The 60,948-nt window shown below is 39.9% G+C and overlaps 4 protein-coding genes across 4 annotated transcripts; 2 read left to right on the plus strand and 2 right to left on the minus strand.

Annotated features, from left to right (window-relative positions):
- Positions 1-2,596: 2,596 nt before the first annotated feature.
- Positions 2,597-12,815, minus strand: fxn (frataxin). The gene is made up of 6 exons (XM_020641163.3): positions 12,638-12,815; positions 12,416-12,496; positions 10,988-11,079; positions 10,775-10,895; positions 5,909-6,006; positions 2,597-4,367 (listed from the first exon to the last, which is right to left on the minus strand). Exons 1-6 carry the CDS (start codon positions 12,737-12,739, stop codon positions 4,229-4,231), a joined length of 633 nt encoding a protein of 210 aa, XP_020496819.1. The 5' UTR covers positions 12,740-12,815; the 3' UTR covers positions 2,597-4,228.
- Positions 12,816-16,738: 3,923 nt separating this feature from the next.
- hmgcra (3-hydroxy-3-methylglutaryl-CoA reductase a) lies at positions 16,739-29,175 on the minus strand. The gene is made up of 20 exons (XM_020641164.3): positions 29,019-29,175; positions 27,654-27,830; positions 26,718-26,829; positions 26,507-26,594; positions 26,337-26,421; positions 26,148-26,253; positions 24,765-24,871; positions 24,558-24,677; positions 24,292-24,452; positions 23,413-23,663; positions 22,604-22,767; positions 21,730-21,924; positions 21,453-21,611; positions 20,939-21,096; positions 20,748-20,853; positions 19,855-20,025; positions 19,459-19,599; positions 19,206-19,364; positions 18,315-18,469; positions 16,739-17,793 (listed from the first exon to the last, which is right to left on the minus strand). Exons 2-20 carry the CDS (start codon positions 27,816-27,818, stop codon positions 17,739-17,741), a joined length of 2,658 nt encoding a protein of 885 aa, XP_020496820.1. The 5' UTR covers positions 27,819-27,830; positions 29,019-29,175; the 3' UTR covers positions 16,739-17,738.
- A 6,046-nt stretch (positions 29,176-35,221) lies between these two features.
- Positions 35,222-52,430, plus strand: LOC114920595 (ankyrin repeat domain-containing protein 31-like). Its single transcript, XM_065961961.1, has 12 exons — positions 35,222-35,353; positions 37,943-38,223; positions 40,105-40,266; positions 40,404-40,546; positions 40,877-41,036; positions 42,296-42,444; positions 42,567-42,663; positions 43,213-43,309; positions 44,524-45,079; positions 48,379-48,519; positions 50,695-50,818; positions 51,858-52,430. Coding segments are annotated over exons 1-12 (2,052 nt in total). The 5' UTR covers positions 35,222-35,351; the 3' UTR covers positions 51,998-52,430.
- A 1,729-nt stretch (positions 52,431-54,159) lies between these two features.
- LOC109989417 (beta-1,3-galactosyl-O-glycosyl-glycoprotein beta-1,6-N-acetylglucosaminyltransferase 4-like) lies at positions 54,160-58,836 on the plus strand. Its single transcript, XM_020641147.3, has 3 exons — positions 54,160-54,309; positions 55,214-55,283; positions 55,425-58,836. The coding sequence occupies exon 3, from the start codon at positions 55,426-55,428 to the stop codon at positions 56,713-56,715; it is 1,290 nt and encodes a 429-aa protein (XP_020496803.2). The 5' UTR covers positions 54,160-54,309; positions 55,214-55,283; position 55,425; the 3' UTR covers positions 56,716-58,836.
- Positions 58,837-60,948: the final 2,112 nt, after the last annotated feature.

Here is a 60,948-nt window from a genome sequence, read left to right on the forward strand (position 1 = left end):
AATACACACTACATTTAATCAGCTGTGATACAGATGTTTCTTGTGTGAAATCTTACAATTTTTTTCTTTTAAAAGTTGGGATATTGTGTAAAATGTCAATAAAAAACAGAAAGAGATGGTTAACATAAACGTTCAAAATACCATTCAAAAAAGTTGCGACAGCAGCAGCAAAAGAAGTTGTGAAATGATTTAAGATTAACACCTAGGGGAACATCGCACAGTTAATCTGTTGACTGTCAACAGGTTAGTGACATGATTGGGTAAAAGTGCCTCTGAGAGTCTATCTGAAGTAAAGGTGGTGTAGGTTTTGACGCTCCGTGAAAGGCTGTGCTGAAAAATAGTGCAACAATTGAAGAAAAAATGTTCCTCAATGTAAAATTGCAAAGAATGTGTGGATTTCATCGTCTACAGTTTATCCTCAGTTCACAAACGTTTACAGAGTTGTTAAAAGAAGAGCTGATGTTACAGAGCAGTAAACACGACTGTGTCCCAGCCTTTTTAGATTGGGTTTTCAATGTCTTAAAAAATCTTTTCAGGTGATTGTGAATCAGATATTTGTGACTAAGAATTAGAAGAGATAAGATGTTTTTTTAATTGTTATAATGCTTCATGTGCAGACCAACGAGCCTCTTCAGTTCATATTTTTGAATCAAACTAAGTCCATCTATATCTTATTAAATTGAGTGTTATTAAATCTATCAATATAATAATGTATGTATCTGTTTTTCATCTCTTGGGTTCTATGCAGGTTTATAACAAGTTAAGATTTTTGAATTCTTTTAAACTGTCTCTTTATTTACTGTTGACAGTGTTTTTTAGATTGACGTGTGACCAGAGGCTGAACTGTGATGGACAGTGTGTGTGTGTGTGTGTGTGTGTGTGTGTGTGTGTGTGTGTGTGTGTGTGTGTGTGTGTGTGTGTGTGTTAAGTTTGTGTTGTCTTAAATGTGTAGGAAAAGTGCTGTTCAAATAACTTCTGATTGATTGAGTGATTGTGTGTTTAAAAGTGTAATTTGAGACTGAGATGTCTTCAGTCATATGTATGTGTTTTTGAATTTGTGGCTCTGATACTTTGAAACTCTCTTCCTACACATATACACTTTACAGCTTCTCATGATGCTTTTAAAAATCAGCCATATGTATTCAAACTGGCACCTGATAAACCTGGACGTAGTTGTGTATGATTGTATTTTTTTTTGTGTTTTTTGTTTCTGTAAATAAAAAATGTACATTTGCAGGTATTGCCTGTTGTTATAGATGTGCACATAAACATAAGAAAAATGTGTCATCACATATCTTATGTTAAATAGCATGTATGGGCTATATCACATGTTGTACATTAATAAGAATTGCAGGATTTTGAACTTTTGCATTGACTTTAATTTTTCAGCACCGGAGGTTACTGCGTGGTCAAGATACAAGCAGGAGAGAGGAGAAATGAGTGTGTGCTGCAGACAGAGAGCAGGAGGAGCCTGTGTGTGTGTGTGTGTGTGTGTGTGTGTGTGTGTGTGTGTGTGTGTGTGTGTGTGTGTGTGTGTGTGTGTGTGTGTGTGTGTGTGTGTTATGAAAGCATCAGAGATATGAGAGGCCAACATGACAATGAGCATTAACTGAGCAACTCGGTCTTTAAAGCCTTATGAAATACTAAAATGTTATTATGGCTATTTCAGGGGTGGAAGTAATAAGATTACTCTTACCACACTGTGAAATGAATATAATAACAATCATAAACTTTACTTATATAGCATTTTATCACAAAGTGCTTCACAAAACAAAATACAGAGAAATATAAGGAAGAAAAAATGAAAAAGAAAAATGACAAATAAAGATACAGGATTTCAAAGACAAATAAGAGTGAAGAAAAAAAAGTATTCAGAGAAAGTCCTTCTTTTAAAGTGAATCATTATTTTCATTATTATGGTCGTAAAGTTTTTTTTTTTTGCTTTTTTTATGGTCTTTAAGCAGCCTTCGTAAGTGAGAAGTGAGATAAAGCAAAAAGCTTTAACACATGCTGTAGAGCTTATCATTTATATTTGTTATACATATATATATTTATTTGTATTTTCTGTTAGTCCATGGTCTGTTAAAGCTCTTTGATGTAGCAGAACCTGTCAACTTTAAGGATTATTGTTCAAGAAACAATTCAGTACATTAGTTAGTGGAAAAGTTCTTAAATCTGTCCTGGGGCGCTGGTGGCGCAGTGGTTAGTGTGTGCACCCCATGTATGCAGTCTGTAGTCTCAAGCGGGTGGCTCGGGTTCAAGTCCTTTCCCACATGTCATTCCCCACTCTCTCACCCTGGTTTCTGACTCTATCCACTGTCCTATCTCTCAATTAAAAGCCCAAAAATGAATCTTTAAATCTGTCCTAACTTTGCTGTGTCTGTGGTGATTCTTCATTAACATTATAACATTAACTGTTCAATTTCAAAGTCTAAATATTATATTCTTGGGATGCCGGTACACCTCAAGTACAGAGGCTGTGGGCCTCCAAGTGGGCGTCCCGGGTTTGAATCTGACCTGTGACTCCTTTCCTCTATGTAATCCCCCCCACCGACTCTCTCTCTATCTTCCCAATTTCTGACTCCATCCGCTGACCTGCCTCTAAAAAAGCTTTTTATTCAAACATATACAAATATAATATTCTTAACACCACATATAATAACAGAAATGATTGATGACATAAATGTACTAAACCAAATAAATCTAAGTAGTTATTTCCCATTTCTGCAGTGATACAGTTTATTTTATAAATGCTGCAGGTTTCATGAATCCTTCTTTTAGACTCATCTGTTCAAAATGTTCTGAAAATCAAATGACCTCATTAAAAAGAAATGACTAGAACTGTTTGGATAGTTACAGTGACAGTAACATGCTGTAATGACCGTTTTATCTTGAATGCATCAGTGACAAACGTGAACAATGTTGTGCTCCAGTAACCTTCATACATTTAGCATTAGGTCGTTAGCTGTGTGCTAAGTGCTGTGTTCGTTTTACAGACTGATCAGATATCTGAGAGTAATGAGAGAATATGTCGACACTACATTTAAAACTATGAAATAAATATTTTAACAAAAAACAGATTTTCTATTTATTTACACTTCTTGTGAAATCTTTGGTGTGAAAACATGTGCATTAAAGGCTTACTATGCCACTTTCAGAGCAGATTTACAGACCAAAACAAACGCTCTCTTTGGACACACCTCCCTCATCCCTCATCCCTCTCCCTCTCCCCAGCCCCGACCCCCCCCTCTTCAGTTTGGACAGTCTGTTGGTTCTCCTGCAGTTTGTACTCTCGTGACAACGCTCCATCATTATGCTTCAGGGAACGTCCAGTCAGTGTGAACACAGAGCTGAGAACAACAACCTACAGGGAGTTTGACTTCACTGTCTTTATAGGAAGTCATTACTCCACACTATATAAACTGTACATAGGGCAGGAGTCATCAACTAAACTAGTACAAGGACCAGCTTCTTTCTTGACGGACACATGGTGGCCGGACTTTAAAATATGCTTTCACGTAAGCCTGACAGCTGACAACCTGATGTTCAGAAGTTGATGTGAGAGGGGAAATGTAATTTCTAGCATTAACATAATGAAAGTATATCCGCCATGTGATTTGATTTTTATGTTTATTGCTTAATCACCCACAATAATTTATATTCTGGGGGTCGGATGGGAAGCTTTGGGGGGGACTGAAGTGGCCCGCATGCCGCCAGTTTGGGATTACCAACATAGGATATATATATATAGATTTTTGATATATTAAAATTGAGAATGTTGCATATTATATATTTCATATGTATTAAGAAAAACCCATTAGTAAATAAGGCACTCGTCCAAAAGTCAAACTGAAGTCTGCTAAAACTCCCCCGGTTGTGACAAACATTGGAACAAGGAGGTGTGTAAAAAGTCTCATGATGATTGTGTGGATGGGGACGGAAGCTGAAGGGTTGCTATGGAGACTGAGTTTATTTATTTTATAGTTCATGAGAATGTGTCATAATTACCTTAAAATCAAAAGGTCAAACACTTAATCAGAGAACAATAAAGATGACAGAACAGCTCACACAGATCACTGTCATTATATTCACCGGCTGTCTAAAAGTGATGTTATATAGGTCATATATGTGTTTGGCTCCCGTGTGATCTAATTGTGGTCTAACGGTGGTCTCAGGTGTCACACAGGTGATTCTGTAGGAGTGTGTGTGTCTCATCAGGTGTCTTTTCTCAGGAGTACAGCAGCTCAGAGAGGTCCATGTTTCTTTCATAGATGAGTGAAAACTCTGCAGAGAGCAGCTGATGGAGGCTGACGCCGTCGTGTGCGTAAACCCAACGCTCACCCGTCCAACCGTAACGCTTCGGTCCACTGAAAGAGAAAAATCAGAACCGGAAATTATTAATAATCACAAGGAGAAAAGTGAATGTTCCAGTAGCTCTCATACAACACTATATGTATAAAAAAAATGTGAAGTATATTAAGACATTAGGAGCAAGAACAATTTGAAGAGTATTGCACATTTTGATTGACGAAAAGAAGAGAGGAAAAGTTGTCATTTTAAATTCTTATTCTGGATTTGTTTTCAAATAAAATTATATTTCTAAGCACTAAACCTGTTGAGAGTTATGTTACAAACTTAATGAAACTCACTGAGAAGACCAAAAGTTTTCCACACAGGCCGCACTCACACTAGGCCCAATTCCCTGTACTGTGAAGAAGCATGATTGTCCTCCCTCTCCTGCCCCCTGCTGGCCTTCACTCACATTGCTCCAGAAAGCGAGCGACAGTACGCCGTCACGTTGTAATTCTAGATAGTCATGGATTTTCAACAAAGACTTATGAGCTCTTGTGGGTTTTAAACAGCTGACTGAATATTCGTGTCCAGCCAAATATCAAGTAAGCACTCCACCAGCCTTTGATGCCTTTGTTTGAAATGACTGTTAGGACCACTATCATCGATTAGGCTACACATCACGTCCACATTACATAACCGTGCTTGTTTTTGTGCATGGGCAACCATAATGTGCCGAAGCCCAACCGGGCCAAGGAAGAGTACATAACGGAGCACTCACACCAGTTAAACAGACCGGAGTTTGGAGGTCAGTTTGAGTGCGCCCTAACTCTCTGGTCTCTGTTATAGAAATGGTCCATCACTGTCTTTATTCATATCTGGTTTATTGTGATGTCATTCCATGGAGGGTATTGAAATGCTTATAAAAAATCTGCACCATCTAAAGGTTAAGCAAGTCATCTGAGGGTTTATGTTTTAGATCAAACAGGATCACGCCAAAAATGTAATCTCCGGCAGTAAGATTGCTTCTGTCTCGTGTTATCGCAGAGTGTAATCAACAAACGTAGCACGATAAAGACCGGAGTGTTGGGCTTTCTGCTGCAAAAAGAAGAAAAGCTGTCGTGATTTCTTTTTTTTTCCCACTGATTTAAACAGGATCAGTCGTGAAGTTCAACTTATTTTCTCAGGATGTTTTTTCTAAACCTCTTCCAAGGAAACATAAACTGAATGTTGTTCAAAGCAACATGTTTCTGAGGTAGCTCTGTTGTTCGTTTGGTGCCTGTTTTGACATTATGTTGATAATGTGATGGAAAGTACGACCGCGAGTCTGTATTGTGAAATTGACCAGACACTCTGTGCGTTTCCTTGTCTGACTTTCTGTCCGGGTCGTTCTATACTGTCTAGCTTGACGTGTGCCTGCAGCATACTCGTCGAAAATAGACTCGCAAGGTATTTGAAAAGGAGCAGAGAGTTGACGCGCTGGTGGCACGATCCGGAGACGGGCCGAGGTGCCCGCTGTGGAAACACAATTATTGACTAGAGTGGCAGCGAACGGCGGAATAGTGTGCGGCGCTGACAGACCGTGGCGCGCAGGGAGTATGTGGAAAAAAGGGGTTACCTGGTGGGCGATGAGAGCCAGATCTGTTTGTTTGGAGTCTGTTTGTTGATGACGTAGGTGCCGCGGTCCCCGCCGAGCTTCACCGTCAACACACCGCTCTGTACACAACACACACACACAAACACACACGTATTTAACAAACCATTTCAATAACAGACCTTAATGGTAAAAAATACAAACTTCAAATGTATCACACAACATATCCCCGCCCTCCTCCTCCTGACCCACACATGACCTCACACCTTCACTCAGGAAGCGTGTGGTTTGCGTGTGCAGTTTGTGTGTGTGCTCAGACAGATCAGGGAGGAATCACGCCAGACGGCGTGTCAAGCTCCTGTCTGAGGTCTGAGCCGACCAGCTGAGGCCCATCTGAACACATGGCTTCTGTTTGTGTGTATGAACATTATATTAGAACAGACGAGACAGCCTTCCGCCTGCTGCCCCAGCACACTACAGCGTACACGATCACACTGGCTACAATGGACGGGTAGAACATCTGCAGCATGGGTCTGCAGACATTAAAAGACCCGAGTCTCCTGAGAAAACACAGACGGCTCGGACCCTTCAAGGAAAAAAGCTCTGATGTTCTTAGTCCAGAAAGGTAGAAGAAATGTTTAAAACAAAGTCACCATACACACTGAAATACCAAAACTTTACGATTTGTTGTGTTGTAATATCGGTGAGGTCACTACCTGGAGCTTACATTGACAGAGCCTGGGTGTGCGTTTGAACCGTCAATACTACTGTTGATAATCACATTACTTTCATACTCATGTAACTTTTTATACATGTGTCTTATCTTGATATAGCAGGTTGTGTTTATCTACACAAAGACAGACATTAAAGACTCACTCATTTATGATTTAAGGAGGTGATAAACTTTGCTGTAGGCATGCTAACTCATTGGAGCTACTCTGTAACAGGGATCATACATCCGTCCTGAAGACAGAGTGTTGCCCTTTAGATTTGAAAACAACAAACAGCAAGAGGAGGTGAAGAGTGAAGGAGTGTTTCTGGATTATTGCATAAAGATTTACTCTCTGACACTCTGCGGTAAGAAGGACTATGACTGGATTTTATTTAGCCAGCCGAGTCACTGCTGTCTGTCTGTCTGTGTGTGTGTGTTGTTTATGGCCCCATATGTCACTGCAGACGGTCGAAAAAGGGGTCAGCTGCCAAGATCGGAACACTGGCCAATCAGTCAGAGCGAGCAGAGACAGCCGCTGTCCAACCACAATGATTCTCTCACACACACACACACACACACACACACACACACACACACACACACACACACACACACACACACACACACACACACACACACACACACACACACACACACACACACACACACACACACACACACACACACACACACACACACACACACACACACACACACACACACACACACACACACACACACACACACACACACACACACACACACACACACACACACACAGCTCTATTAATCACCTTGTCACGGAGCACTGACAGGGAGGAAGAAGATGTTACAGGAGGGGAGAGGGGGACACAGAGTCTGTCCTGAGACAACGACATGGATCTGTGGAGTCCGATAAACACAATGCCAGTTTTTTAAACTTCGATATGATTCTAGTAAAAATCAAACAATATCAATACCTGTTCGATACCACAGCAAAAAAAAAATAGAAGTCCTAGGCACCAAATATTGGATCGTCTCTCATCTTTAATTACCAAAAATTGCAAGTAAACTCCTGCACAGTCAAAATTGCAAACACTACAGTGTTTAAACATTGCCAAAGTTTAGACAGTGGGCAGGAGTTTATTTGCAATGTTTATGCATTCATTCCTCTATTTTACTGTTTTTTCTAGAAACATCTCAAGACATTAGCTTGAAGTAAATTTGTGATTAAACATGATTTTCTTTATTCCAAATCTCTGACAATAAAAATGAATAATATATTTTTTTCTTAATTTCTTCATAAATAAAATAAATATAATTTAATTTTGAGGTTTTAGTTAGTTAAATAACAATTAATATTTTAAAAAAGGGACACTGTTAAGTAGTATTGTTTCAGCAGTACAACAAGAGAACAAGAGAGACATCGAGAAGTGTAAAGCAGATAGCGCACTCTGCTGGTTAAAAAAAAAACAGCATTGCTTTACCGTATATTTGTTGTATCGCAAGGTATCGTTGCATACAGACATGATATGAAGAAGTTTTGGAAATTTTGACAACCTTAACACACAGACACACCCACACACCCACACAGAGGGGGACAGGAAGTCACCTTTTGACCCCCTCCCATGCAGACACATACTTACAACGAAACATGTGTGCAGCACAATCTCTCTCTGATATTATTCATCAGGTGATCAGTCAAGCAGACGGCTTCAGCAGCTGTTGCTATCAGACCTCAGTGTGACACATCAATAAGGACAGGCTGACACACACACACACACACACACACACACACACACACACACACACACACACACACACACACACACACACACACACACACACACACACACACACACACACACACACACACACACACACACACACACACACACACACACACACACACACACACACACACACACACACACACACACACACAGAGACACACACACACACACACGCACGCGCACGCACACACGCACGCGCACACACACGCCTCTGGTCATACGTCAATCTGTGGCAGACAACACTCAAAAATAGAATCAGCATCTAAACAACACTTCATAACACTCATATGTCATTAATGGTTCATTTAAATAAAGCTATAAATCATTAAGATCCTGAACAAAAGTTTTTATTTGAGCCAAATGCTAACGTCAGGTTTATGTATAAAAAAAAGTATCTTTTTTTAGTACTCAAACCTGATTGGTCAGTACTAAAAGTAGAGGTAAGCTCACAGCCGTTCATGAACAAACGGTGCTCCTATTGAATAGCGGAGCCTCATTCACTTTAATTATCCTTTTAAAAAAAATCACTGATGAAAACAAACCATGATGCAGAATCAGATCTAACATCAGACAAAGAGACCTGTGATCATATTGCCGAGCAGCAGAAAGCGAGCAGTCATTACAGACTGAAGAGATGATGTGATAAACTTAAACTTAGTCTGATCATGAAGCCCGATGTTCCTCTACAGTTCTCTGAATTATCAGTAAATATTAGAATTGACTGCAAACTCAAGTTTTTGTTTACTGTGAAAGAAACCAGCATCATGACCGTACAGATCCCTGTTAGAAAACGTCTGTCTCTACAGCATATTGTCAGAAACTCGCTGGTCACATTTACCTATCGAGTTCATAAGAGATCTTCCTGTCAGAATAGTACTCAGTGCTGGCTGAATCACAACTTCAGGTTTAGAAATCATCATCAGAAAGGAAAAATCATATCAGAACTAAAGGTGCACAAAAAATAAATACAATGGCAACCTAACCCGCAATATGAGGCTCAATGAAAATGATTTGACTTAAAGAAGTAATGCTCTCACTCTGCACGTGTACATTTTCACTATAGGATGGAGCCCATGTAGTCAGATTTAGATAAGCTAAAGCTATACTAAGCAATGCAATTACACATCACACTTTTTCTCTCAGATTGTGCAGGCCTAATCACAACATTTGATTTTCCTAGTAAACCCAATCCTTTTCTTCTAACTAAGTATGACACGACTTGGTTACCCTCCAAACTCTACCCCTCCAAACTGAAGCATACAGTGCTGCTTAATGCTGGGGACATTCAGAGTATACGATATTACTAAATTGCTGACTTTGCTGACAATAACATTACACTCTGGTAACACTGCAGTAATATTGAACGCTGGCCGCATGTCATAAATTTCCTGAAATCAGCCTTCTGAGAACCGTTTTAGTCATCTCAGTGCAAAATCCATATAATGGTCATTCATTTCCCATCTGTCTCTGTAATTCCTTTTTGATTGGTCTCAGCGTTTAGCACTAAACAGACAGTACTGCTGTGCCATATATTCTAGGGATAGCCACATGATGGCTGTAGAAATACTTCTGAGTGTGTTAGTCCTGCTGTTAAAGAAATCAATAAGGGTGTTACAGCCGCTGAACAACATGTCGGCTCGGAAAACAAATGATGAGCACAGAGGAGCAACGGGCTGCAAAGCCTCTGCTGCAGGATCTACAACAAATCACAACAGAGCAGACGAGAACAACCCAGACAAACGTTCCTCTAATACCTAAAAGTTTAGAATATTATTGAAATAGTTTGAAAGTGAAAGAGCTCAATGAATCTACTTCTTACACTATAAAAAGGTTTTAATATAACAGGTTCAATGATAGCTCTTAAAATAACAAGAAACATATGCAGTATAATATATGATCAATATACTGCCCATATTTAAGGTGTAAAAGAACCATTCATTCATCTTTCATCACTGAGGCAAAGCTGTCTCACGTGTGTTGAGAGTAGATTTCAAACAAATAGAGGAGAGGACAAAAACGAAGTGAGCAATAATTAAAATAATTATTTAAAAAAACAGGAAAATGTAAAAAAAAGTAGAGAAGCTAAACTACAGTTAAAACATTTATATTCATCACAAGAGTAGTTTGTGATGAATGACCCATGGTAACAATCGTGTTGAGTTTTAATGTGTGTTCTGAGGTTCTCCAGATGTGTGCAGCACTAAAGATTTAAGTGTTTCCCCTAGGTTTGCAGGTCCGTTGGGGGGGCGGGTGGTAGGGGAAACACTGTTTACTTGTGGAACTTTGATCATTAGCTCGTCTCTCGACCCAGACCTTAAAACCTGTTGGCTTCCTCTCACTGTTGATATAACATAAAAAATATGAACATTACAGTCAGAAACCTTTATGGAGAACAGACTGACTTACAGAGAAGATGACGTCGCAGTCTTCTCCAGTGAAAGATTGATCCATCAAGTCCTCAAAATAATCAGCCAGAGCGTCCAACGTCTCATCTGCCAGCTTCTCGTACTCTGCTTCTGACAGCTCCCTGACAGACAGACACACAAAGTCATGTTTGAGTTAAACCATTCAGCGCTAGTGACGGCAAAGCTGGGTAAAAAAACAACAACTGTGTGCTACCTTATCTGCCCAGGTGAAGGTTTATCCAGCCTCGGTGCTGTCAGGTGGATGTTCTTCCTACAGCTAACAGCATGGACTCTGCTCTGTAAGCACTGACACAGAAACACAGAGGTCAGAGATTAAACAACAGGGACTGGCTGCTGATCATCAGAAGTGCATCAGCTGGTGTCTAAATTCTAAACAAAAACCTGACCGCTTGGTGAAAACAGGGCTTAAAAACACCTCACAATACATTAAAATCAATGGAAACAATTTAAATGGATTTGACAAAAATACATTTTGCAATATTTGTTTTTTTTTAACCAGCAGAGGGCACTCTCTCTCTCTCTCTCTCTTGTTTGACATCAGTAGCTGAAGCAGCAGCATTTATTGGAGGCACAAAAATATGTATTGTTTGATTATTAACTTCAAATCAAAAAGTATGACTTATAGTTACACAGAAAACAAGTTTGTCAGAGAACTCAAAAACATTACCCTCAGCCTAATTTCTTGTTAAAATTGGAAGACCATTCAAAATCATGATAAAATCCATGAATTGTGAACCCTGCATCATGACAAATACATTGTCCTAAGTGGATTGTATTATTACATCACTAATAAAAATGGTATAACTAAGACAGTGGTAAGTTTAGTATAAATACTAATAATAACAGTTTAACGTCTGTGGTAAATATGTATGTTTTTATTCATTTAAACATGCTTTAAATATAATAATTTACAGAAACACATACATGTGGCCTAAGGTTATCAAAACTATGATACTCTTTCGATACCACACGATTTAAAACGATACCGTCTGTATTATTTAAATGATTTATAGTAACAAAAAGTACTGAAGCTTTTCAAAACACTACATCTATTTCACAAGACAGATGTGTAGCAGAAGAATAAAACTATCAGAAATTGCAGACAAACTCCTGCTCTAAATTGTACAAAGTCATTGACAAACATTTAGACAGTGTGCTGGTGTTTTCCTGCCATTTTTGATCATTGAAAACAAGAAATCACCTTTTCGACAGCCTGGGATGTCTATGTTAGTTAGCGAGGTATTGAAACAGGTATCAATACTGTTTGATTTTCACTAGTATCTAATCTGATATAATGACAACCCTGACCTGGCATGATGGCAGGTGACCTGAAACGTTTAACCTGCTATAACTAACATGTTTCATTCATTTAGCAGCTCATGCTTCATTCTCCGCTCAATGACGTCATGAAACGTCATCATTTGGATCAGCATGTGACAGCTCTATTTTTCACTCATTTTGACTTTATATTGACTTTATACATTATATGTGGCAGAATTAAGCCGAACCCCCTAACAATGTGTGTAAAGGACTAAAAAAAGTCCCTGAAGCATTTTTGTTGTTGTCAAGAAAGAAAAAGAAAAAAGTGTCCCATTTCTCAATGGAGTTTGGCAGAACTTACTTTGTGCGCAGGTTGACAGATGGGATGCAGAGTGTGTTTAGTGAGAGGAGGAAGTCCAGTGAGGTGTGACAGACTCCTGAGCTGAAATGTTCAATAACACACAGTTATAATGTCAGTGTTAATGATGAACCGTGTAACAGTCTGATAACTAGCATTTAGTGCTACAGCTAGCAGAGGTTAGCTATGTAACATCTACATGCAGACGTAGCTTGATAACGTCACCTGGTGATAAAGGCTCCTGGTTCTCTGCGCCGTCGCCATGTTTGAGTTTACGAGGTGACAGATGTGTGGAAATACAGAACGAGTTTTATTAAAAGACATCATGGTCGGCTGTCTGCGTGTTTATCTTCCTCAAAAGTTCATCCACACCGGCGTCCTGTCTTCTCTTCCTCTGTGTCCGCTCGTTCAGCCGCAACATCATGTTCATGAGTCACACTGCCACCTAGTGGAGAGGTGAGGAATATCTCAAAGAGTTTCACTTTATGGGGTGTTACAGCTAAATTCACAAATGTAACATTTTCTTTAGGGTTACTCAAAAAAACGTTGGCATATAAAAATGGCTTGCAAAAGTTTTTGCCAGAATACAAATAGTTAATAATAATGATTTATACTTTATGAATCCCACGAGAGAGAAATAAAAAAAATGTAAAACCAGAATACAAGTAATAAACAATAAATGAAATACCAGTATATATTTTTTTAAGCACAAAAAAGCAATTTCATTTAAAATAAAGTAAAAAATAATCATCATTATAAGACAGGTTGGAAAAGTACAATTTGAAAAGAGAGTAGAGCAGAGTAGAGTCAGGCTTCTTTATGCATGTCAAATGTGAGCGCTGGTTTAAGTGTGTAAAACCACTTTGAAATTAAATTCTGTATTCAGTAATTATTAACAAACACTTTATATAGATTATAAAATGTAATAATGTGTACATCAATAAACTGTTAACATAGCATAAATTATAACATTTCAAATAATTAGCAAACATCATGAACTATCATTTCATTCATCATTAACAGTAAAATAACTATTTACTAAAGTTAATTAACTTTATAGATGATGGTTATTATAAAGTGTTACCATGTAGAGTAATATGTAAGCATTTTAACTAGACATTACAGTTTCATTTTTTATGGAGCTGAATTCATTGTCCGGTTGCTCAATTTTTCATCACCCTGGTGATATTTAAATCCCTCCAATTTCATTTATAAAAACGATCAGAGACGACCATGAAAGAGTGGACGGGCCTTATTCACATTTGTTGAAGTATCTGTGAATTGTCCATTATTTTATGATACATTTATAATAACCAAAGATGACTTGTATGTACTTTAGAGGCATAACACAGCTGGAAGGTGTTTTTTTTTTTCAGACGTGTCCTTTTCGTCTGTCCAGCTATTCTGCTGTTGTCCTTTTCTCCACCAGATGTCCTCAGACTCCACTTCCTGTCCTTCATCCTCTGTTCCCTGTTCCAACAATCAACCCTGCTGTTTCATTGCATCACCACCCCCATACTCTCACCGGTCCCCATGTCAGGGGGACATGTTGTGCCTTTTTTTAACTTCTTTTTGGCACCTTAATCCTGGACCTGTCACATCTTATCTCTGCCTGTCAGCATTGAAATGCACCATGGATTTCACCAAGCTGCTTGTTACCATCTGTGATTGGGTCCTTACCTTCTGCCTGAACCGGACATACCAACACAATAAAAGGGTTATGATACATTCAGAACTCTCTCAAAACAATCAGGCATTTACTCATGACAGCTACTTTTTAAATGACACTTGCTTTGTGCTATTCTGAGTCATCAGAATCCCGTTCATTGTTTGACAGATTTGTGCATCAACAGAATTTGTCTTCATATTTTGGTGCATAACAATAAATGAAGCAAAAATGTGTCAATGTTTCCTGAGGAGAGAGCTCATGTTTACAGTTTGAACTGTTTTCTAAGTATTTTTTAAAAACCTATCGCTGTCTTTAATTCTTTACCATTCAACATATATTTGCAATAAAGATCATTCTGTTCCTTAACTTTACATTTTCTCATTGCTCATGTGCACACTTGTTGTATTGTAATATTGTTTAACTGTTATTTGACCTCATTTACAGTAAACAGCTAAAACAGCCTGGAGTCAAATTGACCCCAAAGAACACTGATGTGTACAACATGTGTACAGCACATTGAGAGACGTTAAACATTGAATGGGGTCACATTGACCCCAAAGATAATAGTAGGGTTGAGAACCCTGACCCCTGACAGTAGGAGTACTGCTGTTCATAAGCCTTGCATCTGTATTCTAATTTTCTGTTCATCGTTTATTGCACCAAAAACAAAACAAACTCCTTGTATATGGAAAAAACAACAACCTGGGAATGATCTCAAATCTGAATCTGATTTTATTGACAAACAATCAGATATATTCTCATGGAGGCTATTTAAGAATGAGTGCTTCAGTATTTCAGAGGAATGAACAGCAGCAATTTTAGAATAGATCTCGTTATAGAACAATAAGTTCTTAAAGTTGAATCACCAGAATCAAATTGATTGCACATTAGTTTTGCACATGTGGAATGTGTGTTTCTGTTTTGGTCCATAACAATAGATATAGGAATTTAAGAAATGAGGCAACTAAACAACTGTCCTCCTAGATACTCCACAAAAATCAAAATAACAAATAAACAACAATAATGAAATTCTGTATTGCATATGAACACTGTATCTATTTAAACAAGTAATTCATTAATTCATTATAAACTGGTGCTTGCCTTTTGTAGATAACAGTAAAACATATGTGGTAACCATATAGATTTATAACACTGAATCCTTAAGGCTTTTAAGTTATAGGGTTTTGATTATGTATGTATGAAAAAAATCTTTCAGTATCAGAGGCGTGTTGCAGACATATTTAAAAGGAAAATACAAATCTTCACTATTCTGGGGTTTCAGAGGTGAATTAGAGAAATAATGCTGATAGAAGGTCTTAATTTATGTGTTTTGATGGTTCTGCTTTTCACTGCTTTACATTTTTTACATCTGTAATCACAGTTTCACACACAGTACACACTGTGTACACACTGTGTGTCCATGCTGATGTCTCATGAACTCATTCAAACAGGTGTGTGTGTGTGTGTGTGTGTGTGTGTGTGTGTGTGTGTGTGTGTGTGTGTGTGTGTGTGTGTGTGTGCGTGTGTGTGTGTGTGTGTGTGTGTGTGTGTGTGTGTTTCAGCTCTTCACCGCTCTGTAAGTTAACATCCTCACTATAAAGCAGCTCACATTATTCATGACGGTGCAGAGGTCCTGCAGCCCTCAGCCAATCAGATGCCTCACAGCTGGTGAGATGAGTTGGGCTGGCGTCTGATTGGCCGACAGCTGCTCTGGTGAGGCTGAGCTGTGACAGATCAGTGGAGGATTTCTGACTGAGACCCTGTGAGACGATGAGAGGAGGAGAAAGTTAAAGCTGGATAATCTTGTTAGACGAGACACTTTCACCAACACACACGAGTTTCTACACCTGTCGATAACTATCACTCATTTATCACATCGTGTCCCTGTGTTCAATGGTATGACGAGGGATGGCATCATATGCTGAGTGAATACTGTCTCATGAAGAGCTAGGGTCTGCATGACTTTCTTCTACAGCTACCAGGACATTAACTTCAGAGTTTCCCCTTCATAAACTTCGAATAACAACATATCTATAGGGCATTAAGAAGTTGTTTTACATGAATGACAATGTTTATGCATAAAGGGTGGGCTTTCAATATACTGTTCAGGTGTCAGACATTTCCTTCAATCTTCTCTTGACAGTAACTGCAAGTATATCGTCACGGTGAAGATACAGAATTTAGCTTTTGAAACTTTGGAAGCATTTCAAAGTCATAGCAATTCTGTATAAATCTAAAGATAAATTACATTGTAATGCTTTTCACATGATCTATTGCTCACTCATACTTCCTTACATATCTTACTGTGTGGAATTGTGGGGGATCCACCTTTAAAACGACTATAAATTATTTGTCGTTCTGCAAAAACGAGCCAGGGGGGAATTTTTTGCACACACAAGTTCACTACTTCTAAATTCTAATGATTTGTTCTCTTACTAAATAATGCAAATAATGTTCAGAGGAAAGTCAAAGTCACACCCAGACTCTATACAAAGAGCAAATTTGATTGTAGAGGTTTTTGTTTATAGTCCAACATGCAAAAGGGAGGGCACACTGCTCACATCTCCATTTATAAATGTAACCGAGTTATCAATAATCCACAAACACTGACATAAACCTGTGAAAACTCCGAGCATCAATGAAAACAGGACAATCTGTCATTGTAAAGTTCTTTTGTGTTTATTACAAAATATATCCAAAATATTTTCCATCTGCTGACAAAAAACAGACTTATTGTGACTGAATACATTTTGCCCACACCACATCTGTAAAAACATGACATTATATTTGAAGCATCAGCAGTGCAGGCTCATGCAGGTTAAATTAGAACGTCTGCATCAGCACACAGTGAAAATATAACATTCATGTTTCTGCAGTAAACGGGCTAAAAAAGGTATTTCCTTTGGTGTGGAAACACAGTGCAGAGGTTGGCTGAGCGATTCAATTTCTCTTGATCATCATTTCAGAGTTTAATCACAAAATGAATGGTTCACGATTTGTTGCAGAGCCCTATCAGCAATGCAGACACCTGAATATCCTGTTTTTATTCTCCCTTCTTTTCAACCTGCCTGCTGTTTCTGTACAGACGTGACTCAGCCTTTCACAGAGGCTGCAGCCTGAGTTTTAAAGTGCCTCATGGATCCAAATCATCATTATTCATATTGATTTACTCATTCTTAAAGTGAGTCGTTTCTTTCTTCTTGTGGTTGGACCAGGACCAGAGCTGTGAGGCTGCTTTCTGAAAGCTTAGCCAACAAACAAAAACTCTGTTTTAGGAAGCATTAATGTCCCTGTTGTTTACAGAGACACACATTCAGACATCCTCACTTTAGTCATCAAACGTTTTCAAAGAGCTTCATTTGGCAACAGGACAGCAGAAATGTTTTATGATCCCAAACTGTGCAGAAAGCATCTTAAATGTGGAAATAATTTAGCTGCTCTGTAAAAAAAAAAAAAAAAAAAAAGAAGAAGAAGAAGAAGAAAAAGAAACGAGATAAGTCCCACACAAGAGTCTGATTGGCTCGTGTGGATCCTGCTGATTTCCAGCACACAGATCGGTCCGGAGACACACTCTTTGAAAGCACTTGGAAGATGTCAGAGTTCTGTCTTCATCATGATTGATATGTCCTCCTGTGATGCTGAGCTGCTCTCAGGCTCTCAGGATGCTTTCGTGGTGCAGCTACCCGGAGTCTCCTGCAGGTTCACCTTGGATCTGCACACACAATAACAAAGATGAGAGTCAAACTGAAAACACGTTTCTATGAAGAGTTAATTATTTGATGCATTAAACGGTGTGTAAACTGTGAGATGAATGTGACAATGTTCCTGTTAAAACAAACATTAAACAAGAAAGAAGCAGTGTGCTTAAGATCTCCTCCTTCAGTGTCAGGATCTGACCTGAGGACGGTAAAGATCAGTTCTGATATTTTACATTTGGAACAGACTTTCTCCTTCAGCTTGAGATTGTGTTCAAAGAAGTTTTCCAGAGTGAGCTGCATGTGTGACTGAAAATTGTCACCTCAACTAAAACCTTTTATTAAACTACATTACCTGTATTTAGCTGAAATGTTTGCATAAAGTGACTCATAATAAATGCATCCAACATTGTGTGGATGCAACCCAAAAACCTGCAGGAATCATGCAAGTACATCCACATCATCAAATGTTCTGATTGGTAGAGTTTGATAGAGAGGCTGTCCAGTGTGTCCATGAATTCAGGTCCCTTGTTCTCACCTGTTGTGTGTCATGTGACTCTTGACCAGGTGTCCAGCAGCCAGAGCAGCCATCAGTGAGAGCTCTCCGGCCAGAACCGTGCCACAGACGACCCGGGCCAGCTGCCGGGCGTTATCACCCGGACAGTCTTGACTGGCTCCCTGCACACCCAGCATCTGTACACACATAGATACACAAATTACTACTTTAGGAAGTTAGAGAAATATTGCATAACATAGGATACATGAACTGTGTCTGGATTAACTTTCCTGCTGCCTCCAGCTACGTACTTGAGGTTGACCAGGTCTTAGTTCTAGTACCAGGATTTCTTTGATGCACACCAACTACAGAAGTTCAGCTTCAGCTGTGGAGCTCCTGTCAGTCTGTCTGCTCAGAGTGACAGTTTCTATGTCTCTAACAATCCCACTACAGGCGGCTGAAATGTGTCTTACACCATCACTATGAAACAGGTTTTACTGTGATACAATAGGGGCTGACAGGATTCTGAAATAACTACATCCTGGTGAGGATTTGTAAAAAGTCTGAATCCATGATTCATCAGGTCTGTCCACAAGACGACAAGCAGACAACTTTTAAGGTGCTTCTTTTCTTTTTGGACTTTGGACTGCAACACAGCCACATGAGAGTGTTTCCCTCAAATGTACTTTTACTTTTGTTTTAGTTCAGGCTTTGCATTTATCACGTTGGGCAAAAGTTTGCTTCGGTTTTTAACACAACATACTGGTGAACTCTGAATGAATGCTAAAACTATTTGACATATATCAATATAACTGTGTTATTACAATCCCTCAGGATTTATTCCACGCCTACCTGCAGTTGCCTGAAGCATGTGAGCATGTGTGTGTGTGTGTGTGTGTGTGTGTGTGTGTGTGTGTGTGTGTATGTGTGTACCTGCAGACAGGCTTGTTGCGGGGGCAGGTTGGTACCCCCTCCCACAGTTCCCAGCTCGATGGAGGGCATGGTGCAGCTGATGTAGAGGTCCTCCCCCGTGGGTCCAGATGCCTCCATCAGGGTGATGCAGTTACTGCTCCCTACAGACTGAGCTGGGTCCTGGACCACACACAGTCATTAACACACACACATATTAACACAGGAAACACATCACAATAAAAGCATGAAGTATCTACTTTAAATACTTCCATACCTGTCCACAGGCGATGTAAATAGCAGCCACCAAATTAGCAGCGTGAGCGTTGTTTCCTCCGATGCTTCCTGCCATGGCTGAACCCACCAGGTTCTTACTGATGTTCACCTCCACCAGAGCGGCCGTCGACGTCTTCAGCACCTGTAGCAACAAGGAAGGAAAAATAGATTTATGATAGAAAAGTCATATGAAACAGGCTGACTGCTATGAAGACACTGCAGCTAATGGACCTTGTGGAAAGAGAATTTAACCCTTACATTTTTGATGGAATCTGGATTTACCTTTGCAACGTTTTAGATTAGATTAGAAAACTTGATTGAGCCCCAGCAGGGAAACTTAATGACAGTACTGGCAAAATTAAGTTAAAAACAAACAAACATCAAGCTGCTCTCGTACCTCTCTGACCACTTTAGCTGGGATGGTGGCCTCACAGACGGCAGACTTCCCTCGTCCTTCGATCCAGTTGATGGCGGCTGGTTTCTTGTCAGTGCAGAAGTTTCCGCTGACGGCTATGACCTGAAGTTCAGGGAAGTGCTGCTGCAGCCTGCTGAGAGCCTGCTCTGTGCCCTGAGGGAGGAAAACACACTCATTATCATATCTGAGATACACTGGAACAAGATTGAAGGTGTTCGGACAGGTGTGCAAGTGCATAGCCCGGCATGATTTTGCACTTTGCATTGATTGATGGCATCATGGTGAAAAATGTATTTTTCTTCTATTCTTTCTTATGTTCTGAACATACAGAACCTTAATCCTTATCTGCAGCGCTACAATATAATCACGTATTATTTGAAAATCTGTCGTGTACTTTTCTGGTTTTCATAACGCCAGAATGCTATACTTCAATATGATACCTGTAAAGTTCCAATACTGGGTAAAATCTTGCAGGCAAATTCCTGCATAAATTGCACGTCGGCAACATTTCTGTACAGAAATCATTTTTTTTGATGGATTAGCTCCTGTCTTATAAAATAGATGTTCTAACTATTTAGTTTTAGTTTGAGTACTTTTAAATACTATGGATCAGTTAAAAGAACAGATTCATGTCGAGTCTCAGAAATGTTTGACTTATTGATGTGATATTTGTAGCCTATTCATTTCATATTGGTGCATCTATAAATAGCAGTGTCACATTTGTAGCAATATTCTCTGACTAAGACCCTTGATATTTTAAGGACTTGCTAAAATGCAAACACACACACACACACACACACACACACACACACACACACACACACACACACACACACACACACACTCACACACACACAAAACACACATTCCAATACCTTGGAGATCATATTCATGCCCATTGCATCGCCAGTCTTGGAGTGGAAGCGGATGTAGAGTTGTCTTCCTGCCAGACCGACCAGCAGCTTCTGGAGCCGGGCAAACCTGTAAACATCAATCACACACTCTTTCACACAAAGTCACCATGACCGTTATTTTATCTTCATGTACGTCAGGTGTCATGTTTTACCTGCTGGTGTTGTCGAAGGCAGCCTTGACGTCCTGGAACCCGTCTGAGCTCTCCAGCCAGGCTTTGACCTCCGCAGCCTGACAAGCGGATGGCAGCCGCACAACAGGGCCTCGAGTCATGCTGTCCGCCAGGATCCGACTACTGGCTCCGCCCCCAAGCTGTAGTACAAAGGCAAGAGGGACACATAATAAAAACTAGAGCCTTCACATTATCATTGAAGATTCCGAATAATTTAAGTAAATCCATTTTTATATCTTTAAGGGTTTAAGGAGTGGCTGATGAAAAACTGAAAAGTCCTCCAAAACATTTCTATCAGCAGAGTTAACAATATCTCATGACCACACTAGACTCCAAAACCATTTTTTTGGTACGTATCCAAAATTTAGACGAAAAATGATGACATTTAACAACATGAAATAGGACACTGCTGTTATAAAGCAGGTAATTATTTTTTTTAATTTTTTTTTCCTGTAAACCCGACCGACATGTTCAGAAACCAACACCTGACACTTACAGCAATGGCTCGACAGCCGCGGTTTGTGCTAGCGACCAAGCATCCCTCGGTGGTTGCCATGGGAACCTGGAACTGCTTCCCATCCAGATGCAGCGGACCGGCCACACCCACAGGTACGGGCATGTAGCCAATCACATTCTCACAGCAGGTGCCAATAACCTAGAAAACAGAAATAATGATCAAATCTGGAATCGTGGGTTTGTGTGTGTGTGTGTGTGTGTGTGTGTGTGTGTGTGTGTGTGTGTGTGTGTGTGTGTTTGTGTGTCTGTATGTTTACCTTGGAGTAGTCGTAGTCCGTGAAGGGCAGTGAGGACAGAGCAGAGGGGGAGGGGAGTTTGGCGGATATCATCTGTCTACGTATGGCCACGCCCCTCTCCGGTCGCTCCATCATGGCCTCCAGTTTGTAGGCGGGGATGTGTTTGGAGTTCACCAGCAGCATCACCTCAGCGTCACTAAGGAAACGAGGACCCAGCTGCGACAGACACACAATAATGGACTAAATATCATCTCTTTTATTCCCCCACTGTGCTACAGAGCAGTATGAGGAGAGAAACCAAGTAGAGACACCACGGAGTGATCAGGAGGAGACACTGAGTGCTTTATTCACCTGTGGGGTTTTATTTGTCCTGGCCGCAGAGTCAAAGTGATGCTCGGCTGCCATGAGCATTTACACTTACGCTGCTTACACTTATTTGTCTAAGACGCAATTACTTAAGAGTAAGACAGATTATAGTCTGCCTTGCATGATGTCTATAGGTCAACATAAACAGGACTATTTCCATTTCAAATATCTGAATAATAGAAATGTTAAAGTGCTGTGTCAGAGAGATAAAGTCAACATGTAATAAAAACCTGAAAAGAGTTCTGAGACTGTGCTGATCTGAGCGGGGTGGATATGAGGTCACACATGGAGCCAGAGGAATCACTTAAAGTGTCTTTTCTACAGTCGTCACGCTCTAATTGCTTCATCCTCACCGAGATAGTGGAGGGACTAAGCTCATTAAAGGCCAGTTAAACCACACAGCGTCTTATTGGCAGAATACGGAGTCAGGATGTGGGCCGAGGTGACGTAATCGTTCAGCTTCCTGAGTCGGGGGGGGGGGGTTATCAGCGTTGTGAGTGAAGGGAGGGCGTATTTTTAATTGTGTTACCTCAGGGTTGTTTAGGATGGACACACATTGGTCGAGGTCTCGGGGCTTTGTGTTGATGCTCGGCTGATCGCTCTCAGACTTCAGCTCCTGTTCCTCCCCCACGACGAAGACGCTCTTCACCTGAGGATAAGCGGGAGGAGCCGACAGGGGCCTGATCACTTCATCTACGGAGAGAAGGTGGAGTTAGACACCACAGTGCTCCACATGTGCTCCACCACGGGTTGTCATGTTAACAGAATTTTAAACTTCATGGTACCTGTCCTATGCATCCAATATTTGGAAACTTAGTTGCTGTGACAAAACATTGCCAATGTATTTGTAAAATTCACACAGTGTCACCTCCTCTACTTTGTCTTTTTGTAAGAGACATAAATGTAACTTTTGCACCTTTATGAGACATCAAAAGGAATAGAGAAATGTCAGTATTTAAATTTGAATGAACCATTGCTGCTGTCTCTATTTAGGTCTCTCCAACTTCAGGTTAAAAAAGGACTGATGATCTGTATATTATTTTCAAAGTTGGTACCTGTGTTTAACATTTTCAACAACGATCATTTATTTACAAATATTTTATCGTTTTAGATTACTAGGAAAGGAACAGTAAATATCAAAAATGTTGGTACCCATTCTGCATCATTTATTATTTTTATTTTTTTAAGCTTTTGCACAAGCTTTTGATACGATGGATCATAAATATAACTGAGATTATACTTGTATTGTTTTAAAACACTTGGTATCGATTAGTTTCATAGTATTGAACTTTTTGACCACCTCAGCTCCATCATCTTCATCCTCATGCTCACTCTCACCTCTCTCGGTCTTATTTGCAGGTGTTGGGGCGGGTTTACGCTGGACGAGTGCCGCTGGTTTTGGAGCAGGTGTTTCCTTCCTGCAGCAGGTGTCAACAGGCCGTCGTTGGGTGAGGGCGGGGGCGGACATGATGGGGTTCTTCAGGGACAGAGTGGACTCCATCTCCACCTGCTCAAAGAAGATGTACTTGATGGCCAGCATCAAAGCCAACAGCAGACAGATCATCTGCTCCACGTCCATGGTCAACATCCTGCAGGGAAAAGAGCCACAGGTCAGATTTGAACCATTGCTGCCTTCTTAGAGCACTACAGCCTCTGTACATAGGGCACGACCTAACCGCTAGGCAAACTGGCGCCCCATCAAACTTTACAGGCCCGTGTCCACTGCCTATTTTTTATCTGCCTATTTTCAATACAGAACCAACACAGTTTAGCGTTTTCAGCACTCAGCGTCCTGACAACAGAAACGCCTTTGGTGTCAGCTGTTTTTTGTCACTGCACTCTCTCTCTCTGTCACTTCAAATAGTTCAGCTTTTGGAGCACCGCTGTGTGCATTGATGTCATTTCTCCCTTCCTGACCAATCAAAAAAAAATCAAGGGCTGGGACTTCTGATATCACCTTTGTCAACAATAATGGTGGAGAAGAAACTGATCTGACTCGTCTTTTCTGGGATGTCCAGGTCTAGTGCTGCTTCTACACGATTCATTTTTATTTTGGTGATATTCCCTTAAATAAAAGAAAACATTAAGCACACAAAACGCTTTAAAACTGATCGTATGGTCACAACAGATTAAATCCTGAGGACATCACTTCCACTACAGCAAAGCAGAAAAGACAGCACAACATGCAGTTAGAAGAGAGACGAGCCTTAACCTCACCTGGTCAGGTAAAAGTGCCACAGCGGTGTAGCAGGCTCGATCCTCCTGGGGGAAAGGTGGTCCAGCTGCATGCCCACCTGTTGGATGTCCATGGTGGTGTTGATGGAGAGCGGCTCAGCGATCCAACGGCTGTGAGCGTGAACCATCACCAGACCAAGAGACTGCAGGAGAAGAGCAGAGAGAGGAGTCACACTCAGGGTTCATATAAAATAGTTTAAGGACTCTAAATAATAACACATATGTAGAAAAAGACAGAGAGGAGTTACCATGATCATCTTGACTCTCTGCGACACCGGGTTGGGTTTGTTGTCCTCCTCCTCCTCCATCACTCTGGAGAAGTGACTCAGCTGCCAGATAGGATGACCCTCCTGACTCTCACGGGACAGCTGCAGGAGGAAACACACCGGGATCAATCAACCTGATATCAACACACACACACACACATATATATAAAGGTAAGAACACACTCTTACCTCCAGCACCAGGGAGACACACGCGGGGAAGAACGTCATGAACACAAAGTAGTTTGCCAGCACAGACATGCAGCCGAAGCAGCACATGATTTCCAGCTGACGCACACCTGAAACACACCGATTCAGATAATGAGGATTCACTTTCTACTGTCGACGACATACACGCTCTGCGTCTGAAAAAAACTCAATGTTAAAGCTCGCTTTTATATGGCGAGCCCTTTAAACATTTTACGAGTTCAGCTTACGCAGAAAATAACAATTTGAGATGTAAACATGTTATTTTGAAGTTTAGTTGTGGTTACATTTATTTTCACATTATTATAAAAAGAATGAATGAACAATTCAATATTGATAAGTAAAGATTATTGATGAGTAGTGTGTGATGGGTGTTGTACAGCACTTGTTCTGGCATTTTCCAGTATTGAGTCATTTCTGGTGTGACAAGTTTTAATTGGTTTTCCAAACAAGATGAAACAAACATTCAGCCAGACTTCAACGCGGCAATATTTGGCTGCTCTGACTCGAGAAGGTCCCTTCCCCCGACCAAAAACAGGCTCTCAATGCAGCTAAAAGATTGAAATTACTAAACTACTAACTCTCGTGGTTATTTCATTAAGGTTTGGAAACCCTTTCTGACACTGCTTGATAAGATTTCACTGTACAAATGATGATCTTTGCGGTTACGTTCTATCTGTGTTCTCTGCTAACTTTGACTGATTTGGCTGTTTTGTTGTTTGTTGTCCACCCAGGACCTTTTTCATAGAGGGGGTGGTCTTTTTTTATTTTTATTTCATTTGTCTACTGGCAGCTCTGGACTATTTTTTGGGATATCTAGATATGTGCCCCTTGCCTTTCTTCCTGCCATTTTGTGTGAAAGTGTTGGGTGTTCATCTATCCGGTACTGTATGTCTGTTTTATTGCAAAGAGAAGTTATAAATAAAGAAATCAAAAAAGATGAATGATGAGTAACGACAGAAGAGCACTGAAACACAGTTTAACACCAGTGATGCCATTGTTCAATAAAACATTCTGCAGGGATCAAATCTGAGCAGGAAGTGTTTCTATAAACTGATGGAAGTGCAGTTTGAGTTATTTTACTGATACTTGTGTTTTCTCTTTCAGAGACATTTTTCTAAGCTGGATGTTTTGTCTTCAACCTGGAGACAGATTATGTTTTTTTGACCTGCTTTTTTTCTCTTTTTAAAGATATTGCCTCACTCCTAAATTTCCGCAATCTCCTTAAACTTTTTCTATTTGAACTAGCTCGCTCTCAGAAATACTTGACCTCAGTGAATCCGATAAAAAACTGATAATAAACCCCTCATAATGCAAACCTTAGACGTTATTCAGTAAATGAATTTCCCTCTGAATAACTGCATGTACCTGACATTGTTCCCACTCCGATCACCAAACACTCCACCAGAGCGTCCAGAGTGAAGGTGGGTCCCAGCACCGCCATGCCCCGAGCAATGTTATCCCTCACCTCATCCTGGGAAATTAAAGTGAAGTTACCATCCCAGGTAGACTGTTGAATTCCATGTGAACTGTTGTAATATGAATAATGTTTCATACCTGAGAGCTGGAGCTCAGGGCGAACTTGGCGAGTGCGCAGGCTTTGGAGAGGTCGATGAGGAGCAGGAAGAAAGGCAAAGCCTCGCTGCAGGTCAGAACACAACAATCAGCTGGAGCTTTAACAGAAATACTGATTAAAAAGGTAGGACATAAAGAGGATTTGTTCTCACTTCAGGCCTGTGAGCTCTTTATCAAGGAAGTGAATGACCACGGTGCTGAAAACGAAGCTGGAGAAGATGGTGAAGAGTCCAGCGATGCCTGCAGGAGAGCAGAGGAGAGAGTGAGTTTGAGCTTCTTGTAGACGATTAGATGACAAGATCTAGTATCGTTTCAATGATGAATGCACCTTAAAAACAAGTTATTCACTTATCAACATTTTACCTAGAATATATTTGGATCCAAGCTGTCTTAAGTTTTGGAATTGGAAGTAAATATAGACGATGGCGATGCAGCGTGTGATGGTCAGGATGATGATGTCACTGCTCAGGATTTGCTGTAAAAAGACACAAAACCTGGTTGGTCGCAAATTCGTAAAATCAGAAGAAAAAATGCTTTCAAATAAGAAATAATACCTAGGAATGACATAAAACTCATAACGCTCTTAACTCAGAAATGGTCAACCAGTATTTATTTATTTTATTGAGACATCATTTCATGGAGCATCAACAAACGCCTGTACAAATTAGGTAAAAGGTGATAAAAGTCAGAGAACTCGAGCTTCTATGATTCCAGATTTTGCTTTTTTTTAAAGTTATTTTTTGGGCCTTTTCGCCTTTATCAGATAGGACAGCTGAAGAGAAACTGGAAATACTGGGAGGAGGGAGTGGAGGATGGCATGCAAAATTGCACAAATGCATTGACAACCGTTCTGAACCGAAACCTTAGACCATTTAGACAGTGCTCTCTCTTTCGTTCGACACAGTTTTAGGTTTAAATTTTTACTGAAGATCTGCAGTTTTTTTGATTTTGATACTTTTTCATACTATCCATCAATGCATGTTTTCTCATATCTTGCAGGCATACGATCTGCACAGATGTGTGGTCTGTGTTCAGATATCAATGCATAGTCAACCTGTAGAGTATCATTTTAGTCCACACATTTTAGTCTTATCAGTAATATTTGCACACTATAATAAGGGCTTCTGAAAGACAAATAAAATGGTCACAGTTTGGTTGGGTTCAAGCACAAAATCTTAAGTGTGAAATATGATCTAAAATGCAACAAGAGTACAGTCTTGAGGGTCTCTCACTCTAGGTCACTGGCCCAACTTTTCTTTGTGTGATGGACACACTAACACACTGATATCCTTCACTCACCTCCTCAGTTTTGGGGCAATCAAAGTTCCAGCCGCAGATCTGGTCGTTTCCGGTGAACATGTTCATGGACATCATGCAGATGGTGAGCGTTACCGTGCTGACGATCACCTCCCAGGGGTGGGAGGCCACCAGGAGGCCGTGCATGCGGAACAGGCGAGTCAGCATGGTGCAGCAGAGCTATCAAATAACACGAGAGGAGAGAGAGAGAGAGGCCGTGAGTGAGTGAACACCTTTATATACAGTGAGGGATGTGTGATGACCTTGTATTATGAATGTTTTTTTCATAGTGAAACTTTTGTTTAATTTAAATAAGAATCCCTCTTTAGCTCCTGTGTCCAGACCAGAATCTGTTAACCCAACTTGAGCCTCCCTGTCCAAGTTTAGTGCATTTAAAAAATGACTTTTGTTTGGTTTGTTAAAAAACGTAACTCAGTTCTGACAATAAATCAACGAGCACAAAGGGCAACCATTTAATCCCCGTCCACATGCATTAACAACTAGCATATTAAAAATGCAAACAAATTAATTTAGGCCATCATTCAATTGTCTCTTTTATCCCTTAAATTCGAATACAAACGGAGAGACTGTCAGTAATTTCAAAATTATGCTCTATTGTTGTGATGTTAAAACCATTGAAACATCACTGGGACAATCTGCTATTTCATATACAGTAAGTGTGAAACACAAACAACAAAGGCTGCTGGGATAGACTTGTAACAAAAGAATGAGAACATGAAATTATAGGCCTATAATAAAATGTAAAGCTAAACCATTTTGAATTCAACTTTGTGCATGACTATTTAATAACTAAAAAATCTATTCGTTTCAGGAAAAGAAAGAGAGATCTCGTTTGGAACATCTAATGGGTATTAGCCTTTTTCTATTAGGGTTTAAAAAAGATATAGAAACGGTACATCGCTTTAAACTTCCGCAATTATGTAATGAATCACTGACCTGAGTCTGCTCCCTGTCTGATAGGAGTAGTTTGCAAGTATAGTGATGAGTTTCTTTACACTCAAAAGAATAATTCCACTTTTGTTTGTAAAAATGCATAATCCATTAATTTCTCGTTATTTTACAGAAATATAATAAGCTATCAAATGGCATATGTAAGGATAGGACTTTTTTTAACTAAAAGAAAAAGATTGATGTTTCTATTTTATTCATGCCGATGAGATAAATCACGTCTGGCTGCGCGGCGGTGTTGGAGCCGTCCAGTCCGATGAAACAGCCTCCCTGGACGGGTCAGCAGAGCGGCTTTGTCCGCTTACTGTCTATTTCTGAAGTACCTGCGCGTTTAACGACCTTCGTTAAGTCGAAAGCTTTTAATGTAATCAAAACTAACATAAAACTCGTATATCTTACCTTGAGTGGTTACGGAGAATGGTTGGAGAGGGTGAGTTGTGACGGTGAGCAGGTTGCAGCCTCCCGGTGTGGAGCTCAAACGACCGGGCTCACCCTCAGCGGCTCAGCTGTACGGATGGAACGATGGCACGCTTCTGCGTCATCCGACCCTTCAGCCAATCACAGCGATCACCTGCTTCACGAGCGCGTTATCCACGCCCCGTTTCCTAGGCGACAGCAGAGGAGGGGCATGGTCAGAGCGAGGACGACTAATCTCACCACAGGCTGACAGACAGACTCGACTGAGCCAATCAGGGAGCAGACAGGTTTCAATGTAAACTACCGGAGACAACTTTTCATGTGAATAAATGTTTGTAGTTCAACACCGTTTAAGAGCAGCGCGCTGAGAGTTTAACCAAAGTGTTACCATTTATAAACTCTTCACAGCTGTTTTTCATCAAACGTCAGAAAATAGGCCTAGTGTGCGAATTTTTTCTTGAAATTTTCAGATTGACCAAGTTAGGTCTATAATTGGGTAATTAAGGGAAAGATGGTTTTCTTTACTGGGAACATAGGCTACCTTATCTGCCAGGGACCCACACAAACATTTTGGGGGTTAGGATACAAGGAAAATAAAAATGGGGCACTTAAACAATCCAAACTCTGTTTATAGCATCAAAATCCTATTTATTTATTTATTCAAACTTGATTTATCCTTGAAGGATCATTGAGGGTGCAACCCTCATTTACAATGATATTGACTCAGTTACAGAAGAAATTAAGAGGGACTATGAAACCATCATAAAAACCATGACAAGAGTTTGATAAAAGGACATTCAAATCAGGAAGCTGCAATTCTGAACATGAGGTATGGACAACTAAAAGGTAGATTGAAATGTTGTGTATAAGATGAAACCAAAAATGGACTAAAATACTAGCCTAGATGGTACAAGTGAATAAAATAATAAAGAGCTACATACGTAAATAAAACAATTACAAATGTAGACCTATAGGAAGTGGATGGTTTAAAACCAAAAACATGTAAATGCCCAAAAGGTGAAAGTGTATTCATGTCGAACATCTAGCTGTAACTTGTTCCAGGAGTCAGGTGAAGAATAAGAAAAAACAGTCTCTTCAAGTTTTGATACTTGTGGAACATAATAGTAATTAGTTTGAGGAGCGTGTCTGTCTGAAGAAGTTATTTTGTTCAGTGGGGTATAAAGCACATTTTTGTGAAAGGGGTTTTATATTCTTTCAAAGCCTCTGCTTAGCATGACCATTGCAAAACATGTTTTTTTTTTAGCCATAAGTTATCTTATGTGGATTAGAAATGTATCTATACATTTTGCTAAGATAACAAACGAGCTGTCTAAGCAATATCTTTCCCACAGTAACTTTCTATTCCTGTTTGCAGTTGAGCAGATTGTTTATTTATGAGACTTAAGATGCGAGATGAGAAGAGAGATGTGAAACGCCCCTTGTATCTGAGAGTGGTGACTGAAAGGAGCTGGCTTTCTTATCACTCTTGCCTCCTGTCTAAGCAAACTACAATCCTGACTCACCCGCACAGAATGCCACAAAAAAATCTATGTAAGAAAGCAGTGCATGAGCTAAAAGGAATGTTGAGCAGACACCTACAGCTGCTAATTAGCATCTAACATGTAAATAAAATCAAGTTGTAATGTGACTGCTTGAAAAATGTGTTGGTAGAACAAAGAGCATGGCAAGACAGATTATTTATCTGATATTTACATTTAAAAATCTTCAAAAGGGTCCAACAGCACAAACACGGTTTAGAGGTTATGTTCAGTGACTGAAATAGCTGATGTGAGACAGCTAGCAGCTCCAACACTCAAAGAGGCCATGGCCCTGATTCATTACTATAAGCCTAATTATAATTTAAACAGGTGAGATTTATAAAAATGTGCCTGTGTACAGATGTCATAGAGAAATGAGCCTTAGAGACTACAACTAATTTACATGCAGTGTAATGTAGCTGTAAACATAATGACTCATTTTTGGAGACAGCCTCTTGTGGTCACTCAAGGCATTACAGTTTTCCAAAACCTCTGCATTAGCTACATTTTTTACTTCTGAGGTTGCTGCCAGATCAAACTGATTTCCGATATTTGCATAGACTAAGTTGGATACTTAGAATGAAACATTATTCCTTTACCTGTACTTTCTATTTCTAAAACTGCAACTGCAACTATCAAAAACAATCCAAGACACTTTCAATAGGCCTACGTATATATAGAAATTGATTATTTTACATGGTAAAATATGTGAAGAATATCTGACACATTGCAACAAAACAACTCACGTCATCATCTTCGTCATAGCTGTCATGTTTTATTGTAACTTCTAATTAATAATTTCATCATTTATTATAATAATTAAATATGATAGCCGAAAGAAGAAACACCAGCAAGGAGAGTAAACTTGTTGAGTCTGAGGACAAAAGGTCATAGGCCAAGGCTCTAGTCCTCTTTGTGGTCCATCTGTGCACATGTCAGATATCTGCTAACAGGATGCACTCAGATTGTTGTTGTATGTCATCCTCTCTATGACTGAAAACCTGCTTTCTGAACCGGAATTATTGTTCAGTTTTAAAGTGGCTCTACAGGTGCATTGTTGGGAGCTTGTTACCTTTTTAAGTTGTTTTTATATGAACGTTTATATACTCTAGTTTCTAATCAACTAGATTTTTCTGGTTGGAAAAGCAAGCAATGTGTTTTTAGTCTTATCAGAAGCAATCGCCGCACATTTTTTAGGCCATAGTTCTTAAGCTTAAAGAAGTAGAAGGGTTTTTTTTCTCCCAGCATTATCTAGGAGAGTGGTTGTGATCCAAGGTTAAGTTCAAGGCTGAACGAATTGTTCAGTAACTAGCTGACCCCCCAACAAAGTCCAGATTGTAGATTGTACCTCATAGATCGATTAGTTTTCCCTGTCCCTTTTTACTGTTACACTTTGTTCAAATATTGATTGAGACAAACAATGTAAAGATTTTTTTTCATTTATTTAAAATATACCATTCAAAATCAACTTTATTCAGTACAAAGACAGTGTAAAGCAAAATGTATGTACTTACACATTTTTGTTATATAGATAGGCTTGTGCAAGATACTAATAAAATAATGTATTTATTTAGTTAAAGTGCTGTTTGGGTTTATTTGGATTTCACTATGAACTCATGAAGTGTCAGACACCCACAACTGTAACATCAACAGACAAAATATACAACAACAACAACATTGAAAAACATTTCCAGTTGTAACGATTTAATTTCTCGAGAACTCCAGAGACTGTCTGAAATCAACTTGTTAGGCCTACAGTTAAAGGTTTTATATGTGATTTTTTGATCCAGCAGATGTCGCCCTTGAACACCAGCATGAAACCAAAACAACTTGCGGTGCATTGTTGTGTTAGCATGCTAATGCTAGCGATCTTTATTATGCTCGTATCTTCACACTGCATGTAAATTTATCTGAAATGAGCGTGATCGCTTACGTGACATTCAGTTAAGCAGTGAGTACAGTATGTTTTTCTTCTTTTCTCTAGTCCCTCAATTAAACAACTTTTATACGCGAGGTGAGGAGCCGGCCGGCCGTCCGGGCGATGTAAACAAAGTGAAGATAGGACTCTGAAAACTCTGAAAACATCACAGACAGTGGGACTCGGGTGTTACACCCATTGTAGACAGTCATGACTCACAGAGTTATTTTCAGAGGATATACTTGATTTCTATTACATTTAAGTGTGAAAAATAGCATATTAAGCCTTTAACCTATCCCAGAGAAATAAGTTAAAATCTGAAGAAAAATGGACTTATAATATGGAAAATTGATTCAGAGGAAAAGTGGGCCTATTGATGCATGTCCATGTTATCTTAGGGCTTCCATAGTAGCCTAATAATCAATGTCAAAATAAAAATAAATGCTAAAATATCATTTGGATAATAGCTATTTTACTTTTTTGTCTTCATTTTGTGGCTATAGGCCTATTCTAATATTGTCTTTGCTGATCTTTCCATACTTTTTATTAATCCATCTTCACATGTTCATTAGTTTAATGTCACTTCTGTGACTCCATAGAGGCTGTGCTCAGCCTGATCTAAACAGGTGAGGAAAGAGTTAAACACAAGCCTACTTTACACAGGACTCATCTTATTGTTGTTCCTTTGCACCAGCTTACTTAACCCCGCTGGACTTTAATAAGCGCGTTTATTTTTAAGCTAATGTCAGCAAACTTTTCAGTAGTTTAGGCTAATCCTAAAGTGCTAATTTCTTGAAAAGTACATTATCGTCATTTAGCTTCTAATCTAAAGTCTCTCAGGGACACTAATGTGAGCCAAAAAAAAGAGTATGTTGTATCTCCGACGCTAGTTTAGCATCGGAATGTCGTATGCTAACTACTACGGCGGCTAACAGTTAGCTGCATTGCGGTGTTACGTTGTAAACAGTGACCGTGTGAAGTGGCCACTTTCAGCCGTCTGTTGTTCTAGCAGATTCAACAAATGTTTTAGTGTCCAAACGGATGCCTCTTTGGTAAGTTTTTCATTAAAGACATAGACTATTTGATTTAAAAAATGGACATTAAAAAAAACAAAACAAAAGAGGCATTCGTAGTAACAATTTCTGTCTTCAACATCTGCATGATCTACACCAACCACTGACGCATTCGGCTGAAAGTCCCCAGCTAACATGGTCACCTTTCAAGCCGTAACACCGGAATTGTCAGATTCACAAACACATATATATAACATATTTTAAAAATGAATAAAGAAATAAACCTCTGATAAAAGATAGATACTCTAAATGCTAAGGTTATCTGAACTACCTCTTCTTTTGGTTTTAACTATTGTTAGTATTATTGTGCTTTATTCATAAGGTTGGTGACACACAACCAACATGGGTTTTCAATAGATATAAATATTAATTTAACTGAACCAAACATGTGTCTTTAAGTCCTGCCGAGAGGCTGAAAGTAGAGTCTCCCCAAAAGCAAATTGTGTTGCAATTTGAATTCAACTCAGGTCTGAAACACCCTGTATGTTTAAGTTTGTGCTGCCATCTAGTGACAGGTTTTATCCAACACATTTCACTCATGTCTTCTAACATTCAACACTTTAAAAATAAGAAAGGAGTTGCTATGATTTATCCATCATTAACATGTTAAAATCATATAACCTCATTACTTCATCTCATACTGATGCTGTCTTAATGAGAATATGGGTTTCTCTGGATCTAAACCTGTTTATTCCAGTCAGGGGATGGTGATTTACAGACCTGCAGTCATCATCATCACCCTCACAAACTGAGGTCCCGCCTTGAAGCTGCACTGGCAGACAAGGGCTACCTGCAACGGCTGAAACTATTTACATTTGGAAAAAACGTGAAGCGAAATTCAAAAAAAATATTAATTTAAAAGCAAAAGTCTAAAACAAATACAAGGACTAAAATGTGCTGCTTAAAGCCAAAACACCTGCATCTACAACCTCTAAACTGGACTGCTTTAAATCTCTGAGTTGCAGTAATGTCATTGTTACTCTCTCTCATCAAACTGTGCAACTTTACCATCCACACATATAACTCACTTCCTTGTCTGCCTCACTCTTCAGTTAATAATAACCTGTTCCACAGAGACTCTCCAGGCCTGGAGCACTTCTGCTGGAGACTGGAGATATTCTTCTTTTTGACTTATTACTGTTAACGTTTTTGCAGCGCGTTTTATGTTAATGCAGTTGTTTTGACTTTTCGCAACATATTTCTTTCATGTGCAGCACTTTTCAGTGGTTACTTTTGTTTTGTGTATTTTCATTTTCTATCGGATTAACATTGTTTGCACGTTTTTCTTAATGTAAGTCGTTTCCAGGTCGTTGCAGGTTGGTTACCCTTGTCGACCAGCGTAGGAATCCTTTTTATCCTACTTATAATCTAGATATTTTCATTGCTGTATATTTATGTGTTGCAAAAAAACTACTCTTTACAGACAGAACCACATGAACAGAAAACTACAACAATTTGAATAAATCGACAGTTAAAAAAAAGAAATATTAGCTCCAGGAATTACGTAAAGGTACTCTCAGTATTTATACTTGATGTTATCTTTGCTGTTTTTAATTTTTTAAGATGTATTTAAAGATGTAAGTTAAATCATATGCTTGTATCCTTGTAAAAGTCTTACAGCACTTATACTTTCATATTTGATGTATCATTGGACATATGTGTTTCACAGGTGTTTCAGTGCAGAAGAAGAAAGAGGTGGATCCAGTTTGAGTTCTTCACTGTTCTGCGTGTGACCACCAGGTGGGTCTGAAGTCTCACTCATCTGTGCTGCAGCAGGAAAAATATCATGTGAGTACACACATCTCATCATCTTTCATGTTTAATCTGTGAGTGTACTTTAAATCACAAGTATGGATTATGCTGTAGTAATGTACCACTGATTCTCTCAATGAAACAGCCATTGAGGTAATTACAAAATGCAGCTGCAGGTCGAGCTCTTTTATTAATCTGCTCTGGGAGGTTGAGTTATTAGACTTGAGTTTAACATATTGAGCACTTAAATATAAGGGCTTTACTTTAAAACAATCTGGGTACAGAACTGCCTGCTTAAGGTAGCTCATGCAGTCTACCACTCAGTGGAAATACGCAAAACAGCTTCTCATTCTGCAGCTTTGAGCTCATGAAAGTAGCACCAAAAAAAACAGAACAGACTTCTTCTTCAAGTCAGGATACGATGACTTTTTAAATGGTGGTTGTTTTAAAATGAGATCTTTCTACCAGTTTAGGTCGACGCACATCTGGATCTAAAATTATTGTGGAAAAAAAGGCTGAGCTAAGTTAACGTCAGCAGTAGCTCGTCTTGCAGCGTGTTTTTGTTTGATGAAACGTTTTTATTCAGAATTATTTCAGTTAATTATAAGTCAATATTTAATGTAATCTAACCTAAAAAAGGAGCTAACATGATCTTACAGCTCCTCCTGACATGCTGTGTATGTCAGTGTGCATTGCAGCAACACTGATTGTTATACAGTGTTTTATTTTTTACCAGTTTCAATGAATTTAACTAAAAGACACAAGGACATAAAAAGTGTGATTGATTACCCTCGAGTATTTTCACACATTCATTAAATAGTTGAACTGATTTCTTCTGGCTTCAGTCATAACAGGATAACCTTCATTAAAAAAAGATCTTATCATATATTAGAAAGAAAAAATATTTATTAATAGAGAAAAACCTTTTCATATTTTTAGCCAATCTAAAGATAAATCCTGTGTCTCCTAAATTACATCCATGAATCTAGCACTTGCGCCCCTCACTTGTGTCTTAGTCTCATCCATCAGAGAAACGAGGCAGAGGAGAGAGGTGGTCCTTAATTCCACTGAAGCATCACGTGACGCAACATCCAATTGTGGTGACGCCGTTAGCTAATCGCTGTCAGCTTTAACAGCTGTAGCTGCACAAATGCACACTGAATTCATTCTAATAAAATACTCACAATAACAGTGTTTAGTCTGTGTATGTTACCTGATTACACCTACACATGAAGAACAGCCTGCAGTCTGCATTTAAACACGAGGACCATTTCTACAACACAAAGCTTTAATATTCAATCATTGAATTTGATAATGATTTGATTTGTAATAATTTACTGATAATCTGATGTTGAACTCTGAATTTTATAAACACAGATACTTTACGATTTCATAGGAACACTGGAAGTTATTTATTTAGTTTCATGTTTCAGGAAAATGTTGAAATCAAATATTTAATAAACCCGATGGTCATGAATAATCAGCCTTTTATGAAATTTTATTGACAGAACGATGGAGGTTAAAAAAAGTGTTTCTTACTGACAGACTGGCGCCCACTCTGTCAGACTTTAATTCTCTTCATAATCAAATTTCACCGAGGAAATAAAATATTTCTATTCTAAACGTGAAGGAGTTGTTTTTTGTGCTTGGGATTTAATAAGACCTGAAATTAACAGATTTTTTGTTTGATGGTGAATCAGAAAATTAATACTTTTTAAATCCCAGTTTATGACATACAAACTTTTGAGAAACTTTTTAAGAGTTCTCTCCGTCCCCGTTTTAATGTGTGTCCTTTCTCGGTTATCAAAGTCTTCTTTAAAGTTTCATTGAGGTCTGATCCGCTGCAGCGTCCAATCAATGAGTGATATCCTCGATCATCGCTCTTTAGATTTCCCTGCTCTTTCTCCAACCCTCTCTCTTCTGAGCAGAACTTTGGTATGATCATTAAGATGGTGAGTCTGGAACACCTTCTGGTTCGAGTGAGTAGCAAGGATGAACCATTTCAGACATGAGACGCAGCCTCAGTGTGGTAGTGACCATGAACTCAGTAGTGACTCTCTTACTCCCTCTAGTGGTTGTTCAACAGCTAAACTTTTCAACAGATGCTTTCAGTTTGACGTCTCAACACATCTGGTATCTATCACTGAAAAATTCACCTCAACAAGACCCCGTCTATTTTGAACATGAAGGGATACAGTTTTATTTACTGTATAATTATAATGATGTTATAAATTGAACAAGCCATCTTACTTTGACTTTAGACGATAATTAAACAAAATTAAATTAAATGATAGAAGTTGTAGCTCTCGTCATTTCTCCCCACACGTTGTGCTATCCTTCTACGTAGTATTACTTGATATGCTTACTGCTTAAGTTTTTTGGGGGACAAATAATGAGTCCTTTTTTTTTTTTTTTTACTCTTCCCTTACATGCTCCACCTTCCTACAGGTTAGTTAGATCAGGAAAGTCTCATGTGAAAGTCTTTTTAAGCTGTTGTAGTGTGTGTGTGTGTGTGTGTGTGTGTGTGTGTGTGTGTGTGTGTGTGTGTGTGTGTGTGTGTGTGTGTGTGTGTGTGTGTGTGTGTGTGTGTGTGTGTGTGTGTGTGTGTGTGTGTGTGTCTTGCAGGGATGTGCAGATGACTGACAGCTGTGATCAGCATCCCGAGACAATGAATGAATCATCCTCAGACGACGACTCTGTGAGCTTGTTGCAGGATCATAATTACTTCCAAAGCAGAGGAGAAGTAGCTGAAGAAGTAGCCATGGAGATAAGTGGTTTAGATCCACAGGTCGGCAACATAAGGCAACAAGAGGAAGTGGAAATAAGCGGACTCAATCCACCTGAACCAGAGATCTGCAGCAGGACACAGGATGCAGCAGGCTGTGATAAATCTACGACTCAGTCAGGTAATCAGGAATTACAGTTACAAACACTGGATAAAAAGATCTAGCGCAATTGTTTTGCCGTTGTCTTTCATAACAAGAAACTCTGCAATTTTTTTTAAAAGACCCCGTTAATTGTTAAAGATATTATAGGGACCACGCCCCCTTTTGGGTCTGAACAAGTCCTGTGAAAGTGCTGAGGTAGTTGAGAAAACACTGGTAGCAACACAACTTAACGCTGTTGCATGCCATTTTGTACTACAAACTATTTAAAAAACTATTCTTCCAGAGAGGAGAGTAGAAGAAGAGCTCTGTGTCTTAGGGCTGACAGAAAAAAAGGATCAAGCTGAAATCTGAGGGTCCGTGTGTGTGTTCATAATTAAAACCAGAGATCACAGATATTAAGGCAAAAATTACTAAACGAGAATGTCAACAGAAACCTCTTTCTAAAAAAGAAATCTAAAACAGTTTTTAGCTCAACTAAGACCTGGCTTTTCCATTGACTAACTTTCATTTCAGATTGAATGTTTTCACACAGAAAGGGGCGGGGCTGCAAGTAGAGGGTCAAAAGACCCAGAAGAGGTGCTCTCATCAATCTCACACGTAGGGTGACCATGTGTCCCCCTTTGCATTTTCTGCAGATGTCCTGCATTTTCATCTCTTGTTCCACATCCCACAAATTGAGATGATGTCCCGCTTTTGATTTTCTCTAGTTTTTCCAAAGTGCGGCACACTAGCCTTTCTCAAACCTGGCTTCTATCAAATGGCTGTTTGGAAAGCAGGAGAAGGCTATCACCACGACCAAAGACACAAGCTAAAGGATGCACTATTTGGCATCATATATGGAGCTTGTGGAGGCCGATATCCAGAAAGCCTTTTGCCCGAGTTTCAAAATAAATCTTGTGGACGTACAAAAGTAGTGTCTATAGCTAGCGATAGTTGTTGGACTACTAGGCCTAAAGTTCAGCAGAGTAGAGACGAAAACCTCCACAAAATAATAAAAAAATATTCACAATTTCACTGATGATAGTTGGTTTAACTCTTCCTAATCCAGTTTAGGAAGGAGTCCTCAGATTTTCGTTGGATTGGTAACCATCCACGAGCTCAATAGAAGTGATTATTTTTAAGTTATTTGGACATTATATCGAAGTCTCTGCAAACAGTCTCTCAGCATGACAGTAACATGTCGTACATTGTCCTGTCACACAGGAGGTTGTGGTGTTGTTCTGAATATCACTGATGTGATTCAGTCGCAGATAATCAAAGCATGCTCATATTCAGTACATAACTCCCTTTGATAGTTGTCATATTTCTTTTGTACAACTGATATACAAGCGGAGAAAAAGTATCAAAAAAGAACACTCCACCAACTCAACAAGTTCCACAACTTGTGACACAAACATCCTCCATGAAAGAAAATATCCATATGTGAAAATAGTCTGGCTAAGGTCATTTCCATTTTTTTGATGTTGATAAACTTTATTCATCCCTGAGGGGAAATTGTGGTTTACACTCTGTTATTTATAGGGACATGCTTCTCACACACATTGTCCCGAATCACACACATGCACAAACAGGACCTGTGGACATTAGTGGAGAGATGTCAGAGTGAGGCTGCTACACACTGCTAAACCGAGAGCGCACCAGAGCAGCTGGGGGTTCGGTGCCTTGCTCAAGGGCACCTCGACAGTGCTCGGGAAGTGCCCTGGCATCTTTCCAGCTAAAAGACCAACTTCCAGATTATGGTCCGCACTGGGACTTGACCCTCCAGTTCCCAACCCAAGTCCCTACGGACTGAGCTACTGCCGCCCCAAATGTCTATATGACCTCTGTAGATGAAGTGTTTTGCCTCTATTCGTCATGTTACTCTTCATGTGTGTCACAAATGTTTTCATCTTCAAGCAGCAAATGTCCTGCCAAGTGTGAAACTCTCCAAAAATATCCGGCTTAACAAGAGAAACGAAAAGGGAGAGACTCTTCTGCACAGAGCGTGCATGAAAGAAGATCTGCCAATGGTTGGAGCGCTCATTCAGGCCGGGATCATCATCAACACAGAGGATTACGCAGGTTAAACGCTAAAGACTCTAATATATTTGACCTCTGTGGTGTGACATATTTCCCCTCTGCCTGTCAGTCTGAAACCAAGTACAAAGTGTGGAACTATAAACCCACTGTGATCAGTAAATGTTTTCTTTATTTGTCAGGCTGGACGGCCCTCCACGAGGCTGCAGCTGTGGGTAATGCAGCTGTGGTGGAGCTGCTGCTAAAGGCTGGAGCGAATGCCAACGCCGGAAGCTTTGATGGTGTCAGACCTCTACATGACGCAGTTTCCTCAGGACACTACGAGGTGACGGAGAAACTCTGGAGGACACTCAAAGACGTAGCAAACCTGTGTGGGGTTTTAAGCAACACTTGGACAGCACATATTTTAAGAGTGAGATGTTTTTGTCTCAGAGAAACAGCTTATGAAGTTCCCTCTTTAAAGCCTCCAGACTGCATTGACAAAATCAGTCGTTTTATCTTGCAAACAAAGGGAGTTGCTTAATTTGATGTTTTAAATGTTTAGCTCAGTCCAACAGAATATTTGTGCCTTAGAAAACATAAAGTGCTTAAAGTTCAGTTGTATTTAGGATAGACTTCCAAACAGGAAATAGTGATAAATGTGTTTGTTGTGCAGGTAGTGAAGCTTCTCCTGCAGTTTGGATCAAACACGTGTTACAGGACGGTCGGCGGCCTGAGTGCACTCGACATGGCACAGGACGAAAACATGAAAGAGCTGCTTCTAACTTTTAGACCATCCTCGGTTATTAATGAGAAGCCTGAACAACACACACCAGGTGAGCCAACCTCTAAAAACATTCCTCAGCATTTTTTGTCTGCAGAGCTAGTGCGATCCAAGCATTTTTATTGGACAGGGGAAGTCACCTGTTCTGATCTCAACTCTGATCTGTTTTCATGGTGAAATATGAGAGAAAATGTTGCCACTGTCACCAAATACATTTCTACAAATATCATCAGTATGCTTATCAGCAATCAGCAAAACTAAATTGTTGTTTTAAATATCATCCCTAATTTTCACAATAGTTTCATCTCTAGGAATTTTTTTTTTTTTTTCGCCAAAGGTCTGCATAATGGCTCTTTTAAATAAACACACAAACAGCACTGGTGCACAGTTTGTTTGTTTTTGCAGTACAGATAGGGGAGCATTTAACCCTTAGTGTGTGTTTTGTGTATTAGACGGTGTCTTCAGCCTTTTTCACATATGCACTCCAGATAATATCTAGATATTTACAGGAGGACTTCTCCGGAGATTCTCCCGACCTAGCCCTTCACATATGCTCCTCACAGCGGGGGACTTTCCCTGTCAGAGGGTGGGGGGGATTTCCCGACGTAAGACGTGAACTAAATAAACAACGCAGAAGTAGCGGCCGAAGCAACAGAGTCCACTACACAACGCTATAATGAGAATATTTGCCTTTATACCAATGCTATGTGTAATCCAATGGAATGACAACATCCACAAAAGAGAGGAGAACAACATACTGACCAACAGAAAACAGAATGCAGACTTTTAATTACGAGCACAGAGATCGTAGAGGTCGCGTGCAGACACTTTAGGCAGTCACTATATAAACGTCATTCTCTTTCTATTGGCTCGAATTGAAAATCTCCGGAGTATATTCGGCCGCGTTCAGACATCAGCTCACTCAGATATTCTGCGGATAAAATACTAGAGTTCTGGCTGGAGAAACTCTGTGTAAAGTCAGCGTGAAAAACGCAGCTGTTTGTGTTCACACACAGCCTAAAGAACCTCCGGGTAGACAAATCTCCGGAGTTTTTCAGGAGATTTCCGTATGTATGAAAAGGTTTTTTTTACTCATTTGCACAGGTTTAACGAGCACGAAGACATCAAAATCCTTCTGTGAATCAGGCCCCAAGTATTTTAAACTTATCAGGGCAATTTGGTCTGAAAATATAATTCTTCTTACAGATTTACAGAATATGACGTTTTATATGTCACTGCAGACTGAGCTCAAGACTTTATATTTCTCAAATTGTTGAGTGCAGCTGAGGTCTGAGTTCAGGATTCTTTCAGGTTGTAAATCCTCTGAGGCTCAGTGCCACAAACAGCTCTGCAGCCAAAGCTCGAGTGCAAACGAACGATCCAGAGAGTCAGGTGACAGAAACGGAGCCAGAGAGCCGGCTGACATTCAGCTGAGGGAGAGACGCACCAACACTCATACTGTGAGAGCTCTTTACACCCTCAGTCCCTTTAAACTCCAGGGCAACATTAGAAAAACACTGTTGAATGTTTTTGCAGCTTCTTTGTGACACCCATAGTTATTTATGTATTATCTGTCTTACAGCTGAGTCACTCAGAGGCCCTGGAGTTGGTTTTGGAGGAGGTGGGAGGGAAACAAACAGAAATATCAAACTGGTCTCTGACAGCTCCACTGGTTACAGGTAAAGCAGCTGCACACAGTCCCTCTTTTCAAGCCAGGTTTGTGACTTTACATAGAGGAAACACATCTAAAAATGTGGATATCCAGAAGAATAACTTCAAGGTAGAGCCATCCAAATGAAATTCAAGCTCCTCTCCAGCAATTATACAACACCATATGAGCTCGTAAAACTCATGCAAATGAGATGATATGCAAAACGTGGTCAGCTTGTTTTCAAATAGAGGACGACCAGTCTGAAGCTGAATTACTGTCGTTGATGCAATAAGCGTGTCGTTTTCATCCGAGGGCGTTTTAATCTTTGTGCAGAAATACTTGCTGTATCCTGAACATTTTATCACAGAACAAATGACTCCTGATGATCAGAGTCCATTGTTCATCAAGTCTCTGCCTTCATGGTAATGCTGTATACAACTGAAAGTATTCACAGTATCAGAAAAGATTGGTTTTGAAAAAACGAGTTAGTAGAAACATTTTATTAAGCAGTTTAACTACTTAAGTCTAGATCCAGAGTCGAAGATCCAGTTTGATTTGCATTGTGCTTTTTTTTCAGGAAGATTTCGTTCCACTCTAACGCAGATCCAGAACCAGCTGATTGAGGTGCTGGACAAACAGAGTTTGGAGAAAGATCAACTCGCCCAGAAACAGTGGTCAGTCCAGAAACTCATTTTCAGAACACAGCTCAGCTTCACAAGGAAAAGAAAGCTAAAGACAATGCAGAGTATGTGATAGAGAATTAGATCAGAGATGAATATGGTCTTCACTTACACACACACATGTTTGCTGGATTGAAAACAAAAGCATTTGTGAGATAACAGCAAGTAAGTGGTCATTTACTTTTATTCATTGAATTATTGAATAATAACATAAATAATAATAAACTTTATTTCTCCTTTCTAAAACAAGGTTTTCAAAGATAAAACAACAAACAGAATCATGAAAGTTAATCATGAAACAAAAAGGACAAAAAGTGGCATCAATAAAACATTACACAGAATAAACAGTCAAACATAAAACACAGTAATAAACATAATAAAACTATAAAATCAGATTGAGGATCACAGAAAGACGAGACGTTTTCAGAACGTTCTGTCACCTCTGTTTTTTAATCTGGAGTTCAGAACAATGAGAAGAGCCGCATTTAAGGACCTCAGAGCCCGTGACGGGACATGGGGAGTTAAAAGGTCAGATATAGAGCTTGGGGCCAAACAGATTTTGGGCTTTAAAAGTGATAAGAGAAATTTCTAAAATGAACTCTAAAACTAACTGACAGCCAGTGCAAGGTTGCAAGGCTAGGCGTAAAGTTAAAATCCTGGCGCCTGCGTTTTGTGCTAGCTGTAGACAGGAGAGAGTTGTTTTGATGCAGACGGAGAAAAGAGAGTAGTAATAATCCAACCTTGATGAAATAAAAGCATGAATGACTATTTCTAGGTGTTTGGGGTGACAGAAACAGGACTAGAAATGTCCTTAAATCTAATATCTTGATGAGGTAAATGTTCAATTACTTATTATGTTGAAATCTTTCTGGTGATAGTTGTTGATGTTTCAGGTGCATTCAAACACATTTTACCCTGAAAGTGGTTTAGATTACACTACTAACAGCAGCATCTCTGCATCTCTGGTTTGATCACATTAGATTGTGTGGTTATTGTTTTCAGAGCTGTCTTATCGTCTTCTGTTGGAGCAATAAATGTCTGTATCAAGCTGAACTGTTTCACCCTCCCCTCTTTCTTCTCTCCGTCATCTGTTTCATAGACGTTGAAATTCAATTAGGATAAAGACTCTAAACATGGCTGTTGTTACAGTTTTCTGCCAGCAGACTACTTACCTAAATAACAGCAGCGTTGTTTGAATCCCCGTGCAGGAGCGTGTCCCACTCTCTCTGGCAGCGTGTGATGAAGAGCCGACTCGTCTCCCTCGCTTCCCGTCAGAGGACCTTGGTGGGGCTTCTTCAGAAGCAGATGCATTTGGCGGAGATGTATGTGACCATGAAGGCCAAACTGTCTGCTCAGTCTCCAAAACCGCGACACAGTAACAAAGAAAGGCAGCAGGCCGATCAGATCTCCTCTCCTTTGTTCACATCTCCCTCCTCTAAAGCCAGAGCCAGTCAGAGCTGCAGAGCACTCACACAGGAGGCTCGTGTGTTAACATCTGCAGCTCAGCAAAAATCCTCACCTCCCGCTCTGACACTGACCAATGCAAAGAAAAATCCCAAACACTCTGGTGGTCTTAATAAGAAAACAAGCGTCCGTCAGAGCACCACCCGACATACAGAAATCACTTTAAAACAAATCGACTTTCGGGCTCAAGTGAGGAATGCTCTGATACAGACGAAAGCTGAAGACAGGCGTGGACGTCTCTCTGAGCTCATCAAGAGGAAGGTGCTGAAGCCTGGGTCTCCTCTAAACCTCTTCACCAAGGTCAGACCTCTCATAAAATACCATCAATCATAAACTAACAGTTTTTTCTCCCATGAATAATCTACAAACACACTGATTCACCAGCAGCCTTCACAGCGGGGCTTTCATTTACTTCGATCTATGATCCCATTCGGCCTTTACTCTGGACAGGCGTCTAAACGAGACGGGCTTTCGCTGTAAAGTCTGGATTTATGAGTCGCACTGGTTTAAAAGACGCAGTCTGTTAAGGAGGGTCTCCCTGAGGAAAAAAGGTTTAAACTTCTTCCTGTGCGAAGACTACCTTTGTGTTCTTTAACGTCACAAGGTGCAGTGTCTATGCAGCTTAGCACTTTTAGCACCATCTGTTTTCACCATGAGGAGTTTGTAATTGTGCTAGCTAAGTTTTCAGTCTACGGTAACGTTGATAGTTGAGAAATACAGACCCTCAGCCTGTGAGTGTCTCTGCCCACCTCTCTGGTCACTTGATGCCTTTAATTGAGGTTTTTTTTCAGTCAAACCAGCCTCCACAAGGTTTACTTTCTGAACATTATGCCACTGTTTTACCACCAATGTTGAAGTGTTCTGTACATGTTTAGGCACATCTATGTGGAAAAATTCAAAGTCCGCAGAAACACGGCTTCTCCTACCTCCTCCTGTTAGCTGTAGCATTAGCTGCATGTAATGCTCGGTTCTAGCCCCCCTCGAAAAAAATTTGTTGTCATTGTCAGTGTGAGATCACTGATCTAAACCCATTGGCTCGTTGTGGCAAGCCCAGCAGCTCATGTTTAAATTTCCGAGACGCGTGCTGAGCAACTGATCAATAACGACAGAGCGGATCGGCAGACCAATCAGAGCAGACTTGGCCCACGTGGGGTCTAACAGTTTGGGCTCAGCAGAGTGTAGCTGATGGACTCAGAGCGGAGAGGGAGCAAGGAGGAGCAGTACATGAAAACAGACACTTTCGGACTTTAACTATTGTGAACATACAAAAGTAGGTACATTGATTAAATATACGAACCCCAAAAAGGGCAGAATATGGACTCTTTAAAAGAAAGGAATTAAATACACCTAATTACAACACACTCAGAGAACAACTGTTTTAGAAATGTGACCGCTGCTATCAGTAAAGCTTGATTTATCGTAGATCTGCAACGGATTCTGTTATCTGAACAGATAAAGAGAAGTCACACCATCATACACCATCCTTTATGGGAATCCTGTATGGCAGCTTTACCGCCTGTTTTTGCGTACCACACATTTCATACTACAAAGACAGATGGGTGAAGTAAATGGGGAATTAAAGGGGCTGTTGTAAAATATCCTACATAGAATATAAATTCCAAATATCTCTTCAGCCCCTCCCACACATGCACTGTACTCCTGAAAATGTCGATATTACCCAGGTGGGATGCATGTTTGGATGCAAATGTCTGAATCTGTTCACCCAGACTTTATCTGGACTTTTCTCTGTGCGTCCGGTAGTAAAAGTCTATGTGAAGTTGGATGTGTGACTTCTTTCTCATTCCCACTTTTCTGCTCGGATCAGATTTAGTTTGCCTGTATTAGACTCCTGTGTGAACCAGTCATGGTCCTGAACTGACCCACAAGCACAAACAAACAAACAAGCACTTCACACCTAACACGGTTTGAAGAGAGATTATTTCATAGCAGGCAGAACTGATGATCTACAAGCTCCTGCAGAACAACAGTCTTTGACTGACTGATCAGTCTTTGACTGACTGGCGGCGCAACCAGTTTCAGCGGCCCCTCTCTCTCCCGATAGAGCGGTGTTTTTTTCTTTTTCTAACTTTTCTTTTGACTTTTCTCCGTTTTTTACTGTGGAAAAACACAATTACAGCCGTCGATTTTTACTGGACTTAAACAGTAACAGCCTTTCTGTGGAGTTATTACCCGAATCACTGAGACAACAGCTTCAAACTTTGGGACTGCTTCGCGAGCCGGTTTACCCCCCAGAGAGAAGACGTAAATGTAAACGGTGCGAGCGGAAACAAAAGCGAGGTAAACGTGGAGGCATAAGAGCGAGACTGGCTAAAATACCACACAGGTCCGCTCTTCCAGCGGACGTTGAAACCCCCTCCCGTTTGCCACCAAGAACTCTGGACTAATAACGCTGAAGCTAACTATTCAAAAGTACACTCAGTTTACTGCACATTGCACATATTGCACAAGTTTACTTTTTCTTTAAATTTTATTTTTTTTATTTTTTTTTATTTACCATTTTGTACCTTTTGCACAATTTAGAATTTATTACTGTAAATATTATTTATCTTATTTTTACCTCATTTTATTTATCTATTTTTACCTTATCTTATTTTACCTTATTTTGGTTGTATTGCACTGCGGGACGGAGACAAACGCAATTTCGATTCCACTGTATGTCTGGCATATTTTGAAATTGACAATAAAGTTGACTTTGACTTTGACTTTGACAAAGAAACATCCTTTACAGTTATCAAGGTAACTTGAGCGTTAAGGACTATGAGGGTGGTTCATTTCTTACCAGGGTAGATCAAAATAAGAAATCGACCTGAATGAAACTCCTTTGACTAACCAATCAGATCTCTTGATCACAGAGGTCTGTGGAGGGGAGGAAATAACACTTCTTTATATGATAACATATTTTATTTAAGGACAGGAACAGGGGTTATTAAATTCAGATCTTTATGTACTGAGTGATATCATAGCCTTAATTTGCACTTGACGGTCTGATTTATTTATCTAACTTTTCCCGGCATTTATCACTGCAGCTACATTTTTATTTTGGATTATGTTTAACTTCTTCATGCTTCTTTATATCACAGTTTGCTCTGAGTTTGTAAATTATGACCAACTCTTGACGGCGGACTTGTCCATGATCATGAAAGCCTGGGTTTGATCTCCTCCATCTCTCCTTCTTGTGCTGCCAGTGAGTGATGTAAAGTGTCAGGCATTCAGGCCTCGCTGTTCAGACTGAGGTCACATTGGAAAAGATCCGACCTGTATCTGATTTGGACCCACAGGTGAAGGTGATGCAGGGCTGATTTAAAAAGATCTGTTTTCATGTGACTTCCATGAGCTGTTCACTCTGTCGTTACAGTCACACAGGAGCAAATAAATCAGATTCAGGTCACTTTAGTCTTCAGTGTCACAAAGCCAATCAGCTTTGAGATTATAACTTCCTGGAGTTCATCAGAAATGATCAATCCGACCTCCATTAAACAAACTAACAGTTTAATAAATCTTTATCTCACCAGTTCTGTTGTGTTTGAAAGAAAGATTTTTATTGCATTAAGAGAACACTGTTTGTGATATCTCTGCAGGGTCAGCAGCTTTGTGCTTTCGTCCTCGCTGACGGCTCTTTGAAGGACCTTAAAGGTAAAGTGCACCTGTCTCCTGAACGCTGGCTGGAGTCTGTCTTTGGTAACCACATCCCCGTCGGCTCAGCATACGCCTGGGACAAGGTAAGTCCCATTTGACTCCACCTGATGAGCTGAAGGAAAAGGAAAAACACTTTTCACTGTAACCCACATAAACAGATAGTAGCGAGGAAGTGGTCAGCCGTCAACCTTGCCATAGGTTGGATTTTATTGTTTCACACACAGACCTAAAAAAAACTCCAACAAAAATACTCAAAGTATTCTGAGGTCATTTTAATCAAAGGCAGGAAACGAGGGGCAACATGGAGTACAGCCTGGAACAAACCAGGGAAATTGAAGCTATAATATTGGCAGCATCATAAAGGGTAATTCTTTTCTTTCAATACCACATGTATTTCTATTTAAAAAACGCGAATCCCCTTTAACGAAAAGCTCGATCTCTTTTGAGAGCCTTTCTTAAGTACTGTCAGACACTGAGGCCAAGTTTACACGGCAACAATTTCAGCCGTAAACATGAACCTTTTGTTGAATTGTGGCTGTTCATTAACACGACATCAGCATTTTGGGTGCCTGAAAATAAGAACGTTTGAAAACGGGTTCTAGTGTGCAAACGTTTGTAAACAGCAACAGAAGTTCCTCTGAAAATGGAGACATTTCCCACATGGGCACTACAGTTTCAGTCAATGGACATTCAGGAGAAGGTGGACTACAACAAACATGGCGGACTCCAGAGTTCTGTTTCTGCTGCTCACTTTATTACAATTCACAACTCGTCTCCGGTGTTCTCCTACACTTTTGTTGAAAATTACTCACTTTGTTGTTTAGGGTCATTTGGAGCAGCAACCCCACTTCATTGTCCATCCACACTAACATTCATGCATTAGCCTTTTTTGTATGTTAAAACCTTACCAATCTGTAGAGGAAGAGTGTGTGCACATGCGCGTGTTGTTTCACTCTTAATTCACATCGCAAACTACTTGCCCGTTATGTCATGTTACAGCACTTGAAGTCGTTTGTCGAACCGTGTGCTCAGCGGTTGTTACCAAAAAGTTGTCATCTGAATGTTGAACTTTTTAAAAAAAAACTCAAACTAATAAACAATCCGTTCTCTATGATATGTTTTGTGTAAATGTGGCCTTAGAATAACAGTCTGAGCCTGTCAATGACAAAACAAAAACATTTGCTTTCATCCATCAAGGACTATGTTTCAGACATAACATACTGTTACTTCTTCACTGCTGCAGGTTACACATATCTACTGGAGACATTGTTTTATGTTTTATATGTATTAGTCACTTGGTGTTTTTTGTTGTTGAATTTCTATTATTAATTCAGAATAGTTGAGCTGACACTAAAAGTTCCCTCCTGTGGACTCGTTTCCTTCCTTCCTTGTCGTGTAGAGTAAAGTTCAGGTCATTTCTGTTTCCTGCTGCCAGTAGGACTACGTGACAGGACGCAGCATTAGACTTTGAATTATTGAGTGTTCACTGTGGAGCTGAGCACCAACACACACTCTGCGTCCTCCTCTGTATCTCCTAACGCTTTGTGAAAATTAAAAAAGTGAAACAGACGCTTGTTAAATGATCCTGCAGAGCTGCTGACAGAAATCAGATCTCCCTACAGGTTTCACGTTTCTCACCAGGACACCATGATACTCTCATTAATTAAGCATCATTTATCAACAGACGTGATAACAATAAGGTCGTCAACATGAACGATACTTTGATACTTTTTCACCAGGTGTTTTAAAACAATACAATCTCTGTTTCTTTTTATGATTGAATGTGTCAGTGAGTAACAAAAACTTTAATAACATACAAATATTTCATAAGACAGATACTTGGCAGAGAAACACATCCATCAAAGATTGCAGGCAAACTCCTGCACTCTGTCTAAATTGCACAAATACAGCGGCAGCTTTGCGGTACTGAAACTTGTTAAATGCTTTTGTACAATTTAGACAGTGTGCAGGGGATGGACTGCAATTTTAGGGGGCGTCAGGTAGCATTGCAGTTATGAAGTGCGTCCCAAGGACAGAGAATAAAAAAAACATCCCCAAAAATAACTTAATTAACAAATAAATGACCCAGTATTGGATGCCTAGGACTTCTTTCTTTGTTGCTGTGGTATTAAAACAAAAATCAATGTCATTGACTTTGACCAGAATCATATCAAAGTTTAAAATTCTGGTTGTCATGACAACCCCAGTGAACGCTGTTGAAAGTTGTATCTGCTGAGGTACTCTCTCTGATTCTTCAGGTGACATTTGAAGGTAAACCTTTGTCTTCTTACACTCTGAACCTGGACACTGAAACAAACACACTTCCTGAGGTCGGTGTTCAGCTCTGCCGGGACTCTTCTGCAGCAGAGGATCTGACCCCAGGTCTGTACTTCCTGTCAGCCCCCCCTCCTTCCCTCCCCAGCTCTACATACATCCTGCCCATGACATTTCCCTCAGCAGCTCAGACAGCAGGCTTGCGATCACTGAAGCGTGGCTCCTTCACTGTCAATAATTAATCATCTGCTTCACACATGTCCCACCTGGAGCTCCTCTGAGCCAGAGACACCAGCCTCTTTAAAATAAACCCCACATTCTTATTAAAAGATGTGTGTCCGGATGTTGCGACACTCACTTCAGGATACTATACATATGACATCTTTGGGTTCATGATACAATTTCATCACAATTCATGGTTTTCTAATTTTTAATGGTTTATGAACAAATATGATTATTTCATTTAAATCATCTGAAAGTCAAATGCAAAATATCCCTTTCTTTATTTTTCTTATTAAATGTTATACTTTTTAATTTTGAGGTTGTAACGTTACTAATTCAATCTATCAAATGATAACAAATGTTATCTTCAGAGACTTTACAGAAGAGCAGGTCTAGAGCTTACTCTTTGTTATATTATTTATTAAGACTCAACATGAATCCATCCTGAGAAACCTCGAGCAGAACCAGATTCATGTTGAACAGCCATCTGCTGACACTGTGTTGGATTTGAGAGGGAGAAGTGTTTTTTTTTTTAATAGAAAATAAACACTAAAAATATCTTACAATAACTCCTTTTTAAAACTTTGGTTTAGAAATGAATGATGGATTTAAAAGATGGATGTCAAACTATTCTCTACAGATCAAACATGGATTGAAGAAAAGATATCGGCCGTTATATTGGTGTCGAAATTTTTTCTTCCAAATATCGATATCAGTATTGACCCTAAAAATCCCATATCGGTCGGGCCCTAATATTTTGCCAAGTTGATCTAAAGGAGCAGCAGTTCAGATTTAAACCCGAACCCCTGTACATGGGGCACGAGCACTTACCACAATGCTACCAGCGCCCTGAATTTGTCTAGATTTTTAATTGTATTGTTGTGTCTCATTAAATCCCTAAATGTGTTTGTTGTGTTTGTTTTAGAAGAGGCCAGCCTGAAGCGTCTGATGAGAGTCCGAACGATCCATTTGGTGGAGGATGAGGAGTGGCTGCCGAACGCTGTGATGGATATTTACTGGGACAAACTCTTAAAGGACGAATGTTTAGAACCACAGTGGACTTAGTTATAAATATTTTCTATCTACACATTATGTTCATGTTTGTGTTCAGATTTATAACTCATGTTTATCAATTTACTGTTCATGTTGTGATCATTTATTTACCTTACATATTGATCTTTGTCTTTCCTCTTGTTACAGACATGTATGTGTTATTGGTGTTTAGAGTTCAGTTACATGTTAAGAGCAGGTAAAAGTGAGTGTAGGTAGAAATCTATGCTATAGAAGCTCACTAACACTCATTTGAGGGTTTGAATACGTGTGGTGTGAGTCTGTTCAATTTTTCTAAAATGTTAGTAGCATTTATTATAAAGACAACACTAAATATAAATGTATAGAATATAAGTGTTTGCTTCCATGTGTGGATAAAAGTGGCCATTACACTTTGCAATAACATTTAATCAACTAAATAAAAGCATAAGTAAGTCAAGATCTGGGGGGGAACGTTTTTTCTTTACTTGTTATCACAGGAAACCACTAAAGTAAAATATGTTAATGTTGGGCTGCCATACCAGCCAGTTTGATCGTTTGTAAATTCATATTTCCTATTAAAATATGTTTTAAATGCTGAGCAACAGGAGAAAATAACTAAGAAAGCCTGAGGCAGACTTACACTCATGTTTTATTTAAAACAAGGACATTTCAGTTCCTTCACTGGTTACCTTAATGATTCAATCGCTCAAGATCGTGAGAAGAACGCTGAAAATAACTCATCATCTTAAGAAAACCAGCGATACTGTGTCAAAATAATGTATACAAGTGAAGACAAACACAACAAGCAAATGTACTCATAATTGGAAACATTAGATTAAAATGTACTGAAGTGTGTCTGTTTTGGGCTTTGAAGTGTAAATTTACATTTTTAAATGATGAACAACAGGAGGTCATATTTACGGAAGCCCGAATGGACATAAATCAATTTTTTTAATTCTTCTTAAAACAAGACATACTCACAGTATAACATAACTTTTATAATCTTCTCTACGCTTCTACCCACCTACCTTGTAGGTTCGGTAAACGCTTCCTCTACAGTCTTTTTACCCTGTTGGTCTTCATCTTCTCAGATCTTTTTGAGGGGACAATTTGCCAAGTGGCTTCTCGTATCACTCTTATTCCCTGACATGTCGATCACTGCAGTCTAGCAGTGACTGCATATTGTTTTTTGTTTGCCCGTCAACTTCTCCTTTCTCATTTCTTGACTCGGTGAAACATAAATATTTCCAAATGTCAGATTTAAAGCTGCTGGAGCATCCACAATTTCACAATCATCTCTCTGTTCTCCTCATGTTTGTATTATAGAAGTTCTCCCTCGCCAACTAACGCCTGTGTCCGCCACCTTCGCTGTATTGAGGCAGCAAACGGAGTGCAAGGTATGATGGGGATGCGAAGGATAATGGGCTCTATAGTTTCCCAATCCCTCCGCTCTGCTCCACTGTGGCTGAAACAAAACTACACTTTTTGCCTAAAAGAACCAGAGTTGTCATCCTGAGGAAACAGGATAAATATTTAAATGCCCTGTCAAATGTTTTGTTTAATGAAAAGCAACAGGAGTTTTTCAATGACAACCAGATAATATCTCAAGATTCGAGAAAACGGCAGAAATTAAGTCATTACCACGGGTAAAAAAGTGTTGATGTCCCTCGATAATTAAATAAATAAGTTGAGAAAACAACTGAAATTTACTCGTTAATGGTCAGACACACTCGACAAATTTAAATCTCGTTGAGACAGGCGGCCAAGCTTCGCCTCGCACTTGTTTTCTTTTCCATAAATGTGTATAAACACCACACTTTTCTCTGTATGGACAATGTTCACATATTGAGGGAGAAAAGCGTCACTCACAAAGCATACTGGGATAACTCGCTGTCAATCAATGACAACCAGTGAGCTGCGGAGTTGGGCGGCATGTCTCTCGATGATATACATTTTTACAGTGTGTACACAACTTCATGAGGTGGACACGGAGTTCAATAAAGTGTATTGATGCATGTCTGCTTTGGACTTCCGTACATATTGCATAAATGAATACATTATTTAGTTATAAAGCGATATCATGTAGGGTGGCAGTTTATATGGTGTCACTCTGAGTTATCGTCCTGTGTTTCTCTGGTTTGAGCAGAGCAGGTAAATCATTAGTGTGTCGGTGCTGAATGTATCGTGTAGCGGTGATGTGCTGCTGATGTGACCGGGCAGGGGGCGGACTGAGCCGGGACTCTGCCCCCGGACACTCCCCTCAGTCCGCGGAGGACCCCCGGACACACGGAGCGGACCGAGGTGCGCTCGCCTCCGTTAAAGACGCACTTTTCTTTACGCATGTGGTAAGTTTACAGCTTCCTTTACTTTCTCGTGTGTTTTCAGATAAAGAAGTTAATGAGAGATAATAAAATATAGAGTATTTTAAGGCAGACCGTCTGCTCCGCTCTGTACCGCCTCATGTGACTTCTCTCAGGGAGAGAGGGACATTATACAGACTGCTGCGTTTTAAAGAAAGGCAAAACAATACATCCGTTTTATATCCTCAATGTGAAAGTTTCGCATTTCAAATTTGACTCAAGCTATGGTGCGAAGTGTTAGCAACACAATATTGATGGTAAAAAGTAAAAGTATTTATTCAGAATGGCTCGTCTTGAAATAAAAGTATATTCCTGGTTTACAACCAGTGATGCATTCACGTGTTAATCACTTACATAAAGCAGCTAATATAAGGGTGTCGAAACTTTCGACACTTTTCCGAGTGTTTTTTTAATCATATAATCTCTGTTATATTGAAGCTCAATAGTATCGAAACTAGCCTATTAAAAAAAAAATCATCTATTTCATTAGACAGGTGTGTAGGAGGGGAATGAATCCATCAAAATTTGCAGGCCAACTCCTACATAAACTGCCTAAATTGCACAAAAACATTGGCAACGTTTCCTTATGAAACTTGCCAGTGTTTTTGTGCAGTTTAGACAGTGTGCAGGAGTTTGCCATTCATTGTTCATAATTGAATGCAAGAAATGATCCAACATTGGGTGTCTACGACTTCTATTATTCGTTTTACCACAAGTTCTGGTGGCATTCTAGTTGGCAGTGCCTACATATCCCAGGATCCATTGCGGACAAACTCCTGCAAATTATTATTGTGGACAACATTGATGTATCAGATTATTGTTTGGTATCTTTATTTCTCTTCTGTTTCGTTTCACACTAAGTGATAAAATGTTTGTCTTTATGTTAAAGGTTCTTCAGTGGATCTGTTGGAGATGTTTGCATGGCAGGAGAGCCGCTCATGACATCTTTAGAGAGCAAGGTGATCAATTTAATTGATCTAATGAATAGAATTTCATGCACTTTAAATGTATCAGAATCATTTGAAAATGATAAATCAACCTCAGGTCCCTTCATAATAAAGCCCCCATGCTCTTCTTCTTCTTCATCCTTTTCCCCCCAGAATGAAAATAAGATGTGGTCACCACATCCATAGGTTGAGACACAGGTGTTTCCTGTTCTCTCTGTCTCTGCTCGCTGTCTGTCTGCTCAAACTGGTCTACATCAAAGTCACCGTGAGGGACAGCGTCTACATCGAGCCGTATGGGATCACCAGCAGTAAAGCCAGGAACCACCTCCACAGGTACGACATTAACTGCACGGCCGTCTACGAGCTGGACCCGGTGGAGATCGGGAAAGCTCTGCAGATAAAACGCAAAGTGATCGTGGAGCTGGACGACGAGAGCGTCGTGAGTCTGACTGCGGACTGTCAGACGTTTATCAGAACGAGGAGTTACAACGATGTTCCTGTGTCTGAGGCGGAGCGGGGCTTCCCATTGGCTTACTCTCTGGTGGTTCATAAAAACGCCCCCATGGTGGAACGGATCCTTCACGCCATTTACGCCCCTCACAACATCTACTGCATCCACTATGACCAGAAGTCGTCTCCAGCGTTTGTGAAGGCTGTCAAAAACCTTGCTCAGTGCATGCCAAACGTCTTTATTGCCTCTAAGCTAGAGTCTGTGGAATACGCTCATATCAGCAGGCTCAATGCCGACCTCAACTGCATCTCTGATCTGCTGAGGTCAGAGGTCAGGTGGAGGTATGTCATCAATCTGTGCGGTCAGGACTTCCCTCTGAAGTCAAACCACGAGCTGGTGGCGGAGCTAAAACAGCTGAACGGCAGCAATATGCTGGAGTCGAGTCGGCCCAGCGAGCTGAAGAAACAACGCTTCAGCTTCAAACATGAGCTGAGAAATGTGCCGTACGAGTACCGACGCATTCCTGTCAAAACCACCGCCGCCAAACAGGCTCCACCCCACGGGATCGAGGTGTTCATCGGCAGCGCATACTTTGTCCTGTCCAGGGACTTTGTGGATCATATCAGCAGCAGCGTCGTGGTGAAGGACTTCCTGTCATGGTCGGCTGACACATACTCGCCAGATGAACACTTCTGGGCCACCCTGGTCCGGATTCCCGGGCTGCCTGGACACGTTCCCAGGTCAGAGGCGGACATCACAGACCTCAGGAGTAAAACACGACTCGTAAAGTGGAACTACTTAGAGGGGAATCTTTACCCAGCATGCACCGGGACACACATGAGGAGTGTTTGCATCTATGGAGCAGCTGAACTTCGCTGGCTGCTCAACTTCGGACACTGGTTCGCTAACAAGTTCGACCCTAAAGTGGACCCAGTCCTGATCAAGTGTTTGGAGGAGAAGCTGATGGAGAAACGTCAGAGTGTGAAAACATGAAACTGAAGGAACTAGAGCAGTAAAAATATTTATTTTGTGTTGAAATAAAGGTGCTAATGTGATGAGAAACATCTGCTGAGTAACGTCTGAGACCTGATTCACTGAGAATGGATTGTGGTCGCTAATATCTCCTAAAGTTGCTCATCATTTACTCTCCTTGTCTAATTCACAAAGTATATAGCTCTTATAATATTCAGACACAAACACTCTCAGCATGAGAGTGCTCAAGTATATTGAGTGACCAGACTCAAAGGATGTAATATGATGAGTTTCACAGTTTTAACACAAAGCTTCCTCCCTGAATGGAGCAAGAATGGACAACTAAAAAAGCACACACTCACATCATCGTCATGGTAGCGGCTCTCAACACATGTGGATGAAGTGTTGAGCTGCTGACAGCCCACACTATTAATAATAGTAAGGTGAAAGTAATTTTACAGGCTTAACTTACAGATAATTTATTTGAAGTCAAACAGAGGTGTAAATGTTTTCCTGATCACTGGAAAGTTTAAGCGTGACATCTCTTATAAGTACTGCTGCACAGTTACCACCAACTTTCAACAGACGGTCATTTTCCGTGCGTGACTGTTAGAACTTTTTTTTTTAATTAGACAGTTTGTTGATTTGATGCTGCGTAGAAAGGGGCAAATGTTAAATCTGTCAATTCGTCAAAATATACAAAAACAGCACATGCACAGAGACGCTGTTTGCTCGTCATCACAGTCAGGGGAATGTTTAACCCTGAGTGTGTGTTTTGTGAATGAAACAGTGTCCTCTTGGCTCTTTTTCACAGGTTTGACTGACACTCAAAACGCACAATCCTTTTGTGAATCAGGGCCTCAGTTTTTTTTTTTTCATGTTTTTTAAGTCTAACTATTTCACTTGTGTTCAAAATGGAAATAGTTTTCAATGAAAAATTATAAAGAAGACGTGTGGGTCATAAAAACGTATGTTGTCGACCATTTGAACCACATGCAACATTTGACTAAAGGAGTCATTTAATTTGTTCTAAAGGAAGAATATGCAACATTTTACACATACAGTACCAGTCAGATGTTTGGACACACATGATTGAAATGCATGTTATTATCTTCTGGACATTTTAATCTAAAGGCTTATGCTTAAAGCTTATGCTTAGGTGAAGTTGATGCCTAACTTCACTTAAAATGTGGAAAATAGTAAAAATAAGAGAAACCCTTCTGTTAGTAGGTGTGCTCTAGATACAGCTAGTATACTGTACTATTGATAATACTGTTACTGTTGTGTGTCCAAACTTTTGATTGGTAGTGTAAATGGAGTCATGACTGAGTAAGAAGTGCATGTCCTGCTGGTTGTGTTGTTGTGAGAGCCGTGTTTACATCATTTTTACATGGACAGGACGTCTGGCTCCTCCCCTTGTGTATAAAGCTGTTTTAGTCAAGGACCAGAAAATAGAAGAATAATATACTCACTGCTCATTTGGATGTCACATGAAGTTTTTAGATCACAGTCATTCAGTGTAAATTTACATGCAATGTGAAGCTAAAAGCTAACTAAAGAGCGCTAACATTAGCCTGCTAACACAACAATGCAGGACACAGACAAATGCTGCTCGAGCAAAGGACAATTTTGTCCGCCTCAAGCTCAGCGCCTGACTCGGATGAAGGTGTGTCGCTGGAGGAGAGCGGAGGTTTCATTATTGCGGAGGTGTTGCATAACAGCAGTTTGTTTTGGCTTCATGCTGGGGCTCAATGACGACATCTACTGGATCAAAAGGTCACACATTCTTCCTTTAAAGCAACATTTCAAATATGTTGTTGTTTTTTAAGATTTATTTTTTACAGTGTGGTGCTATGAAGGATTCTCTCTTTATGATACTTTTTTTATTTAGTATAAAGCACTGTGAGTCAACAACTGTTACTAACACCTAGCAGAAGTAAACGTGTCTTTGTTCTGTAAGTTTACCAAGAAACTCCATCCTAATAACATCTGCCATGTACTGTGACATTCATAAACAAGTCTGTTTTTTGTTGTTGAATGGTTTTAGACGCTGATCCATCACTCAGTGCAGAAACGCCAAAGACTCATGTTGTTCTCATGTGTTCTGGAAAATTAAAGGGAATTTTCACCACGTTTTAATAATGAGGTTGTCGTATCAGTGTTGATGGTAAATTAATGACATCACACAGTGACTTATGATGTTCGACAGAGTATTAGGGCCTCATTAAAGGAAAAAATATATAACTCTATTAACAAGATGCTTCACGTTCCTAATTTTTGTACAGGTGGCTGCTGCTCTAATAATAACTTTCTTGTATATGTATGACTTTAATCACAAAATCTCTAATTAATTTTCCCCTCAATGTGGCCCTAATACTCCTTCATAGTCTTACAAACATACTTACAGAGGAAAGTTAAATGTGGAGGGACATGTTTGCACTCTTACCCTCTTTGATATTTTGCACATCTCTCTCTCTCTATCAGTTCTGCCCTGTGAGGTATGAAAAGTGTTTTTTTTAAATCCCGGCCCCTGTGTTAATTTTCTTTTTGTTCTCTGAATTCTCACACACTGTTTATCCGTCCACAGCACACAGGAGACAATCAGAGGAGAGTATTTTAAGGTGCTGTTCAGCCCTGTGAACATCAGGTGACTCCCATCAGTGATCCAGCCCAGGTTTATTTCTAACAGCACACACACAGGGACGCATGATGGATCACAAGACCGCCACAAGAACAGAGATTTTGTGATTTCTGCAGACTTCAGGAAGGGAGAGAGAGGTTCTGTAGAAATCAAAGACACTATTTATTCAGAGAAGGGATGCAGAATCAGCAAAAGAGGTTCCGCTGTCCTGTTTCTGAAAACACAAGAGTCATTGAACTTTCCATACCATGCGTGATTGTTTCAAACCAACATTAGAATCTGTTTTGCTGTGGACTGTACCCACTTGAGGGGCCGTATCTTTTATTAAATGAATGCTTTGGTTAGTGGATAGAGTGTGGCATCAATCTGCGCATGCCTTGGCTCTAAATGTAATTGCCATGCAATATATCAGCGTCAGTTGGCCTGGGGATACTTTGTCTTCTTTTTTGTACAACAGAAGGCGATTGAGACGTGTCCATATAAATACAGTCAGAGGGTGAACTAACATAGTTTGAGCTTCAAGTGTGACATCAGAGGTGAATGATGCATATATCTTTTTTTTTTTTTTTTGGGGGGGCCTTTAATTGAGAGACAGGACATTGGACAGAGTCAGAAATCAGGGAGAGAGAGAGTGGGGAATGACATGCGGGAAAGGAGCAACAGGTGGGACTCGAACCCGGGCTGCCCGCTTGGAGTACCAAAGCCTCCACACATGGGGTAAGTAAGGTCTTTTTACCTGCTCTTTTGTAACATAACAAAGAGTAAGGTCTTTTTACCTGCTCTTTTGTAATGTTAACAGACAAAGAGTAAGGTATTTTACCTGCTTTTTGTAAAGTGTCTTGAGATAACACTTGCTGAGTTGACGCTATACAAATAAAAATTGATTGATTGAGTGATTGATGGGGGGCCCGCACTAACCACCAGCGCCCCAGTAAAGTTATGTATTGTTAATGTATTGTTACTGTGTTGTTTTTATCTCTGCCTTGTAAAATGATCTCGAGTGCTTTGAAAGGCACCTTTAAATAAAATGTATTATTATTATTATAAGAGGTGAATGGCTGATGGAGCTCATGGTGTAGCACTCAGGTTTAGATGATAACTCAGTACAGAGAATCGTTCTTAACCTTTCTATCTGGTTAAGTGTTTTATTATTTTATCCTCTCTTTATACCAGCCAGGCTTGAAACCTCAACTCAACAGCTCCACAAATCCTCCAAACTGGTCCTCTGGTTTAATCAGCACCTCCTCTGAAACAGTTTGAACACACTCTGAATATTATTACCTTCATGAAGGGGAGATTTATTGAGCTGGCTTCAGACTTGGCTCCTCAGAGTGCTGAGCGAGCAGGACTCATGTAAAGTATATCAGAGAGCTGAGAGCTGCAGGGCCGACATAACTCAGAGAGCCGAGGCTCCGACTCACATTCAAGTCGCTCCAAACTGCTGTTGTCACAAGATGTGGAAGTTTTAAGAAACTCGGACACAAATGATGTAGAAGAGGGATAACTAGAGTTGTCATGATACCAGAATTATAAACTTCAATATGACAAGTTAAATCAAACGATATTGATACCTGTTTTAATACCAAGGAAACAAAATAAAAGTCATGAGCACC

The sequence above is a fragment of the Labrus bergylta genome, chromosome 2 (genome assembly GCF_963930695.1).
Source record: "Labrus bergylta chromosome 2, fLabBer1.1, whole genome shotgun sequence".
Taxonomy (NCBI): domain Eukaryota; kingdom Metazoa; phylum Chordata; class Actinopteri; order Labriformes; family Labridae; genus Labrus; species Labrus bergylta.

Bases quoted from the DNA above. Each gene is read 5' to 3' on its own strand.
- hmgcra (XM_020641164.3), bottom strand. From the start codon at position 27,818: ATGCTGACTCGCCTGTTCCGCATGCACGGCCTCCTGGTGGCCTCCCAC. The intron at 21,097-21,452 runs GTAAGTGTCAGG...TTTGTACTACAG, and splicing joins GCGGCTGTCGAGCCATTGCT to CTTGGGGGCGGAGCCAGTAG. The intron at 20,854-20,938 runs GTAAAACATGAC...TGATGTTTACAG, and splicing joins GCCTTCGACAACACCAGCAG to GTTTGCCCGGCTCCAGAAGC.
- LOC114920595 (XM_065961961.1), top strand. The intron at 38,224-40,104 runs GTAATCAGGAAT...ATCTTCAAGCAG, and splicing joins TAAATCTACGACTCAGTCAG to CAAATGTCCTGCCAAGTGTG. The intron at 48,520-50,694 runs GTAAGTCCCATT...CTGATTCTTCAG, and splicing joins CAGCATACGCCTGGGACAAG to GTGACATTTGAAGGTAAACC.
- LOC109989417 (XM_020641147.3), top strand. From the start codon at position 55,426: ATGAAAATAAGATGTGGTCACCACATCCATAGGTTGAGACACAGGTGT.
- fxn (XM_020641163.3), bottom strand. From the start codon at position 12,739: ATGATGTCTTTTAATAAAACTCGTTCTGTATTTCCACACATCTGTCAC. The intron at 12,497-12,637 runs GTGACGTTATCA...TGAACATTTCAG, and splicing joins CCAGGAGCCTTTATCACCAG to CTCAGGAGTCTGTCACACCT. The intron at 4,368-5,908 runs GTAACCCCTTTT...TTTCTCTTTCAG, and splicing joins TGGCTCTCATCGCCCACCAG to TGGACCGAAGCGTTACGGTT.